This window comes from Medicago sativa, chromosome 8 (assembly GCF_051527215.1).
Source record: "Medicago sativa cultivar Bolivia chromosome 8, Bolivia_mono, whole genome shotgun sequence".
NCBI lineage: Eukaryota > Viridiplantae > Streptophyta > Magnoliopsida > Fabales > Fabaceae > Medicago > Medicago sativa.
The window spans coordinates 89122275-89178153 of NC_140756.1; the positions used below are offsets into that span (position 1 = coordinate 89122275).

At 31.5% G+C, this 55879-nt stretch overlaps 4 protein-coding genes, 1 long non-coding RNA gene, 1 other non-coding gene and 1 pseudogene across 6 annotated transcripts; 1 reads left to right on the forward strand and 6 right to left on the reverse strand.

The window, feature by feature from the left end:
- Nucleotides 1–2716: 2716 nt before the first annotated feature.
- LOC146902997 (cytokinin dehydrogenase 3-like) lies at nt 2717–8902 on the reverse strand. Its single transcript, XM_085733517.1, has 5 exons — nt 8245–8902; nt 4384–4511; nt 3697–3963; nt 3287–3555; nt 2717–3209 (listed from the first exon to the last, which is right to left on the reverse strand). Exons 1-5 carry the CDS (start codon nt 8846–8848, stop codon nt 2921–2923), a joined length of 1557 nt encoding a protein of 518 aa, XP_085589643.1. The 5' UTR covers nt 8849–8902; the 3' UTR covers nt 2717–2920.
- A 5509-nt stretch (nt 8903–14411) lies between these two features.
- On the reverse strand, nt 14412–17855 carry LOC146902998 (uncharacterized). The gene is made up of 3 exons (XR_015021799.1): nt 17361–17855; nt 16601–16780; nt 14412–14709 (listed from the first exon to the last, which is right to left on the reverse strand). It is a non-coding gene; the product is annotated as an uncharacterized LOC146902998 (long non-coding RNA).
- Nucleotides 15213–15303, reverse strand: LOC146902999 (small nucleolar RNA Z159/U59; annotated as a pseudogene).
- A 2452-nt stretch (nt 17856–20307) lies between the features above and the next one.
- Nucleotides 20308–21490, reverse strand: LOC146903000 (uncharacterized). Its single transcript, XM_085731479.1, has one exon. The coding sequence runs from the start codon at nt 21243–21245 to the stop codon at nt 20577–20579; it is 669 nt and encodes a 222-aa protein (XP_085587605.1). The 5' UTR covers nt 21246–21490; the 3' UTR covers nt 20308–20576.
- Nucleotides 21491–25062: 3572 nt separating this feature from the next.
- On the reverse strand, nt 25063–25364 carry LOC146903001 (signal recognition particle RNA). Its single transcript, XR_015024393.1, has one exon.
- Nucleotides 25365–29821: 4457 nt separating this feature from the next.
- On the forward strand, nt 29822–32405 carry LOC146903002 (factor of DNA methylation 4-like). Its single transcript, XM_085737188.1, has 6 exons — nt 29822–30162; nt 30325–30513; nt 30671–30739; nt 30831–31082; nt 31296–31562; nt 31991–32405. The coding sequence occupies exons 1-6, from the start codon at nt 30049–30051 to the stop codon at nt 32249–32251; spliced, it is 1152 nt and encodes a 383-aa protein (XP_085593314.1). The 5' UTR covers nt 29822–30048; the 3' UTR covers nt 32252–32405.
- Nucleotides 32406–37679: 5274 nt separating this feature from the next.
- Nucleotides 37680–39038, reverse strand: LOC146903003 (uncharacterized). The gene has a single exon (XM_085731478.1). It carries the CDS (start codon nt 38595–38597, stop codon nt 37851–37853), a length of 747 nt encoding a protein of 248 aa, XP_085587604.1. The 5' UTR covers nt 38598–39038; the 3' UTR covers nt 37680–37850.
- Between the last annotated feature and the right edge of the window lie 16841 nt (nt 39039–55879).

The following is a 55879-nucleotide window of genomic DNA, read 5'->3' on the forward strand; positions in this document are numbered from 1 at the left end:
ATGCATTAAAAATATATCATTTGACAAGATATAGCTTAAAATAAACAAGCTATCACAATGAGGCCAATATAATTGTACAATCACCTTTGGGCAGAATGTACAAACTAAGGTTATAACCCCAGTCAAAACCTCAGGTAAGTTAATCAATGATCATGTATTGAATTCAAAAATTTGTCACCTTTGGGCAGACAAATTCCTTAGTTCAAAACATTCTCCAATAACTTATCCCAAATAATTTTTTTTTTTAAATTGTAAAATGCAATAACCACCTTTGGGCAGGAAACTACATGTTACAATTAAAAACATTCCTCAAACTACAAAGGGAAATTTCATCAATCAATCAATAGAGGCGGTCCCACTTTGGTGGTAACGACCTATATCAACGCAAGAAATTCTTTTTGCATAGGAATCAATAACTCTTGTCAAAATACGACACAGAAAAAATATGCATTATTTAAATGCATCTAAACTGATCAATATCGTTTCAATTTGCATTCATCATAATTTTGTTTTATACAATGCGGTAGAATAATACTTTAAAAGCACATAAAAGAAAATCAACATATAATTATGTGATTTCTTTAGGAAGAGTTCTATTACCGCTAAACTCATAATCTCATTAACAAATAATGATTTAAATCAATTACCTACGCAGCGGAAATATATGAGACTTAAATTTCACCACTATTGAGGATAAAAGACAAAATAGTCACAATTTTTTTTAAGAAAAGACTATAATATCCTCAACGTAAGTCTCTATGATAAACAAAAGAGTATTTATAAACAAATGATATTTGTTTCTCACTTATATAGAATTGACATGTAAAATTCTTCCACTTGATAGAGAACGATAGTTGGATTATCAATCCAAGACATTTAAAAATATTTAAACAAATATTCAATTATATTCTCTATCACACAATGATCATGTCAATTAATATTACACCAATAGGATATGTCCATCCCTTATATAATAAGGGAACAAGTGTAATCAAAGTGTAATCAAATTCAATAAAAAGAATTTAAATTGATTAAACTATGACTAACCTCGAAAAGTGTAATTAATTTTCCTTGTATGTAGAGTCATTAAGCTTCGACGACTCAAAGAAAGTTCCCACAATTTACATAATGTCGTCTCAATTGGTTCATAATTCAACAACAAACCAATATAATAAAAGAAAGACTCCAATAATAAATCAATACAATATAAGGATAATAGTTTTCAATTGCTTCAGAATTGCTCAAAATTACCTTTTATGATATTCCACGATTGAGCATTCAAATAAGAACAAGGCAACATATAATTTAATAATTATAAATTCATATACATTGATATTTGGTGCTATTGACAAAAATTCAGTCGAAAGTAATCTCACAATTATAACACTTTAATAGAATAATTCACTTCTATAAAAGAGATTTTCACATATAATATTTTAGACTCACATCCTTGAAAATATATAAGTTCAAATTCTATAAGATTCTCATATGGTTATGTTTATTAATTAGTCACTTTAAGGTAACATGAATAATTAATTTGTAGTTCAAACCAAATATTCATCTTAATGCCAGCATCTATATATTTATATATTGTTTGTGTAAAAACTGAACAAACCGAACCAACTCTTATGTCCTGCTGCTAGGGTCATAGAAGCTCCTGCTGCAGTTTTCCTGCACTGATGCTAGGCTGTGTTGCTGGTATCTTAGATCCGTGTGGGCTGGCTGGTTTTCCTGCATTATGTTGGGTGTTGTGAGCAGCTGTCTAGAAGGTTTGGTGCTGGCTGTATAGGGTTCTGGATTGTCTGCTTGGTGCCAATTGCGGTGCTGCTGCTAAGTAGAGTTGGTGATGGCTGAAGCTTGTTTATGCTATGGTGTAGCAGTCCTGTTTTTTGGGAGCTTTATAGGATCTTGTTTGTTTTTGCTTCTGCTGTTTGTATTTTGTTTTGTTCCTGTTATATGTTGGAATGGAACATAGGGGTTTTTTTAGTGAGCTTTAGGTGGTGACAGTTTGGTTGCCTTATGTGTGCCTAATTGTACTCTTTTTCCTCCGTGCAAGTATAGTGCTCCTTGTGCTAGCTTAATAAATTTGCCGAGTCAAAAAAAAAAAAAAACCGAACCAACTCTAATCACATATAATTGGATTGGGTTGGATATTTTTTTGAACCATCCAAAATCAAATTGTACATTATTTTTGTCTTTTGATTAGATAATTTTTTTTTTACACTACCAAAAAAAAAAAGATAATTGTTTTTTTAAATCGATCAAAACCACACCACAACCCCTACCAGATATAACAATAACATAATGAGCAAACCAATGCTAGACTTCATGAATAGATGATAGCTTTTACATATCTCTCTAACGTGTTTAGAGGTTCAAAACAAATTTTACAGTAATTTTTTTTTTATGAGTCCAAGCTCTGTACCTAAATCAAGGGGTACATGATGCCGTCATTTTACAACTAAACTAGGTTAATAGTTTACCACTTTAGCACATTATATATATATATAAGTGGAGGGTTGGAAAAGAAATAGTCAAAGTTGTTTTGAGCTTTTATGCCACTTTTGTTGGAAATGGGCTTATGTCCACAATATTGGGCCAAATTAAGTTGTACTATGGATACAGTACAAATTGATCTTAAAATCAGAGCAGAATTTTCTTTGTTTTGACAAAGAAATCAGAGCAGAATATATATAGTGGAATGTGTTATACAAAGTTTATTGATCAATTTAAATAGGTGCTTTTTTTTATTCAATCTAGTTAAATAACTTGTGTTACAGATTATACAAATGTACAAATATTTAATTATGACAAGAAACCAAACCATACTGGTAAATTGCTTAATTGATTCTATACAGTAAATTAAAATAAAAAAGATTAGATGAAAGATAGAAAAGTAGACCCATATCTTTTTTTTAATTTAGTTGAAAATCCCTTGCCCAGGTGACAATATTTTATTTGGATCAAATTGATTTTTTCTTTTCTCAAAAGTATTCCATTTGAGGCCATATTGTTCCACCCATTCTTCATGTGTTCTGTTTAGGGGAAGATAATGTTTGATCTCGATACCGACATCCTTACAGAATTGCAATATTTGTTGGTTTTGAGACTGATATGCCTCCAAATTATCAAACCCAGTTGCACGCAAAAAATCCACAACGTAGAAAATTTCTTCATTAGGTGTAACAGCTGACATCTTATCATCCCACCTATGAATTAATTCAAAGTATAAATATGCTTGTGAATTTCATCATTATAATTAATTAAATAATTTTTCAAAACTTACTTTGTTCGGTTCATTGGGTACACTATTACAAGTCCTGCTGTAATGTTTTGTTTAAGGATAATACCCTTGAACACACCTTCATTAAATTCAGACATTCTAGATCCTGGAACAAATAGGTCTAACCAAGGATGTGGGATATCCCAAAGCCCTTGTGCCCTTAGTGTTAGCTCATCAGTATGAACTCTATCTAGAAATTCTTCGTACGACGCGTCTTTTTCGAATTTAAAAGTAGGGACAAACTTTAATCCCTGAAGCAAAATTTCAATTTCCTATTCAAGAAACAAAACGATATCTATGTTAGTAGATAAATTAATCATACAAACAAAGAAGAAATGAAAATAGCACGACTACTTTGGTTTCTTCATATGACGAGTCTTTTTGGAATGCAAGAATCTTAAAAAAATAATTACCTGATCAACATGATCTTGAGAGTTTTCGTCGTAATATTTGGCAAGTTCAATGATGTAGATTATGCCATATTGGGTTACCAAGGAAGTTATGCGAGGTTGATCAATTTCTGGAAAAAAGGATAGGTCTAGTGGTGGCTGATTTAGAAGCAAAAAACCTTCTACATAATTAGGTGCATTAGTTTCATCTATTCCATTCAATGAGATTAAATGTTCTTGGTCTCCAGAAAATGCAGAGAAGTCGTTGTAAAGTAAACGGAGCCACTTTACCTACAAGAAATTAATCAAACAATTGTTTAATTAGTAATTTAATTTGGGATAAAGGGAAATGTTAACGTGTGCCCTTAAGGCACAAGTTTAGAAACCAAATGTAGAAATAATGTATTGGAATGCGTGCATTAAATTTAATCTTTAATGTTTTAATGAATTGAATGCACAAAGTTTAAGGGAATATTTCTTTTTTTAGATTTCTTAACATGTGCCCTAAGGGCTCAAGTTAACACTACCCTATAATAAAAGAATTTACAAAAATTTAAGGATAATATATTCATGATTAATGCATATTTTTCTAAGTTTGACTTGCAAATACGCATTATAGCAAATAGCAAACAACTATTATTATGATTGTGACATACGAACAAGAAACCATACGAATAAGTAAATATATTAATTAGAGAACATGTTACTTACCCTTTTGGGTGCAGGTCCAAGAGCTATTCTTGCCCGGGTTATAATCCCAAATTGGCCTAGACCTCCAAGAACCGCATAAAATAATTCTGAGTTCTTCTCTGTAGAACAAGTCACCAAGTCTCCTTTCCCTATGAAAGCCAAAGGAAAAATATAAAACAAAAATGTAAATAGCATGTTTTTCTTGATGATATTTGAGTTCATTAGTCATATTTGTTGTTGTTAAGGCTCTTGTAGGTGTTACTACTAATAAACATTGTCAAAAACAATCTTATATTTAATATTAAAAAATACATACAAATGTTGTATTTTCACCTTTAAAAAAAATTTATTTTCAATTTGTCAAAAAAAAAAACTTTTATTTCCAAAAAACCTGTATTTTGTTGTTTTGTCAGAAAGGTATTTAATTGTTAATTTGAAGAGCTACTAGTCTCTATGATTTTTTTTTTTTTGACAAATAGTCTCTATGACTTTTATTATTTTATTATTGCACCATATATGTATTTTAGCACCAATTGCACCATATAATGTATATTTTATTTTTAGGGAATTGAACTAATTTTTTGCGCCATCAACATAGAAAATATATTGGAAACTGAGGGATAGGTTGAATTAGTACGTGTGGCAATATACTTTGTTGGTTGACTTTCTAAAAAATCTGGTCAAATAGAATGCTCCTCTTAAGATAAATAAGCAAGATAAATAAGTAAAGTTTTTGGAGTTTGAACCATAAACTTTATATATAATATGCAATATTCATATCAATTAAATTAAGCTCAAATGAACATGGAGAATCTTAGATAAAAGTAGGGAGAATCTTAAAGCTCAAAACACATTTAAAAAGGACACTAAATAAAATAGTTTTTACCATTAGATAAAATATTTTGAGTTAATATTTCTTTCATGTTGCAATCTTGTCTCTCCATAGATCTCCACGCCTATAGTACTCTTTGTTCTAGTATGATATCGGACACTAAGCGAAATGTTAGAAACACTCCCTTTCTACCATTTTCTAAAACAACTGCTCTCGTATTAGGTGAAATCTATGTGAGACTCGTCACTTTATGTAGGATCTATTTTAATGTATGATACTCACATAGATTTCATCTAATAAAAGAGTAAGTGTTAGAAAGAGTGTTACAAAAATAGTGTACATAACAATCCTCCACGAGACACTAAAAGTATATCTTTCGCAATCGAGATTCAAATATTTGTTGGCAATGTAACAAAAGTCTAGCCATTTTAATTTGTTGGATTGAAAACGAGTTGGTTTCTGTTGCATATCTTACTTTGATTAAATCGTTGACATGGAATCTTCATAAATATATGATGAAGTCACGTGACACTAACATTCTTATTTTATTTAATTTTGCATTTTCTAGTCATCCATAACAAAATACTAGCAAATAAATCCCTTCAAAAAACAAATACTAGCAAAGCATATAATCAAAACCAAAAGGTCCACCCAAAAAAAATCATCTTATAATTATAAAAAAAAAAAAAAAAGGGTCATTTGTTCTATAAGTAAAGTAAAGAGTCTGGATTCGAGTCACATACCCCATTTTTCCGGACTTAAGAATCTTATAGAACAAAACCATTATTTTGTTTTCCTCTGGTATTAATTCAAAACACAGTAATCTCCTTTAAGAACAAATTTTGTTCTTTTTCTTTAGGCCAAGGTCTAACTTGTTCATATCTATCTGTTATTCTATAATAAATCATAGTACACTATATTTTATATGTTTTTGGTCCCTATAAATATACCAACTTTTCGTTTTAGTCCCTCTAAAATTTTCCTTCAACTTTTAGTCCTTCAAAAATTTTCCATCTTCACTTTTGGTCCCTCCTTTAAAGTAAACTCATATGTAGAATTCATATTTTTGAATAAAATTTTGCAGAAAAATTCATAATATTATAACAATCTCTACCAAAAAAAATTAGAATTTTTTAACAAAACATGAATTTAATATGAGTTTTTATATTTTTTATGGTTAAAAATTCATATTAAATATATGTTTTTGTTAAAAAAAATTATTTTTTTTGGAAAATATTTTTACATTATTCTACACAATTTCATTAAAAAAATACTAAAATAAACTTAAAAATAGGGACCAAAAGTAGTGATTGAAAATTTTATAAGGACTAAAAGTTGAAGGAAAAATTTAGAGGGACTAAAACGAAAAATTGATATATTTATAGGGACCAAAAACATATTTAACCCTAAAATATATGACTATGACGAATGGACGATGATACTACGTACGCTGAATATCAGGAGATAAACCTCAACTAGCTAATTGACATAGTTAGACAATTTATTTTGATACTTAAAAATAGACATGTAGAATTTGAACCTAGCATGATAACTCCAAAAATATAATTATTAATCCCCCATACATAAATTTTTATTGACATAGTCAATTTTCACTTCATATAGAGACAAGTTAAAATCTGCTATAAAGATATGATGCGACATACCAAGATAGCTAAATAAATTCTTGCGAACTAAATTTGATTTGGTTGAATAAAACCAATTTCTCTTATTTTCCTTGTTGTTAATTGTTATAGTATTACTCAAGATATTCTAGAGTTTATATGTATTATGTATACTCAAGATATTTAAGAGAAAATATTGACCACCAGTGAAATCTCCAATGTCCATCACATTTTAATTTGTATATCTGCAAAATCTTGACTAGGGAAATCTATAATGTCTATCACATTTTGATTTTGTATATCTGCAAAATCTTGAATTCAAGACCTTACCAAAGAATATGAGCTCATATCCCCAATTATTGTCCAACCTATTGGAAATTACGGATAAAAATAAGATCTAAGATGAATTTATAAAGAATAGTATTCATTGTTTTACAAGTCGGCTTGTAAGTTTGAATTGACTCAATATGAAAATATAACATGATATTAGAGTCGATTAATCTGGTCTGCCAACCACTTATATTCACACATAAAATCGAGTAGTAACGATTTGACGAGACATATAAATGTGCAAACTCAAGACTTTTATAATATATGAAATGAGTTTAAAAAGAATGACATAACTCACCTTATAACTGGTTTTATAAAGATAAGTTAACCCTAAAAAAAAAATAGAATAGAACCCGTATAATATTAATACAATATTTTTTAGCATTTAATTAGTTTAATGCATTTGATCTAATTATTAAACAGTTTTTTTCGTAATGCATGGACCAACAGAAAAATATTGTATTAATATTGATCCATTTATCCATCCTATTATTAAACAGTTTTTTTTGTAATAATAAAACTATATATTTTTTTCTGGGGGAATAAAAGTATATATATATATATATATATATATATATATATATATATATATATATATATATCAACATTAATTTTCTCTTATTTATCTTCTTTTGGTTCGCGTATAACAAGTTAATTTCTGATTTCAAATGTGATTTTTTATTTCAAAAATTAATATAGATTATAAATTTTATGTGTTGATTTATAAGTGTTTTAGTTAGATTCAAATCATTTTTTTACTTGTGGGAGTAAAATTCGAATGTTAGGATTTTGATTTCTAGAGTTAAGCCTAATTGCTAAATTTTCACGAAATAGAATATCATTTAATAATATATACTTTTTAGGAATTTTCAAAAAAAATGATAGATGAGTCCATGATCCGACTCAAACTAACATGTTTATCATTGGATTGGTTCGTGTTTGACATAAAAAAACTGAATACAATTTGTTTAAGTTGTAAAATGAGTTTAGTCAAAACTCACCCAACCTAATCTATCATTATCAATAACCTAAATACATCACCTATTGTAGTAACTAGGAGGGAGAGAATTATCAAAGAAAAGAATGATTCATACGTACCAGTAACAACATCCAATTCATGAACATTGGAAATTTGAGGACCAAATCGGAAGCTTTGTCCACTAATACCGGCATTAGAGAGAGTTCCACCAACCGATAAATACAAATAATCAGTCCAAGAAAGTGGTGTAAGTCCTTTTTCAAGGCTTGCATGCAACACATCAATCCAACGTTGTCCACCACCAACATCTACATATTTACCAAACACAACAATTCCATTCCCATTATTTCTAAGCTCATTATTCAATTCAGTCATGTTCACCACAATCCCATCATTTGTCATGGATTGTCCATTAACTGAATGCCCTTGCCCTCTTGCTGCTATAGTAAAAGGGATAGGAAGTGAATTTGAGAATTTGATCAATTTTGATATATCATTAATAGAAGATGGTGCAAAAATTGCAAAAGGGTTTTGGTGAATTATGTGGCCAAAATCGGTTGAGGCTAGTGAAATGGTCACGGGGTCACGACTAAGCATTTGGAGGATTTCTTTTGGTGCATCTAGGGGTGACCATGGTTGTAGTTGTGCTTGTTTTGTGTGCACTACAATATTAAGACATAGTAGAATAACCAAAGCTTTCGAAACTAGAAAATACCTTGCCATAGTTTATTAACTTTGCCTTCAATTGATTTACGAATTTTCTTGTAATTTGTCTTTCTCAACTCTAAATGTCTAGTTACGTATTTATATAGAAAACTATAGGAAAAGGCCGAGAATTTTTTATAGGGCATGTAATTGTATAATGTTTTTTTGACAAAATGTAATTGTATAATGGTGTATGTGTTTCTTTGATTTATACGTCTTGCGTAACCTTGGATTTGTAAATAAAATTACCTTTTTCCTTTGCACGCTTTAGACTAATCACAAAACTTGGATTTTCTTCTTTAAAAAAAACTTGGATTTTCCTTTTGTTACACAATTATACAAAAAAGTAGTGACATTTAACTTTTAATGTGTATTCTCTAATCAATACTAAATGCATCATTATGAAATTAATATATTTCACATCCATGGTAATGGTAGATACACCGATACTTACAAAAATAATCCAATAAAAGTATAATCTTTTCGTTCATTTATAATTTTTCTTAATATGTATAAATAATCAAATATGTCACTCATGTGAGATGAAGGGAGTAATTTTTTTATTTATAGCGGTCAAAAAAATTATTTATAAATGGGGGTAATTTTTTTTTTTTTTTGATGTTAAAAGACAATTTCATTAATGAAAGTCTGGCAATAAATCAAATGCCAAGACTGCAGAAATATAAGGCGGAGTTTCTTCAACCCATATGCAATCTAAATTCTTAAGAGAATATTTAGCTAAATAATGAGCAGCTTGGTTGGCTTCACGCCTAACATGCAAAAAATTTAAACTACGAAAACTACCCTTAAAACTAATACAATCTCGAATAATAGAGCCAACATAGTTGGGAGATTGTTGGTGAGCATTCAACGCTAAAACCACATTAGAAGCATTCGATTGGGGTAATTTTTTATTTTTATTTTTGAAAGATGGGGGAAATTTTTTACTTGCGTTGTCTTTCTCGCTGATTATAGTATAAATTAGGCTTGGGCGGAGATTAAAAATTATAGTCAAAGGTTGAAGATTGCACATTATTTGATTTTTTTTAGATTACTTTTATAACGGGGAGACTTCATATTTATTAGCTCCATTGAAGATTAAACTGTAGTACTACGTGTGTTGATTTGTCAAAGTCAACAGATAATTTCTTTTTGTTTTTGAGAGAAACAGATAATTTGTTATACGGTTGACATACTGTGTATGATATGATACGCATGCAATCAGTTTATTCTTGCCAAACAAATTAGACCACTGTATCGGAAATCTTCTATGACATATATAGGAATATGACTTATATATATTGAATATATTATTAAAGTGACAAATTCTTGTATAGAATAATGTTCATTAATGTAAGAAAACACAGTCCCGTAAGTGTAGCTCAGTTGGTAGCTACCAGGGACAATGTTTGCAGGGGCCGGGGTTCGAACCCCGGATTCCCCACTTCTCCACACTTTAAAAGTGTGTGATCTAGCCACTAGGCTATTGAACCAAAAAAAAAAATGTAAGAAAACACATGCTCAATTATATTAACATTTGTGTAACATTTATATAGATTCCTACCGATTTTGTGAGTGTACCTCCATGAACATTCTGCACTATATATACTTGGGGTTCATTGACTATATTATTCCAATTATATATATATTATATATATATATATATATATATATATATATATATATATATATATATATATTAATCTTAGTTGGACTTTCCCTCAAACAAATCTTAGTTACACTAAAATTAATGTTATTAATTTATTTTGAAGTTTTTTTTGAGAGAAATTTATTTTGAAATTGAAGTCGTCTTTTTTAGTTTTGCTTCTTTTTATTTGTCCTGCCCCGTGAAGTAACATTAAAAGAAAATTTTATACATCCTGAGTCCAATCTAAGGCTAGCCTTTACAATTCATCACGTATATATTTGGTAAAAGTTATACAATTATATATAGTTGGGTGGTTGTATTTGAAGATTTAATAAAGATTTTGCACATGCTTAACCAAAATGAACAAAAAACGAGATAGGATGAAAGTACCTAATTGTACTGAACCGCACGCCATCCCTACTACTAGTTCCTTGGCAGCCGCAGATTGTATTCCAATCTAGAGAAGAAATACGAGTTTCCCTTGAGAAAAGGCAGAGTGCATTACAAGGTAGTAATACTTATAACATGGTGAATTTTCATGGTCAAAACTCAAATGACAAAATTCAGTCATATTAAACGAATCCACGCATCATATTTCTAGGTGATGACCCGTCTTTCTAATACATTGAGTTCCCCATGAGATATTTTTTTTTTATGAAAATATGTTTTTGTTTACCACAACATGGTTAGTTAAATGATACTCATTATATAAGGGCTTGCTCTTTAGGCAAATCAAAGAAATACTCTGAACGGTAGTTAACTATCGATGAAAGTATTTTCAATAGTTTAAGGTGTCTATGAGCAATTGCTAAGTGTTTAAAGAGCAATCTTCCTTCTATAATTGTGAACCAAACGTTTTTAGATTTGGACCTTGGTCTTGGTTAATAAATGAAAATCGCTAATTGTACCCGCCAGGCAAAAAAATTTACACCCCTACTATATGCACACCCCTACTATATGCTAAGGTATACAGCAAAATACAAGTGTATTTTTGGTCTTTTGAACAGTGCCCTCTGTTGGAGTCCGACATGGGTTTCCACCTTACTGTAGAATAACTCCTCAAACTTTTGAATGTACTCCTCTGAAGGTCTCATATTTAATTATCTCAAGTGTTAATTTCAATGTGCTAGTTCACTTTTCAAAAATGAAACTCGTTAATTCTATGTCGCCTGACCACCACTTGAGAGGAGTTTTTTCATGATCACCAAAAGTAATATATGATTGAAAAAATAGACGTTTTAAAAATATGATTATAACATTCCTTCAAAAAAAATATGATTATAACATATACTTACATGTCAAAATGATGAGTTTTTCATTGTTAAGATATGGCGATTGAGCTGCTCATTATTATGGAGATATGTTTTTTTTTAAACATTTTTATTTTATTTAGAGTAAATTACACTTCCATTCCCTTAAAGATGTTTGAATTACACCCTTCTCCCCTCTTATGTTCAAATATACACTCTCATTCCCTCTTATTCAAAACATATTAGAAAACATTTCACTTCCCTCCCCTAAAAGAAACTTGAATTACATTTCCCTCCCCTCTTATGTTAAAATCTACACTTTACTCCCTCAATAATTTTTTTATTTATAATAATCTAATTAAAAAATAATAATCTAACACGCTTCAAAAAAATAGTATTGCGGGTCTATTTTAAATAATCAAAATTTGAATACATATTTTTCGCTTTTTTTATTCACAATTTCATTAACATATAGTTTTAAACCCTGTTATAAAATATGAAACAACCCAAAATAAAATTAAATATGTGAAAAATTACTTAAGACAATAAAGTATGGTTATTTAAAAGTTAATTTTATACTCTAAATTATAAAATTAATAGAAAAATGTTTAAATTTAATTATCATTGACATTTAAATTATAAAGAAATGAATTTATTTTTCTTAAATGGTGGTTCAAAATTAGTATATATCATAAAAATACTTATTTATGTTAAATTAGATTAAAGTGTAGTGCATATTTAATTATTAAGGGAGGTGTTGTAATTCAAGCATCTCATAGGAGAGAGGAATATAAATTTTACTTTTCAAGGGGGGAGAGTGTATATTTTAACATAAGATGGGAGGAGAGTGTAATTCAAGCTTCTCTTAGGAGATGTGAGTGTAATCTACTCTTTTATTTATCGAAATATGTTTTTGTTTAGCTCAACATGGTCAGCTAAATGATACTCCTTCGATAATTGTGAACCAAACCTTTTTAGATCTGAATCTTGATCTTGTTAAAAAATGAAAATTGTTAGTAGTACCCCCTACCAATTTTTGTTAAAGGGAAATGCTAACCAGTGCCCCCGATAATATATATATATCTGTGTGTGTGTGTGTTTTGCTAGAAGACACCTTTTATGAAGGTGTCTTTTAGCAAGTTATTCAATGAACATTTGCTAAAAGACACCAACTAATTTTTTTGCTAAAAGACACCAACTAATTTTTATGAAGGTGTCTTTTAGTAAAGTTATAACTAAAAGTGGAATTCACACCTTGAGATGTGAATTGCTAAAAGACACCTTCATGGGTGGCTTCTAGCAAAACCATATAACCTGGTGTCAACGAATACGTTGACACCAAATCTTAGCCATTTAATACATTTAATCCAAGGGTCCTAATTATTGTGAAATTAACTCATATGAACCTTTCTCCATCTGATCCCCCCTAATCTGCACTGCACGCTCGCTCTTTCTCCTCTGGCTAACCAGCAAAGCTTGAAAGAACAACAATGGTAAAAATTATCAATGATCTCAAATCCTGCCACTCCTTATTCATATCCAACAAAGACAGCAACAATTAATTTCTATGTACATCGATCATTGGCCACCACACAGTTTAATTCAAGGGGTTTTCTATTTTACTATAATCATAAATATTAATTTTATATATTGATATATCATGAATTCAAATATGTATTTGTGTTAATGATATACAAGCCAATCAATTGATTTATAAACCCAATTCCTAGACTTTTTTTTTTTGACAAAGACTTATAATCATGTTTCTATTTGCTTTCAATTTCATGAGTTTTACATTAAAAATTGCGATCATAAGTTTGTGATTCATACATGGAATAACGAAATGGAAATGAAGATTGCAGATGATGAACGAATTCTGACAATTGGATCTGGTGGAGAAAACCAAATTGTTAGCTTTCAAGATGAGTTTTAGTAAGAGGAGTGTTATTTGAACAACCAATTTGGTGAAAACTTATTTGACAACCATACTTTACAAGAGAAAAAGTGTTATTGACACGGAAACCATAACAACAGAGAGATAAAGTAAAAAATAATGTGAGTATGAAAGAGAAAGTTGTTGCATGTTCAAATATCATTTCTCTTTTAGTAAATCTGCCAAAACAAATCTAGTGTATCTTGCTAAATAGACACACATGTGAGCTAATTTCACAATAATTAGGACCCTTGGATTAAACGTATTAAATGGCTAAGATTGGTGTCAATGAATTCGTTGACACCTGGTGTCAACCACTACAAGAAATGTTGCATTTTGCCAGGGGCAGAAGCCCTGGCAAAATGTTAAAAGCCTTGACAATTGGACGTTTGCCAGGAGTTTTGCCAGGAGCAGAATCACCAGCAAATCTGCTCATCGCAAATGACCCTGCCAGGGCTTTAGCTCCTGGCAAATTGTGTCTGCATGATTGCAAGCTTTTCTGACGTTGTGCAGACTTTTGCAGACCATGCCAGGATCATTGCCAGGGGTTAACCCCTGGCAAAATGCAAACGATTTTTTAAAAAAATAAACGTTTTTTATTTGTTTAAAAATTCAAAATATTAAAATTTAATAATTAAAATAATTTTAAAAAACGTTTTAAAATTGTTTTTTAATTAGATAGATATTTCTTTTAGGGAATGATTATTAGATATATAGTAGGCATTTTTATTCCTCAAAAAAAAGTAGGCATTTTTATGGCCCAAAATTAATACAATACATTGATAAAAATTGATAAGAAACATATACATTCTCAACAACTAGTTCGTCTATCCGTGCATAAAAACACAACTCAGAGATATGAAATACCCACAAATTACTTGCCAAACAATACAATTGGTTTAATGTGATTTTGTGATAAATGGAGTTCATCACTATCAATAAGTCTCAAGCACTTGGTGAAAAAGAAAAAGAGAGTTGTGACAAACCACATCCTTGGTGTAAATGGAGCCAAAAAGGCCAAAGCACTAGTTTCTGTCTCACGATTCATCTGGAGAAAATCAAGACACAGCAGGAAAATTATCAAAAATCAAGCTTGGTTACTTATTCAATATTTATCAAACCACATCAACATGCCATGAAAAGGCATAAACACACTACATCAGAACATTTTGTAATCGAAATATACATGAAACAATTGTTAACAGCAGCATAAGACAATCTCTTGAATCCTATTTCCTTATGTACATCAAAAAATTAGATTTTGAAAAATAATGCAGTCTATTAGAACAGGTCATCAAACTAGAAATGATTTCCTAGACTACAACTCTTACTATTGTGCAGCGTGAATACAACTAAATCATATGATATATCGACGCAACAATCCAAGTTAAATTCAGCTCACAAATGCATATTTTTTCTAAATCCATATACCATAAAATATTACAAAAAAATCCTATATAACACCGCATAGATAAACAAAGCATACATACAATCTGAAGCACAAAGTGTTTTTTTTTTTTTTCATTTCTGATAAAAATCAAAATTTGAACAGTCTCCTCAGTTCAGGTCTCCAATAATTTTCTTCCACACAGGAAAATCTCAGAAGAACGAAAGTTATATCATTTTGTTCATCATCGGAGACTAATATTAACAGTTACAAAACCCCTTAACTATAAAACACTCACAAAAACCCTCAATTAAATCAATAACTACAAAGCTCATGAAACAATTAAAAAAATTGATTTGGGAAAATAGAGACCTAAAAAACTAAATTGATAATAAAATTCGAATGAAAAAGTGATAGAATTCGAATGGAGTAGTATTCTATCAGCCTGTATTTAAAAGTGATACTAGCTTTCTACCATTGTTAACCTTTAACAAACATATCAGTGACATACACTTATGTTCTTAGTATGCAATGTTCCTTGTTCAGTTGAGAACTACAGCCTATACTTGTGGCAGTTTCCAACTTCATCTCAATGTTACACTAGGTTTATGGTTTGGCTCTTTATTTTAACAAAACAAAAAGCAATATATATGGGAAAGTGAATACAACTCAAGACATAATACCATTCTTATGCAGGTGGTAAACCAAGTGTTGTCCATGTTTAGTGCTCGGATATGTAGTTATTATTTGACTCTTTTTTCTTAATAATTCATTCTGAAAATTAAAAATGTACTTTTCTACACTATGTATGGTTGTTTATTACTATAGGGCATCTTGTTTAACTTATTTCTTTGTAGTTACTTAATGTTTGTGTTCATTTGGATAATTTTCTTTGTGCATATTATATTATAATCAGGACCATCATGATAACTGATAAGATGTGCTTAAACTACATATAAATCATCGTCATATGCTCAATTACAATTTACAAAAACTAACTTAAATGTCATCTTAACCAATTTTTCAGAAATATGTTGAATTACAAGACTAAAAGCTCAAGTCAAAAACTATTTTTCCACTGCACAGGGCTCCTAAACAAAAACAAAAGCCAATACACTAAAGTGAAAAATCACCCCACTAACCACTAGAACACAAACTCAATCCCAGGGAGTGGCAAAATTCAAGTAACAGCAAAAAACTCCACTAATGGAAATAAAGACTAGTCACAAAGCCACCATGGCTATAAGAAGTCTAATAACTTATTAAACTAAGGGTTGCAAGCGAATATATAATAAAACCTAGAAGAAGTCTAATAACTTAGAAACTTAAAAGGCCCAACAACATGTGCCTGATAACTGATTATCTAACGCATCATAAGAACTATTTTTTAAGTTTTTTTTTTTTCGTTTCAAGATTCAACAACTTAAAATTGATCTATACATGTATACATGCTAGAAGACTTCAATTCCAAAATGGTTCATGTGAATGGCACATAAGTTAAACTATATCAAAATTCCATGGTTGAATGAATCAACAAACATAAAACTAATACCTGTTGTGTTGTGCAAAGAGATGACGACAAAACACGGCTTCACTGCGACAATGAGAGTTGACGGTCGACGGCGAAAGTGAGAAGAAAGGAGCTGAGAAGGGTTTTCCCAACGTTGGAGATCACATGAATCCCATCAGCTCTGCTGTCAAAACCTCTTTCAGTTCTATTTCCTACAAGTAACTGAATCCAATTTATTCAAAACATAATCAAACATTCAATATTATCAATTATCCAATTCAAAACCTTAATCAAAATATTAATCACAACAAGCAAATTGCAATATTACATAAGCACTTAATATTATACAATACAAGTTCAAGTACTTGTCTCAAAATCCAAACCTCCCATACTTACATGATGCGTAACTTCTTTCTCCATATTGCTAAATAAGATACAAAATAAAAGATCATCAAAGCAAACTAGCAGCATAGTTCACAATCAGTGCATCCTCACATAGCCCTATCCTTACCTTTGTTCAGCCGTCCATCTGTAACTTAAACTAAACTATCCACCTGACTTATAATCCAATTTAGTTTCAAAATAATTAAGTTTAATGATTTTCAAGCATAAATTAGGACTAAATTGGATTCTAATAACAACTTGGTATCATATATCCACTTAGGCCCTACTAGGAAGCTTAAAAATCATCAATTTTAAAAAAAAGAACATGCTTAGTTGGTGTCTTTTCTAAAAATCCAAAAAAAAAATATAAAAAACTACAAAAATTTAATTTAGAGAAGAGGTAAAAGATGGAACTCACCAAAAAGAAGAAAAGATATGAGATGGTCGCCGGTCACATTTCCGGCAACGCGGGGACAAGTTTTGGTGCGGTGGCTGCCGATGAAATGCTCCGATTGGGAAATTTATTTAGGGGTTTTGATGAGAAATCTATGGAGAATAAGATTATGAACTTACTTTCACAAATGACACCCATGATGGCTGGAAATCGAGAGATAAGGTGAAAAATGGGGTTTTTGAAAACTCTGTAATCTTGAAAAAAATTAGGTGGTTTTTAAAGAGGAAGAAGAGAGGAGTTCAAAGGTGTTGGTTTCATGGCTAATAGATGTCAGAGTATGTAGATCGGTCACCGTGAAGATGGGTGGTTGTGGTGGTGTTTTCTGTGGAAGGAGAGGTAGAAGCGCAGAGAGGAGAAAATGAAGGAAAGATTTCTGAAGTGAGAGAAAATAGAGGAAAAAGTAGCGATGTATGCCAGGGATTTTGACATGTTACCCCCTCTTAAAATTTGCCAGGAATTCTTGCTCCTGGCATAATTCCCCAGCTAATTGCAAGATTTCTTGTAGTGAACGGATCCTATATAAATATATATATATATATATATATATATATATATATATATATATATATATATATATATACACGCCCGCCTAAAAAATAAAGGTGTGCATTGGCATCAAACACCTTTTTGTTTTGGAAAAAAAAAATCCTCTTTCTTTAAAAGTATGTCCTTTAATGTCAATTTGCATATCCCTCCTCTCTCACATGTGTTTGTGTTTATGAACATCTTTACCTCTTACCTTTTTTCTTGAACCATTATGTCATTTCAAGGAAAGATTCACGATAGGGGAAAGATTTTCCATTCTAAGAAATTATTTATCTTCAATTAATTTCTCATTTTCATTGTACATCTTCATTTACCTTGTTCTTATTTTATTTATTAATTTAAAATAACTTTTTATGTTTATCTTTTTTGTGATTTTTTGCACAAACAAATGTTATTAATTTGGTTGCATTGTTTCCAAAAGGGTTAATAGGTCTTTACCCCCTGTAATATAGGAAACTTTTGGTTTTTCCCCCTGTAAAATTTTTTTGTCAGATTTGGTCCTTGTAAATTTTTTTTGTTTTAGAATACCCCCTAGGCCAGCTGACTGTGCATTTTTGCTGAGGTGGCATGCTGCATCACCTTTTTCTGATGATGTGGCACGCTGACTGTATAATTAATTTTATTTTTAATTTTTTTAATTAGGTACACGTGGCATTTGTGTTTTTTTAATAAAAATAATAAAAAATCTTAAAAAATTCCAGAAAAATTAATAAAAATAAAAAATATGAAAAAATACGGAATTTTTTTTAAAAATCTGGAAAAATTAATAAAAATAAAAAACAATTAAAAAAATAAAATAATCTGATAAAATGAAAAATAATGAAACAATTTTGAAAAATTAATAAAAATAAAAAATGATTAAAAAAATAAAAAAATCGGGTAAAATGAAAAATAATGAATAAATTCTGGAAAAATTAATAAAAATAAAATCCGGAAAAGATTAATATATATCAAAATTTTCTAAAAATTAATATATTTAGGAAAAAAAATCATATATCCAGAATTTTTTCAATAACGGAAAAATGGAAAAAAAATTCATATTTTTTTTCAAAATTAAGAAGTTTTATTTAATCTTTTTTTATAATTTTTCGAAAATTTCAGGAAAATTTCAAGATTTCTCATTTTCAAAAAAAAATTATCTTTTTCGAAAATTCATATTTTTTTATCTTTTTTTTCGAAAATTTAGTTTTTGTAAATATGATTAATCTTTTTTCAAAAATTTCAAGATTGATCATTTTCAAAAAAAATATTCCAGATTTTTGTTTTCATATTTATTAATTTTTCCAATTTTTAAAATTTTTTTGGTATTTTTTTATTTTTTCAGAATTTTTTTTATTTGTTAAGAATTTTTTTCGTTTTTTATAAAAAAAAATTTATAAAAAAATTATTTATTTATAAAATTTATTTTTTAAAATTAAAAATAATAATTTTTTATTAAAAAATCAGAAATGCCACGTGTACCCTATAAAAAAATTATATAGTCAGCGTGCCACGTCATCAGAAAAAGGTGATTTAGCACGCCACCTCAGCGAAAATGCACAGTCAGCTGGTCTAGGTTGTATTCTAAAACAAATTTTTTTTACAAGGACACCAAATCTGACAAAATAATTTTACAGGGGGAAACCAAAAGTGACCTATATTACAGCGGGTAAAGGCCTATTAACCCTTTCCAAAATAATGACAATTGTTTGTGGAAAAAATGACGAAAAAGATTAAACAACAATGGAGTAATTTTAAGAGAGATAATCTTGCTATCTTAACATTTATAAACTTGATGGACAATAATGGAGTAATAAATTGCATTGAAATATAGTTTAAAACTTTTTGTTTTTATGACCATCGAAGCCCTTCAATCATAATTTTTGTTACTCGTAATTTTAAGAATACTTTCTGTATCACTCACCAATTTATATGAGACCCAAATATCATTTTTCAAAACTTAAATCCACACGCAATCAAAGCAGAATTCATGTCAAAGTCGAAACGGGTTTGAATGGATTCAGGTGGTTCGGATGGGCGCTCAGTGTATTGACTTCTTTTTTATGGGTGATTATTGCCACTACTTCACATGAAATAGAGGAGGTTGGATAAGGAAAGACTTTGTGCATCCACCACGGACGTTCAAGGGTTGAGATTCTCTCAATTTCTTAGAACAAATGGTAATATTAATTATTATAATTTTGAAGTAAATCAAAAAGATTTTGATTTATTTAATATCACCCTTTTAATTGAGTACATAGAGATAAATAAATAGAGAGAATTTTAACTCCTAAATCGTGCTTTAGGAATCCTCTTTATTTTCTTCATCGCTATAGTTTTAAAAAAAATGTATAGTACATCCTAAAATATGTTAAAGTTTAAGAAATTGAGAGAGAAAATGAAGACATCTTTACTCGTAAAACATATACAGATCTTGTAAAAGACACAAACCTACAAGAAAAGTTGTTTAGTGCATATTTATACTCACATTGAATTTGAACAAAACCCAGAGTACTGTCATTTAGTTTAAGCTCTTCAAACTCAACATGAATTCAAACATATAAGCAATTTTTCTTTATCAAATGGAATATTTTCTTTTCATATATCTAGACTATTCAAAGGGAAGTGTACGTTTGTGTTATCAATTATCATCTATCAAAATGTGTTTTTGGAACGGATAAATGAATTAAGCCTCTGCAACCTCAATTGCTTCTTAAACATGTTTATAAAATCATCAGCTTTTGCATCATCTGCTTCATCTTCTTCTTTACTCGTCGTTGATTCACCCCTCGCCATTGCAGTCGCTGGCCTCCTTCGCTCCACCGTTTCTTCATCTTCTTCTTCCTCCCAATCAAAGGTCATTGAACACTCTTTCTCGCTCGCTGATTTCTTCATCACCGCTTTGTTTCTATTCTCCTCATCATGAGAATCACAATCGTGGTTCGGATCCGACTTGACCGGTTCTGTAGATGGGGTTTCAGATTCTGTTTGTGCTGGTTCGTGTTTGTTGAGATTGAAAGACAAGACTCGCTGTAACAGTGAAGGTTTTAGAGTGAGTTGGGGTTGAGTAGACTCGGACTCGGTCTCGGACTCTGGCTCAGGTTGTGTAACCAATGTTGGCTCGTTATGGTGGTGGTTGTAGTGACTGAGATTGTGTGTTTGTTGAGGTTGTTTTTGTTGGGTTTTGGGTGCAGTTACTGCAGCGAAGCGAGAAACGATAGCAATGGTACCAATGACAAGGTTAACAAAGATGAAAAGAGGAGAAGGTGTAAACCACATGCATGTGGCTATGAAATTATTACTTGCTGCTATGGTATCTGTCATCTTGCAGTTGAGGTTGTTGGTAGTTTGGGGAGAGATATGAAAGCTTACTTATAACATTGTCAATGGACACTGTAACATGGGAGAAATACCACGTGACACGTCTCTTCATGAGAACAAAATATCTTGAGCCACTTGTTATTGCTGTAGTTCTGTCGACATACAATACAAGAAAAGAGAATATTACTCCCCCAATCCCTACTATGTATCCCTACTGTGTACAAATAACATGTTTCTTTATCTATAACATTTGGAATTTTTGCATAACTTTCTCTCTTGTCCAATAAAAAGATAAAAAATATTGTTCTAAAATTGTTTTAAAAATGGTGTATAAGTATCAGTATTCTATCTTTTACTATATATTAATATATAAAGACAATTTCTTTTACTATCATAGAGACAAATGATAGTATAAAAGATATTGTTAGATTTGTTTAGATAAATATTTTCCAAAATATTAATTTTTTATAATTTTTGCTAGTAAATATTTAAAAATATTAAAAGTCAAAATTATACAATGACATACATGAAATTAAACAATCAATTGTGTCACTTAATATGGAATAGAGAAAGTATTATATATTATATAGAAAATGTTTAGTGAATATCTATATAGTTGTATATACCTTGGGAGATAAAAGAATGATATCATATATTCTATTCGTCTCTAATTATAAGACCATTTACAAAAAAAAAAAAGTTTGTCCTTAAATACAAGATCGTGTATCAATTCCTAGATGTATTCAATATTATTCCTAAATGTATTCAATACTCCCTCCGTCCCTTAATGTAACATCCTTTTGCTTTTTTCACATTTCTTAAGAAAAGTTGACAATGTAATTATTATGTCTGTTTTGTGTGTTAATATTACCATATTGTCCTTTGTTTGTATATATATTAAATTTGACTTTTTAAATTTCAAAACAAGTTAGTAGTATTAATTAGGGGTATGTTTAGGAAAAAAATAATAAATGCATCTAATAATTTGAAAAGGGGTTTAGATTTAGGGACAAAAATAAAGTCAAATGGGTGGTTAGATATAGGGACGGAGGGAGTATTATTTTTTCAGCTATTCCTCTTATTAATACTACTACACACTTTCTTGGAATATGAAAAATCAACATTAAATACATTTATACATAAATTTCAATCTAGTAATAACTACACACTTTTCTCCTTCGAAAAAAAAAACTACACCCTCCGGTCACTATTATAAGCAAAAAATTACATTTTAGATTCATTCATTAAATGATGTATGTGGTCTATAATAAAGACCACATACATCATTTAATGAATGAATCTACTCTCTCCGTTTCAAAATGAGTGTTGTTTTAGCCAAAAAAATTTGTTTCAAAATGAATGTCACTTTCAGTTTCCAATGCAATAATAACTTTTTCTTTTCAATTGTACCCTCCAATTAATACTCTGCACACTACTTCCAAAGTATTACTTTTAAAACTAACCAATAGTTAATAAGGATAATTTGGTAAAATAACCATTCTCTTTCTTTTTAATCATTGCATTTCTTAATATGTGTGTAAACACCTAAAACGACACTCATTTTGAAACGGATGAAGTGAAATGTAGTTTTTTGCTTATAATAGTGACCGGAGGGTGTACACACTTTTCAGGCAAATCCTTTACTCCAAAAAAAAGGATGATACATGTTCCTCATTCTTAAATTTTAGCTGGAATTATTTTTCTTCTTTTTAATTTATTAAAGAGAGATGATTTACGATTAGTTTTGATCCATGTATCATTATTTAAAATAATAAATAAATGATATTTATTATTTTAAAATAATTTATTTACTATTATTTTAAAGAATAGAGGACATATTTATGTAAGCTATCTTTATCATGTGTAGAAGACTTATGTTTATTGATGATTTATGTTTATGAATAATGATTTACCCGCAAGTGGCTCGAGTAAGTAAAGGGTGTCATAGATCTTGAGGTCGGTGATGAATACTAGTCGGACATCTTGAATGTAGCTATTCTAAACTTGCAGAATAATGGACACATTTATCCGTATCTTTCTAGTGTATATGTTCTACTAAAACATAGTGAATTTTTAAATTTTCTATAATTTAGACGTATATTTAGATTTAAATTTAAAAAATAATTGTGGTGCTATGGATAACTTTGTCCAGAAAAAGTCTGACAAAAAAATAGTTACCGGTGGTCAACTTTAGAGTTACCAATTACTATCGTACAATACAGAAGAGATAATTAACAAATCTTGATGTTATATATACATAAATGAATCATCTTCATTTTTCAAGAGGGCTTCATCAATTTAGGTATTTAGAGAGAAAGACATGAAGTGATTTAAATTTTTAAAAAAATAATTGAATGATAAAATAATATTATCTACTTTTCGTGTTTTCGTGTCTTTATTCTCTAAATAAAGTCTTGTATTTATTTTCTTTGAAAAATGAAGGGCATTACCACCATATAAGATGGTATGAAGTGTGGAAAAGATCAAACCGAGTGAATGTGTGAACGAGGCTTCTGGGGGGCCTATTAGAAAGAGTGGGGAGAAGATTACAATACATGGATCCAACTGAAAACAATGATCACAAATTGACCACACCTTGCCTGTCTTAATACTCCACAATCACATACATATGTAGGATAAATGTAATGTTTGAGATAATGGTTTATGTCACATTTATTCTTCTTTTTGTTTTTCTGACTAGGTTTGGTTTTTGTGTCTATGTGTGATGCATGTGTGTTTTAAAGTTTTATTATTTTTTCTGCTTGTATAACAACAAAAAAAAAAAAAAAGATATTATTTGTTTTTGTTGTTGTCTTTTAATTTTGATTTTGTGCTATATTTCCACTGACTGTCGAATATCCATCACGGTGCAACAATTATGTGTCCAGTATTTAAATGGTGCCATTAACATGGCTGCAGATAGCATATTTTATATAACGCAATGGTGGCCTTCAAAATGTAGATAGCATACTTGGTAGTCACAAATTGAAGTCCCGTTCTCAAATGCTCAAGCGGATTATTCATTAGTGTGGATTAAGATTACCAGGCTTGAATATTGGCTACTATGACTATTAACAAAGGCTTCTTGTTGATTGTTCCATTTGCGCTGAAGCAAGCATGTGCATGTGCATCTTTGATATCTTTCTCGACCAACGAAGGACATTCACCTAAGAGTGATTGGGGAGAGAGATAGATTATTTTATTTTTTTGAAGGGAGAGAAATAGAGTTGATAGGTTAGATTTGGTGTAAATAGACGATGAATTTTTTTTTATGGGATAGTTTAATCTAACGTCGGAATTTAATTTGTCAATTGCGCCAACATTTTTGTTATTTTTTTGAGCACTCAATTTTATAGTCATCTTTTGCTAGTACACTCTACCTGCATCAAAAAAGATTCACGTAAGTTTCTTGTTCTTCTTCTTCTTAATGACATTTTCGTTGAGATCAAAATTAATTTGACACTAAATTTCATCTATTTATTATATATTTAAGAGCAGTGTTATTCCGTACGAAATAAAAAGACAGGAAACATAAGAATGTTATCACCGTTAATTATTTATAAAAATGCAAACAAAATTTTAACCTGTTACTTGATGGAATACATGAGGTAGTGGATGTAACCGCTAAACAAAGCTAAACAAAACGTTTTCTTCGCTTTCGTTAACGGATGTTTCGTAATAAATAACATTTTCCTATATTTAATTCAAAGGTTTAAAACTATACGTAAAAGAATATTTTTACACCAATTTCTCTCTTTATCAATCATTTCCTTTTTGTTTTCCCCTTTTTTTATTAATTTTTTTTTAAACTTTTTATAAAAAAAATGATGGTCCAATGGGATAGGCTCAACAAGTTATATGGGCTGAGAATGCAGCAGCCTGTGATCCCTCCATTGTCAAGAGAAGGAGGTGTTCACTGCTATGTGAAACCAACCTCATGCGGATCCCTCTATTCTAGTGACCAGGAGACCCTGGCTTTCGCCCAAATCCCATGGCTCAACTCTCAACTTGGAGTTGCAGGCCAGCATGGAGTACCCTACAGCCCAACCTGATGAGACATAGCTATGTTCCATCATCTTGTTGCCCCCACATGGGTCACAAGTTGGTGTTAATCAACTCAGCCCTGTTTTTATTACTTAAGCTTTAAAAAAAAAGGGTCATGTTAACTTGTGCCCTAAGGGCACAAGTTAAGAATCTAAAAAAAGAATTAAAACATGTGTGTTGTATTGAAAAAATAAGTTTTTAACTTTCCAAGACATTGAATGCACAATTTTCAAAACTAAGTTTCTATGTTTGGCTTCTAAACTTGTGCCTTAAGGACACAAGTTAACATTTCCCTAAAAAAAAAATCATGCTTATGGTAGAATGAGTCGGTCATCACCACCAATGGTTAAATAAATTGCATTAAAAAGTCACCACATTCTATCAAACACCAAAATGATTCTTTTTCTTTCATCGTTACTGCTAACTACCTCTCAAAAAATTGTTGCTAATTAGATTATTTTATCACTCTTCATGTTTAAGCTTAACAATATAGATCTTGGTATATCTCACAACTTTTTTTTTGTGGTGGCCGGGGTTTGAATCCCGGACTTTGCATATTTTATGCATTGTCCATACGAACTGAGTTAAGTTCACCAGAACGGAATATCTCACAACTGCACTAAGCTTCAATGTCTTCTATCAAAGAAAAAATGTCTTATTCCCATTATAAATAGTGGAAGTAATAAAAAAAGGAAAATGCTATTTATCTAGAAAAATAGCATCAAGAATTTTTCAAGACACATGTGGCAAGTTTTAATTGCATGATTTATTTGTCTACTTCCTATTTTTCAGCCACACCTCCTTGAATTGTGGCAAATAGTGCATTGTGATTGGTTGCTCTTTATTCTTGAAGAATTCTTGATGTTTTTTTTCTAGAGATATAGCATTGCTCATAAAAAAAATGAGAAAAAAAGGGAATGATTGATAACGAATTTATGATCATTAATGTTTTCCTTTTTTTTATAATTAGTTGATGAGATTTAATATCAAAAAATTAATTTTGAGATCAAGGTGTCATTTGATCCTCCATATATAGATTTAGCCCTAGAAAGCCGTCGGGGTTTGTCATTCTTCTTCTTATACATTCACTCGGTCTTTTCCTTTGGTTTTCACCGGTCAACATCGCTGTCAAAACCATTCTTCTAGCGCAAGGTAATATAATCTATCCTGTTTATTGTGTATTTATACTCTAGTGTGCTTCATAATCGCTCATATCCTAGTATAACATCAAGCTTAAAAATCACGTCTTTACTTATTTCTCAGTCCAGTATGTTTTTTAAAACTGTGTTTGGATTTTTCTTTTATTGTGCACGTTATTTGTTTTATTATTGAAATTGTGATAGCATTCTCATTCTGGAAGCAATTCCTTATAACTATAGCGATTAATATTCTGATTCTGAGGACAATAGGCGAAATTAAAGCTGAAGAACATGGAGGAAAAAATGTTATACTAAAACACAATATTTTTTAGTACAAAGGTGCGGATCGTTGTAATGTTTTGGGATAAAGCTTGCAACCCATAGGTTTATGGTTTTCACTTCTCAATTTTCACGACTAGGTTTACGTCATCCGTTGAATTCTAATTATAGATTTATTCTCATTGGATTCATATCTATTTGACATCTATTTTAATACAAAGGTTTATCCATTCTGTAAACAATATCTCATATATTATAAAACTACCCTCACATTGAGTAAGATAAATGAGTTTTTATTTAGATCTATTTAGATGATTTCCAAATGACAATCTCTACAATTAGGGACAATAAATCCACATAAATATTAATTTTAATCTAAACAAGTTTTATAAAGCATCATTGTTTTATTCTAATATACAATACTTGATCCGTCATGCACCATGCAAGATTTTCATGAGTTCAAAAACAATCACAATAATATTTATGTAATTAACTCATCAAATAAACAATGCAATAGTTTTCCAATAAAAAAGAAACCTCTACTCATATTGAAAATAAAGTCACCTCAATTTTCTTTAATCAAGTAGCATTAAAATCATGAGAAACACTCAACACTTTAATTCCAAATTTCAAACAAATTACTCATAAATTTGGCTCGTCAAATAATAAGTTCTATCTTCTAACACAATAAATAATTATGCAGTTTATTTCAAACTATCTAAGTCAACTTTTCCATTAGGATATTACTAACACAAAACAAAATCTACACACTAGATACACATTTATCCAAAACATTATAAATTGTAGAAAAGTGACACAAACCATTTGAAAAATGACACAAACCATTTGAAGAGTCACATGATTCAAAGATATGTATCTCAATACAAAATCTACCAAGAGAGTTAGTAAAATGTACATACTTCTTTTTCATGCTCAAAACCAATTGAAGAATGCTATTACTTTCCAAGGACACAAAATGATTAGGCTAACAAATCTTTATCATAGTATTCACATCACTAATAATAAGTTATGCAAACGTTACGTTATCAACAGTATATAGTAGTATCTGTTATCCAACATTCCAAATCAAATTACACAGATCATGAATTATACATAGTAACATATAAAATATATGGCATGACACTGTACACACAAACTTTCAGCAATACTAAGCATAATTTAGATGATGTTCATCAAACTTCTAGTATCACTCACAAAATTTCCAGTTTTAACTAATGATCCAAATTACCAATTATTTCTCATTCAAGAGTATATGCATTTCCAAAATAGTATTAGTAGCAAAAGACTTTACCACATAATTTGGTCTAAAGCGAATTTAGAAAACTATCCATGGAAAACATTTCATAGATTTCTCATTCATATATATCATATCAATGTACTTATAAAATTTCTTAAGTCACAAAACTAGTATATTCATTGCCAAATTAAATTTAGTTCTCATGCCAAAGCTAAAAGGATCGACAAAAACAGTTTGATTTTCAAAAAATTGCAGAAGATAATTAATAATAATTTTGATCCTATTTCCACTACTGCAAAACATCATATAGGCACACACATCTTTAACAAAATCTCACAATTGTGGATAAACTTTACAATATAAATAAATTGGTGATGTAAATTTGTGTACCAACCTGAAACACAATTAAGACTTTTACACCTTTAAGACTAGCAATCACAATAAACAATATCACATATATCAGCAATCACATGAAAAGAAAATTATAAGTTTACTTTCTTTAGCTCCATTGGATTAATACTAACACACGCATATATATTGTAACTACATCAAGATCGGTTACGAAGACTTATCTGGCTCACAACCGGAAGGCAAACCCCCCACATTTTGGCGTAATTGACCACCGTCTGAGGGGTAGTAACAACTGAAACAGTAGAATCAGCAACTCTGGTTGCCATAGTCAAAATCGTCTCCACCCATAATTCCTCATATTGTTGAAAAGGATTCTCCTCGTTTTCCAAGAGACCGGGAACATCTCCATGCCATTGTAGCATAATATAACTCCAGTATTACCTCTTTCGTTCCTTATATTAATCTTTTGACAGCAAGGTAAGAATTAGATACATATAATCATGTTACTGCTGGTTCACAACAAACATGTTTAGAATCGTACCACTACACACATAACAACAATAAACTTCATGACAAATATACAAACTTGTTTCAAGAAAGAAAACAAAACAAAAGGAACCTGTTTGTATAAATCATATACAAATTAGGGCACAAGAATTCTATTAATAAATCCTTAAGATTGTAGTAAAATTAGGAACAGATTATCTACAAATAATAATCATCATATCAAAATGAGCAACAATTGAATATTAAAAAGAATAAATAAGAGAGATTTAAGAAAACTTATCTTTGCTTAATATTGTTGTATAAGTTGGCTGCTGACATAGTTCAATCAACATCCTCCACCAATCACTCAAACCTTAACTTGCGATCACAGTTATAGGATAAATTCCAAGATTGTTGTACCTGATGCGTAAACAGCAACCGCAACACCGCAACTTCAAATAATAACGCAGCCACCGCAACTTCGAGTAACAACGAACTAGATTCTGCAAAACAAACTAGAAAGTAAACCTGCAAAATTGAGCACGTTAGTATTAACATGAGGCGTCACGAAGACTGTCCTTGGAATTTATCCGCCTCAATGTGCGCAAACTCCCCAGGATACAGCAGGTCCTTCTCCTAGTGATGGAGGTAACAGAACAGTAAGAATCACAAATTATTATCAAGGAGATGTTTATCTAAGGAAGTATAATGAAGGAGAAGAAAACAAATTTTCTATTTTCTGTTTTGGGAGTACGTGTTGTTTTTCTTGTTCTGTATCTTGTGTTACTGATGGCATGAATATATAGCCATGACCGTATTTTCCAAAGAGAAAAATAAGGATGACATGTTACTTAGTGAGTTAGTGGCTGTTGCTACTTTTAAGCATGAAAGACATGTGCATAAAATATTATAGCTGTTAAGAGATGCCACATAACACTTTGACCAAGTAAGTAATTTAATCACTTAACACAAAATACTTTTGAAATGAAAAATTATCTAAAAAATTACAACAACTTCAAGCTTAATAATCATGTTTTTACTTTATTACCCAGCCAGGTAAGCTTTTTGAAATCGTGTTTGGATTTTTCTTTTTTAGTTTTGAATGTGTGAATAAACGTTGTATTTTGCTCATTATTTGTTTTATTTTTGAAATTGTGATAGCATTCTGATTCTTGAAGCAATTCCTTATAACTCTAGCAATTCATATTCTGATTCTGAGGACAATAAGAGAGCATTAAAGCTGAAGAACATGGAATTGAAACAGACAACAAGCAAATATGACGAGGCTAATGTGTTCCTAACGAAACTGATGGATCAAAAAGAGGAGATGCTTGAACATTTTAATAAGGTTATGTTGATACTTTAATTAGCTGTTTTACTATATAATGGTATTGTGTTTCACTGAATTTAAAGGTGAAAAATCTGGTTTTATTATATCATATCCATCCTTTCGGTACAGTGTACATTCTGTTGCATTTTAAAATGATTTGTTACAGTTGATGTATTTTTTAACATTTCATGGTAGCTTACTTTGTTTCACGTTGTTCCATTAGAAATCAGCAAGATGCAGCAGGTTGAACGCGATTATCTGGAAAAAGCCATGATGGAACTGGAAGCTAGGAGGAATGAACTTATGTCCCGTGAAATGGATATGCTGAAGCGTCAAGTAGATAATCACAATGAGAGAAATAAGCTATATCATGAGAAGAAACAGGTAATTTATTTTGGCTCTTCGATTTATGGTAGCAATGCGCTACTCACTCTTATTAACACTCTTGAAGACACTTGTTCTGATAGGTTATTGTGTCCAATCCCTCTTATTTTAATAACTTATGACAGATTAAATATATTCTTCATCTTGTTGTTTACAGAATGAGATGACAATAGAAGAGCAACGAAAGGCTGATGAAAAAATGATGCATTTGGCTGAAGAACATAAGGCACACATTTGATTTTCCTTTTATCAACAATATTTAATTCAGTTACATTTATCCACATAAGTTTGATGACTCTTTTGGTTGGATGTTGCAGAAAGAAAAAGAGAAACTTCACAAGAAAATTCATGACTTACAGAGAGGTCTTGATGCAACACAAGCATTGGAATTGGAAATTGAACAGTTGAGAGAAGCTTTCAAGGTAAAGAAAAAACTGGAGGCAATCGAAATGGAGCTGCAGGAAAAAGAAGAGGAACTTCAAGACATGGATGATCTTCAACAAACACTTGTTGTCTGGGAGCGCAAAACTAATGACGAGTTGCAAGATGCTCGAAAAAAGTTAATAAGTGTATGTATTTTTCTCAGCATTTAAATGTTAATATTATTATGATGTCAATATGTCTTTTTGCCCATCAACTCATCTAATGGTCTGAAAATCAAGTTTAGAAATGTCTTCTTGTAACTAATCTTTTACAAAATCAGGATAGTTTGTTGCTGTTGCTTTTCCTGCCATGATTTCATTGTTTGTTTTCTTCAAGCAATCTGCATTCTTTGTTCACAGTGGATTGGCTGCCCAAAGAAACCTCGAACCATAATTTCTGTGAAAAGGATGGGCAGCCTTGATATTGAGCCATTTTTGGAAGCAGCTAAGAGAAAGATTTCTGGTGAAGTTAATGAGAAAGCAAGGCCTAGGAAAAAAGCTAGGAAAAAAGTTTCTGAGGAAGTGCAATTGAAAGCAGTCGAGTGGTGCTCAAAGTGGGATGAATGTCTTAAAGATCCAAGTTGGCATCCCTTCAAAATTTTAGTTGATAAAGAAGGGAACTCCAAGGTACAATGACTTCCAAAATCATGTTAGTTAAGTTAAAGTTAATATCTTGAGTTAAATATGTTTTTATTCGCTACAAAATCACAAGCTTTTAAGTTTGGTTCTTACTAAATTTCAACGTTAACTTCCGTCCTCCATAATATTCCAGTTTGTAAGAATAGTCTTTATTTTAAAGGTCGAATCTACTAATCGAATGTGTGATTGTGACTTCAGTTCAACTGTTGTATACGCACTCCTTTGAAAATATTTATCCCCTAAAACTATAGCGCATCATTTCTTAATTTACAACGCATGGTATGCTATTGGTAGTATTGTTTAGAGGCATATATATATACAGAAAATTAGACATTGGTAGCAATTACTTGGCACGTTTCTTTCTATGATATGAACTGCATGGAACATGATCTAATATATGTTAATATGTGGCGCAGGAAATTTTAGACGGAGAAGATGAAAAACTGAAAAGTTTGAAGGATGAGTTCGGGGATAAGGTGCATGATGCAGTAGTTACAGCTCTCAAGGAGTTTAATGAGTACAATCCTAGTGGTAGATACTCAATACTTGAACTCTGGAATTTTAAGGAAGGAAGGAAGGCTTCGTTGAAGGAGGGTGTTTCACATTTAATTAAGCAATGGAAATCAGCTAAGCGAAAGAAAACTTACCGAAACTCCTTTGAGAGGGTTAGAATTTAGAATTAGACTTACGTGTAATTTTATGAGGATTGGTTTTGCTATCTAAAAAAGTTTAGCGGCGAACTTTGTTGCCCGCTTATCTTCCATTAATGTGGAATATTCTGTATATATATCACAAAGATAATTAGACTTGTATGCAAGAAATTTAATTTAATTACCGGGCTCTAACAGACTTTGGTACAGTTTGGTGTTTAGCATGTTCAACTTAAAATTGCTTCCACCATATGCAGGTTTTATTATGATTGCCAGTTGGAAGTTTCTTACAATTATTACTGTCCTGTTTTCGTACTAGTTAAATAATTAATATTCAATTATAATGTTAGAGGTTTGGGGGGGGGGGGGGGGGGGGGGGGGGGGAGAGTGAAGAAAAAAGTTATAAAGGAGTTGGTGTACGATCAAAAAGTGGATTTTTTGGCCATTCAAGAGTCTAAGCTTGAAGTGGTCACGGATTCGGTGTGTCGTAGTTTGTGGGGGAGTGACGATTGTGATTGGGTTTTCCTTCCTTCCGTTGGAAATAGTGGTGGGATCATCTCAATTTGGAGAAAATCCGACGCTAATCTTCTCTTTTCATTTGTAGGAGAAGGTTTTGTGGGAGTTTGTTTGGAATGGGGTAGATTAAAGGAAAGATGTATGGTGGTGAATATTTACTCTAAATGTGATTTGGCGGCAAAGCAAAGATTGTGGGAGAACCTTGTCTTGTTGAAGAATACTTTTGGAGAGGGTGTGTGGTGTATGGTGGGTGATTTTAATGCGGTGAGTCATGTGGATGAAAGGAAGGGAGTAAATTCGGAAGCGTCTTCAAACATGGTAACGGAAATTAATTTATTTAATTCCTTTGTTGTGAACGTGGATTTACTTGATGTTTTTCCCTTTGGTCGTATCTTCACGTGGTATCATGCGAGTGGGCAAGCTATGAGTAGGATTGATAGAGCCCTTATTTCGGATGATTGGAACAATTGTTGGGGGAGTACTTCTCTTTGGGTGCTTCCTAGAACAATTTCGGACCATTGCCCCTTGGTGCTCAAAAGTGGAAATGTGGAATGGGGACCAAAACCGTTTCGCTTCAACAACTTTTGGTTAGAGAATAAGAGGTTCAAGTTAATGGTGGAGGATGTTTGGAGGAACCAAAATGCGACCGGGTGGATGGGGGTTGTTTTGAAGAATAAACTTAAAGTATTGAAAGAGGCAATAAAGGTGTGGAACAAACTAGAATATGGTGATATTGATACGAAAGTGGCGGTCTTGGTAGATGATATAGCGGATCTCGATGTAAAAGGGGAGGTGGGAGTTTTGAGTAGCGAAGATGTCGATATGAGAAAGACAAAGTTTGATGATATGTGGAAACTTCTTAAAAGCAAAGATGCAAGTATCTTCCAAAGGTCAAAATCAAAGTGGCTAAAGGAGGGTGATGATAACTCCAAGTATTTTCATAGATGTGTAAAGGCAAGAGCGATGAAAAATTCTCTTGAGGCGATCAAGGTGGGTAATGGTTGGGTGGAATCTCCGCCGGAAGTGTGAAGGGCGGTGGTGGATTATTTCCAAAGGCAAGTGGAGAATGAGAGGAGGGTGCAGCCAACTTTAGATGGGGTGCCCTTCTCCACTTTATCCGAGGAAGAGAATCATATGTTAATTGCGCCTTTCTCACTAACGGAGATTGAGGTGGTGGTGAAAGCTAGTGATGGTAACAAAAGTCCGGGACCCGATGGGTTTAATTTTGCTTTCTTTAAGGAATTTTGGTATCTCTTAAAGTATGATATTCGATTAATGTTTGAGCAATTCTATGCGAACGAGAAACTACCAAAAAGCTTCCTATCCTACTTTGTGACCTTAATACCGAAGGTGAAAGCCCCGACATCTTTGAAGGAGTTCCGCCCCATTTCTTTACTAGGTGGCCTTTACAAAATTCTCTCCAAAGTATTGGCTACTAGACTCGCTAAGGTTATGAATTCCATTATTTCCGGATCCCAATCGGCGTTTGTGAAAGGTAGGCATTTGGTCGATGGAGTGTTGGTGGTGAATGAGGTGGTGGATTTGGCAAAGAAATCGAAAAGGGAGTGTTTGATTCTCAAGGTGGATTTCGAAAAGGCCTATGATACCGTGGATTGGTGTTTTTTGGAGTATATGATGAGAAGGGTGGGTATGTGTGATAAATGGATTAGATGGATGAAGACTTGTGTGTTTGGGGGAAATATGTCAATCCTTGTCAATGGTAGCCCAACGGAGGAAATAAATGTTAAAAGGGGTTTGAAACAAGGAGACCCTCTTGCACCTTTTTTGTTTCTTTTAGTGGCGGAAGGTTTTAGTGGTTTGATGGCAAATGCGGTGAACCGAAAATTGTTCAAAGGCTTCGAAATTAGGCAAGGAGGATCCGAGATTTCTCATTTACAATATGCCGATGATACTCTTTGTATAGGAGAGCCTACGGTAGATAATCTTTGGACTTTAAAGGCTATGTTGAGTGGGTTTGAAATGGTGTCCGGTTTAAAGGTGAACTATCACAAGAGCTCTCTTATTGGTGTGAATGTGCCGAGAGATTTCATGGAGGCGGCATGTAGATTTTTGAATTGTAGGGTAGGAAGTATGCCATTTAATTATTTGGGGCTACCGGTGGGAGCTAATTCAAAGAAGTTGTCCACATGGGAGCCTATGTTAGAGAAATTACGGAATAGACTCAATTCTTGGGGTAACAAATATGTGAGTCTTGGAGGTAGAATCACTCTTCTCAATTCCGTTTTGAATGCCATCCCCATTTTCTACTTGTCTTTTATGAAAATTCCAGAAAAGGTAGTGAAGAAGGTCATAAGGATCCAAAGAGATTTTCTTTGGGGAGGGGTGAGAGGTGGTAGGAAAATTTGTTGGGTTAATTGGAAGAGGATTTGTCAACCAAAGAGTAAAGGAGGTTTAGGGGTGAGAGATGTTAAGATTGTGAATTTAAGTCTTTTGGCCAAATGGAAGTGGCGGTTACTTCAAGAAGATCTCCCTCTTTGGAAGGTGGTATTGATAGAGAAATATGGGGAGAACATTTGCTCCCTCTTTTCGGAGGATGGGGCAAGATGGCCACGCTTTGCCTCGGGGTGGTGGAAGAATGTGAAGTCGTTGGAAGTTGGGTTTGGAGTGAATTGGTTCTCAAACAATGTGGTTCGCAAGGTGTCAAATGGGAGGGGTACTAGTTTTTGGAAAGATAAGTGGATTGGGGATCAACCTCTAAATCTTCTCTTTCCCCGGATATTTTCAATGTCGACACACAAAGAGGCTAGTATTCGGGACTTGTGGAGTATTGTTGATGGTAGTGTAGTTTGGAATCTCAATTGGAGGAGACAACCTTTCCTATGGGAAAGAAACCTCATTGGCAATTTATTAGCAATTATCGAAGGAGTGAATTTGGGAATGGAAGAGGATAGGTGGGTTTGGTTGCAGGAGGAGGGTGGGAAGTTCACGGTGCGGTCGACTTATAGAGTGTTGGAGGAAGGTGTACTTCATGAAGGGTTGAGTGTGCTAGAGGAGGAAGTCTTCGTCAATCTTTGGAGGAGTCCGGCTCCCTCTAAAGTTGTGGCTTTTTCTTGGATGGCACTTATGGACCGTATTCCATCAAAGGCAAATCTTCGACGCCGGAACATTTTGGCTCCCGGGGAACCGTGTATTTGTGTGCTTTGTGGTCAAAGGGAGGAAACAACGTCCCATTTATTCTTGCATTGTGAGGAGGCGTCGCGAATTTGGCGTAAGGTGCTTGATTGGCTACAAATCAACTTTATCACTCCACAAAATTTGTTTGTCCATTTTGCGTGTTGGAATGGAGAGGTGAACCCTCGGAAACTTCGGAAAGCGTTCTTGTTGATTTGGCATGCAACTATTTGGATGATTTGGAAGGAAAGGAATGCGAGGATCTTCAAGAACCAATTCAAAAACTTCGATGAGTTAGTAGATGAGATTAAAGCGACGTCTTGGTGTTGGTCGTTGAGTAGATTGCGAATAGCTACTTGCCTCTTCTACGAGTGGTGTTGGAATCCGAGAGAGTGCATTGTTCGGAAGTAATGGAAAAGGCACTCGAGGTTTGGTTGGTTTTATAGGGATCACGGCTGTTTAGACTTTGCTTTCGGTCTTTCAGCCATTTGGGCTACTTAGGCATGGTTTTTTAGTTTCCTGTTTTGAGGTTTTTTCCTGCTGGATTTTTAGTAGCTAGCGCTTACTGGTTTGGGGTGTCTGTACATTTTATTCTTGTATGGGTGCTGTCTAGCCACTTTTGTATGATTCTGCCATTTGCACTTCTTGTGCCTGGCCGTTTAATTGATTATGCTTGTTCTAAAAAAAAAAAATTATAGTTCTGTACCTAGCAGTGTACCAGTTCAGTTTATTTCGTTTTCATACAAAAACTGTTTAAATCGATCAAATCTACATCAGTTCAGCTTGGTATGCACTGTTTTTCATAAATGAAGCCGAACCATACTAAACTGAACTGATGATATTATTAGATGTTGCGAGTGCCCCGTTAAGTCTTATGTGCTTCTCTAATGCAACCTTAAGGGTTTGTTTGGATGATCAAAGAAAGTGAAAGGAAAGAAAGAGTAAGGAAAGATTATATGAGGAAAGAAAGAGAATAGAAAGTGAGAGGATTGTTTTGGTTGTTTGGTATAAAAGAAAGTGGTATAGAAAGTTGAAGGAAAGAAAGATTTATATATAGTAATTGACATAAATACCCTTGACCTCTTGAATATATATATATATATATATATATATATATATATATATATATATATACAAACATGTGTCTGGAAAAAATTGTGGCTATTTGTGTGAGTAGTTTAATTTCACGCCATAGAAATAGAGACCGGACAAAAAATATTAGGCAATGAATAGAGAAAATATAAAGAGAGAGATTACCAATGAAATAAAAAAATTATTAAAAAAAGTGAAATAAAGAAAAGTACCTAGAGCTGGGGTCTATTGGACTTTTTATACAACATAGTGTGTTTTCCAACCTTTCCACAACCTTTCCGTGCATACATGAGGAGAAAGATTTTTGATATGGGTCCCACAAAATTCTTTCTTTCCTTGGTCTTTTAAGTGAGTTCCAAACCAAGGAAAGACTTTCTTTCCCTAACCTTTCTCTCCTCATCACTTTCTTTCCCTTGAACCAAACACACCCTAAATCAACAAAAACTAATAGATGGGATAAACACATTAGTTAATGAACCAAATTTTCAATGCAGCCTAATTTTTACTACCGAAAGACAATGTCTGTTGTCGTTGACATATTTTACGCATTGCTCCATGATGGACCAATTATGAAGTTGTACCATAGCAAGAATAGTTAAAAAATTGTAGTACAATCTCGTCACATATAACTCCTTAATGAGTTCCACTAGTGACAAATTATTCATGTCAAATTAACATGAGAAAATCTAGATAAAATCATGACATGTAGAAAAGGTTAGGTAAGACTTCACGCAGCTAAATGATTATTCAAACATATAAACACACGTACGCAGTAATTTTTCCAGGTTTTCCATTTTGTCACAACAACAACAATTCTCTAAAGTCTAAACTACTACCTACCAAAACACACAAACTCAAAATACATTATTATATGGCTGTGTTTTTTTCAAAGAGAATTGTTTCTGTAACGCATAAAAGAATCAAGCCTTTGCAACCGTAGTTGCTTCTTAAACCTGTTGATGAAATCATCAGCTTTTGCATCAACAGCTTCATCTTCTTTGCACGTCGTGGTTTCACTCCTCGCCGCCGCCGTCGCTGGCCTTCTTCTCTCCACCGTTTCTTCATCTTCTTCCTCCCTTTCAAACGTTTTCGAGCTCGCTGATTTCATCATCTCCACCTTGCTCTTTACCTCATCGCTGACCGGGTTCAGAGATGGGTTTTCAGCTTCGGGTTGTCCTGGTTCGTGTTTGTTGAGATTGAAGGACATGACTCGTTGTAACAGAGACGGTTTTCGAACGAGTTGAGGCTTTGTTGATTCAGACTCAGACTCGGGTTGAACGTAATGTGTCTGTGGATATTGTGGTTCGTGTTTGTTGAGATTGAAGGACATAACTCTCTCTAACAAAGAAGGTTTTCGAACGAGTTGAGGCTGAGTGAACTCGGACTCTGACTCTACCTCCGGTTCTGCAACAAATGATGGTTCTTGGTTGTAGTGACGGAGGTTAAAGGACCTGATACGGTTGAGAAGTGAAGGTGAACGATTGAGTTGAGGATGTTGTTGTTGGATTTGGTCGTTTTTGGGTGGACCATTGAAGCGAGAAGCTAGAGCTATGGTACCTATGACAAGGTTTACAATGATGAAAATAGAAGAAGGTGTAAACCATGTTGCTATGAAAGTTGTTGGGTCTGCCATCGTTGGTGAAGAAGTTAATTTCTTAATTTGGAGAGTTTTTGTGTTGAGAGCTTGAAGAGAACACTGAGGAAAATGTAGGGTGGGGGTGTAAATAGAGAAAGGAAAATCACCATTTACGTCTAGTCAAGTCGTCAGAAGAAAGAAGAAAAAAGTTGATAAATAATAAAGATCATGGGGTAGGGCACTTGTTTCTGTAGGTTTGTTGACGTTTACTTCTTTTTTTGGGGGGATTGTCGTTTTGTTTTAATAATTAGTATTTGAATCTAAGCTTATGCTTTGTTAAAATTATAAAAACGACATGCTTAAAATAATACTAGTATAAGCTTTAGACTTGAGAGAATCTAAGGACACGTTACTATTTTTTGGTTCTTAATAGAAAAATGTTTGAGTTCATATGTTATGTCTGTATTTTGGTTCTTAAGAACCTTTGTTTTTTTCAAGGTATTAAAAAATTTATGAGCACAACAATACAGAGATGAAAAAAATAGCAAAGACAAAATATAGGTGCCATTTGATAATAGGTGATGGGAATAAAGATGAATGAACCAAAAATTATAAAAGCACATGGAAGATTGACTCAAGTATTACCAAAACAGAAGGGAATTGACTCAAGACTTTTAAATAGACCGATGCCACAAAATAATTGTACATAATAAAAATTGGAGTGCCCTGGTCCATGTAAACCATCCCCTGGTCTATTTGGCCTCTTTTTTTAGCAGTGTTATATTTATCACAAAAATGTTCTATATATAAGAAAAGAAAATTTTACAACTTTTAATTGGTCTATCAATTAGTTTTTGGCCTGGCCAATGACACGGTAGGGACAATGCTCTAATGTTATGGCACATTCTATGTGATATTTTATATGTGACGATAAATAGTTTTGTATTTTTATGTATGATGTATACGTGTTTTTAAATTTTATTCTTCTTCTCTATTTGCTTAGCAAAATAATAATAACGACATTTTGTCATTATATTTCAATTTTAAATTTGCACTACTTGTCTACTGCAACTTAACGTTTAACGTCATCTAATATTACTTTTTTAAGAGGTTAAAATTAAAAAAAAAAAAGTCATTTTTAACAAGGGGTGGCAAAAAGAGATTAAAAAGTATAAAAAATACAAAAATTACCAATTAAAAACGAAACAATAGTCCTATACAAACCACACCTCTCTTTGGGTGTGTTTAGTAAAATTAAGCTATAAGCTAGTGATAGCTGATAGCTGAAAAGTTAGTTTATAGCTGATGGTTCATAGCTGAAAGCTTATAGCTGAAATGTTAGCTGATTCAAAATTAAAGTATTTGGTAAAATCAGCTTTTTAAGTAATTAATAGATATAAAATGACATAAAAGTACATGCGTGTGTATTTTTCCTCTCGAAAATTATAAATATGATATATGAACTTAATTGAGATATTTTTTAACTAAATTTGCTCAACTTCATTATCATATCTTTCTATTTTTTTTTTATGAAAAAAATAATGCTAAATATGTAATATAAATCTAAGAGAAACCGTTTATTTATAAATAAAAAGAGCACCATCCTTAAAAAAAAAAAAAAAAAAAAAAAAAAAAGAGCAGCAAGGTAGTGCAGAATAATACGTGGGTAGTTTACTTTTTAAAGTGGCTAGTTTTTTGTTTATAAAAAAAAAATAAAATAATATTAAAGGTTAAAAATGGAAGAAAATGTAAAAAGTTATAAGCTCAAAAGCTACTTGAATTAACTTCTCAAAAAATGCTATAAGCTAATGAAAAAAGTTTTTTTACCAAACACATCACATTCTATCAAAACAAACTTATAAGCTAGTCCAACAAATTATAAGCTAATTTATTTGCGTTACCAAACATAGCAAATCACTCTTGAATTGATCCTTATAGTTTTATTTGCGTTACTAAACACTGCAAATCACTCTTGAATTGATCCTTATAGTTTGTTGTTGTTGACTTGACCCAAAGTGTGTGTGTGAAAATGTTAACTACACTACAGGTATCGTTGTCCATGACATTGATAGTATACCCACAGTGACGTGTCATATGTGTTTATTTTTACATTAAATATCGCATATTATATTAGCATGTCTTCTTTATTTTTTTATTGTTGACCTTGACCATATGCAGCCATAGGTTAAAGTCTCCTCTAAGAAGTCATGTTAATTTGTTTATTTATACCGACGCCAAAAAAAAAAAGAAATGATATTCTAACAACCATTTTGTGATAACCTATGTGACAACTTTATCTCTCATACTCACATTATCTTTTTACTTTCTCTCTCTAATGCTTTGGTTTCCGTATCACTATCTACTTTTCCTTTGAAAATTGGTGGTTGTCACAAAAGTTGTCGATTTTTGGTTGTTAGAATATCATTGCTCAAAAAAAATTGTAGTTTATTTATACTGCACAATTGTACGTGGCATTACAAATCATAGTTAATGTTCTTTAAAAAAAAATCATATTTATTGTTTGTTGTAATCTTTTCTTACATATTATTTCTTGTTTCTTCCTAACAGACCAGACCAGCTCGATTTGATTGCAATTTGCAACGGGGCTTTAGGTCTACTGGATGGAGGAAGCACTAGTTGTAATCTTGAGAATACAAGCAAATCAAAATAATTTAAAATATCTCATGAATTTTTTTATTAAAATTAGTACATAATCATTGATAAAAAATAATTATATTGTAAAAAAATTATTAATTAAATTTTATGTCATAAAAACAAAAGGGATCATCAAAATTTAAAATATTAACCCTAAAAAAATATTAACTAACTAAAGAGTATTTTAATGAAAGAAAAATACTTTTTGTCAAAACAAATAAAATTAATGGAGATTTGTTTATATTTTAAAACATAAAACATAGTTTTCTGAATATATTATATTCAAAATCAGATAGATATATTTATCATAAACTTGACAATACATATTTTTTTATTATTATTATTATTATTATTATTATTATTATTATTATTACTATTATTATTATTATTCTTATTATTATTATTATTATTATTATTATTATTATTATTATTATTATTATTATAATAACAAATTATTACGAATTTATCAATTAAGTAAGTGCTTGGCTATATATATACAAAAACCAAGATTCAAGAGCAAAGGTAAATACTGTTTTTTTGTTAAAGGGAGGTACTTATTTATAATTTACTTTTCTTTTAATATTTGATCATTTTTATGTGCTAAAAAAACTTTTTTTGTTTTACTATTTAGCAAGAGTTTAATTGATATTCACCGCTCGTATAAACAAGTTTTACACTCTGACAATGTATTAGCGGCCCAAAGGGGTGGCAAGTGAGATAACCGTCTCAGGCCTCATTTTTTAGGGTCACATTTTTTGTGCAGAGGATACCTTAATTTATCAAAAAAATATTACATTAATTTAATTAATAATATTAATTTTATTCATATTAATATAAATTTTCTCTTTAGTTTTGTTACTAATTGGTTTACGAAAAATTTAATCAATATGTTCATTTAGTTCAATTGGTAGGAACAATGTATTTGCAGGAGTCATGTTTCGAACTTCGGACATTCTATTTATTTACCTTAAGAGGTAATTTCTAGCTATTAGATTACTCAAAAACAAAAAAAAAATCAATCTTGCAAATATATTTATAATTTATTATTGTGTTGTTTAATATTGTAAAAGTTAATTAGACTTAAAAATGAATGTATATAAATTAGACTCTGTTTAACAACTATCAATTACCTCTCTCAAAACAAAACAAAAACAAAAAACTAAATAATTATTTACCGTATTCACCAAAAATCGTTAAACTTTTAGTTGTTGAATCATTGACTTGGTGTTTTATACTCTGACTGATCGATATCTACTGTGTTTTTTGGCTTCATATCTTTGATTATTAATTAATCGCCGTGCTTCTCGCTGCATTGATAAAATTAATATGCATATTTTATCACTTACCTATATAATGGTCCCAATATAAACGTGTTATGAATTTTGGTAGTAATGTTTGAAAAATTGACCGCTAATTGTGATGGAACAAAATCTAGATGAACAGTTGAACACCTAAAGATTAAAATAAACAATATCGGACACCTAAAGTTACAGTATTGCTCTATGGGTAATTACAATTTTAATTTATTTTAATGATGTTTTGTAATAACAAGCAGGCAAGAAGAGAAACTTAAGCATTTGAACATTCTGAATATGGGAAATCGACGTTTGCATGTTCACATCAGACCATGCACATGCTCGTAGAGTCAATGGTTTCACATTCATCCACCATCGACCGTAAATATGAAGGACAAGAATGAGGGTAAGACAAAAACAAAAACAAAAACAGCTTGTCATAAAGAAAATAGTACACGGTTAAACCACGAGGGAAAATCGGAAGTTTCTAGTGACAGTCTGCTCCTTGCTTATCTTAAAGTGTGTTAATTCTCTACATTACTTAGACCTTTAATTATTAAGATAAGATTTAGAGACTTAATTAAAAAGCAAGAGTGACTCATCTTAGCAAAAGTTAGAGTAACATATGATGATCCAACTTTTTCAAAAGTTGGGGGTTCACATGTACAAATCTAGATCCAATAATTTAAATTATTTGGTTTATGTTTTTCTTTGTAGTTTGGATCCCACTAAAAACCAATAATTAGGTCAAGCACATTTTGTATGTGTTTAGTATTATGGTGGGTATGTAAGAATTACGATGATTCGACGTGATTTTGTAAAAGTTATAAAATGTAGTTTTTGAAAAATCACGATGAGTCAATTGAATTTTAAGTGTTGAATTTTAAAAATATGAAATCAGTTTAGACTTTTATGTGATGAAACTAGAAGAATCTCAATTTAGTTTTAAGTGTTGAAGTTTTAAAATATGAAATATTGGATAAATGTTGATTCTTTTTGTAAAACACAAGAGATTGTGTCTTTGGAAAATTCAAACAATTGAATTTATCTAAAAATATTACACTATCTTAAAATATCTCTCTTCCAAATACACTCTAAAAGCACTTGTTAAGAAAACAAAAGTTTAAAAAAAAAAATACAATTAGAAAATTGAAATTAGAGACAAACAAATGTATCTATGACGTTAAGAATTTCCATCACTAAACTAACTAGAGACAAAATATGAGACGCATTCGTTTATATTGTTTATTTAGCCGTGGCTAAGTCGTTAGAAATGAATTTTACATTCCTTCTCATTACTACAAAATAGTCTCATACACTTTTCACGACATGATAGTAGGAAAATCCACGATCTAAGAGAATCCAAGAGATTCAAAATGAAGATATTATTAACAGCTATGCTATATGTCCCGAGCAACATTATCCCGAGAATTTCACGATTTTTTTTTGTATCTTTTTATAATATTAGATACTAGTTACACTTGTATAAGACTATTAAGCACCGAACACCGCCACACGTTATCTGCAGATGGCTTTCAAAATTAATATTCACTAAGTAGATGATTGTTTTCCATGGTGTCCATAGATAAACAAAGACAAGCTTATGGAAAACATTATTAGACCTCCAATTAGAAAATAAATATAGCAAACTCTCTCTGCTACCTTCATCATGAACCAAAAGTGATTCCAAAGAGTTACAATGCTCTGCAAGTTTCAACTTTCAGCAAAACACCAACCACACTTGCAAACATCTTTCTAAGAGTAAGAACTACCAGTTCCTTGGCATCTTAAAAGCCAAAAAATCTTCACGGATAAACATAAAAAGAATAGGAAAGTGCAGAGGGAGAAAAGAAGGTTGTTGTTGGGGTGGAGGATGAAAGAGAGATAGGGGGAGGAGAGAGCACAAAGTAAATTAATTAAATTAAATTAAAATAGTGAAAATCAGTGAAGGCTGGATTTGCCACATCATTCGGGACACATTCGGGAAAAGCTTTGTCGCGATAACTAGCATTTCTCTATTATTAAACCAATTAGAAAATTGCAATTTTGCAAATTTGTTTTCTTCCCCATATCTCTTGTTATTAAACCAACAAGATCTCTTTAACTTAAATAATAATAATAATAATAATAAATGATCTATTTGAAACACCGCTCGCTTCATGCATGATTAACCATAATGCATGAATGTCCTCGTGAGCTTAACTCAGTTGGTAAAGACGATGCATAATATATGCAAGGTCTGGGGTTCAAACCCCGACCACCACAAAAAACCATAATTGCCCAAATTGTTAAACACCAAAATAAGAATGTGGTTTGCAATCCGAACTATTGTTAAACACCAAAATAAGGATGTGGTTTGCAATCCGAACTATATAATGTTATATTAGCTGGTTCTATCATGTTAAAATCACCCAATCAAAAAATAGAGGTCCAAACGTGTTACCTTTTACTCATCATCATCATCTTTTACATTACCCAGTAAATAAAGAAAATGTGACTCAAAACAAGGTATCTTTTACTCATACCAAATATGTACTTGTTTTTTCTTTTCTTCTTTTTTCTTCGTGGAGTCATCACCATGATATATACTTATTTGTTATTTATACAAAACTACATTTTTGAAAATTCACACAATGTTATTGCTGGGGTTTTGTGATCTCGTTCTATTGATAAACATTACAGTTAAAACCTTTTTCGGTTAAAGTTGCAAAGAAGGTGTATAGTATTGTTACACGAAGTTTTAAACTAACAAACATTAATAGCAATAACTAATAAAATGAACAAATCTATCACTAACTATCCTACTCGGAAAACCTTGTAGAGCTTAGTAATCCAGGTGATGCAAGTGTCCAATCTTAGTTGAAAATCAATTGTGGCTGAGTGTTTTAAAATCATATACAACTTCATGATGACGATTTTTTTTTTTTTTTCTAACTGGAAAATGGTTTAGGAGGTGTGAGCTATTATTGTAACCGGAAAAGTTCCGAGATTTCTTTTGCATTAGCCAACAGATACTTAAAGAAAAGGTAAACATTTACACGTTCATAAGAAAAAAGAGCTAAATATATGTTCAAAAAATGCAGAGGTAAGGAGACTAGACCACTACTAGAAAAAGCAAAATTAGGGAGGAAAATTAGTGACGGAAAAAATGAAATCTCTCACAAATTCTTTGGTCGCAAAATTTAGTGACGGAATTTGAGAGGGATTTCACGTTTTCCCTCACTAAATTTTCCTCACTAATTTTTGTTTTTTTAGTAGTGGACACCTACACGATTCAATATTTATTTTTTCAATAGAAGAGAGTTTTTGTTTGAACCAAAAATTTATATCGTTTCAATAATGAACACCCAAAATTTAAAGATGGGTAAAGCTTTCAAATTCATCTTGTGGCAGAACAACTTGTTCTGTTCTTAAAAGCAAACGTCGCAGACTGATTAGCTTCCCTAATCCATTAGGCAATATTTCAAGCTCTGTAAACCAACTGAGCAACAAATCTTGCAAATTTAAGAGTTTGCAAATGGAATTTGTAAGTGTTTCCATTTTGAAATCCTTATTTATTAATTTTGTTAAGTCTGCAGCAACTTAACCTAATAATTTCCCTCTAAAATGCTGCATAAGGTTTTTTTAGGTTTTGCTAATATTAATCCCAAAACCCTAACAATTTTTTCCTTTCTTTTGACTAATACTAATCCCAAAACCCTAACAATTTTGTACTCATCTTCTCTGTCAGCAATCTCAACAAAATATCAATGACAAATAGAATGGTACACGCCGCTTTGTAAGTCTTTTTTTCATCTCCTTTCAAAAAAAGTCTCTTTTTCACCTGTTCTAAAAAAAATAAAACTTTGCCATGTTATCACTCTCTCTCTCTCTCTCTCTCTCTCTCTCTCTCTCTCTCTCTCTCTCTCTCTCTCTCTCTCTCTCTCTGCGGGTAATGGGTATGCATTGGCGAAAAAGTTTGAGATGGTAGCGCAACATGACGAAGCTGAAGCGAAGGAGATTGAGTAATGGTTGGTCGAATTTCTTGACCGTTGAATCAGAAGGAGCAAATACAGTTGCAGAAGGTGAATGTTCAATCCATAAAAGCAATTAGATAGATTTCAAAACATTCACTAGAAGGTGATTGTCATGATGGTTGCTGATCTAGATCGGTATTCATCATAATATTCATCGATTTTGGATTGGGTGTATCAGTTTCTCTCTATCTCATTTAATTTTTTCTCTGATTTTTTCTCCCTATTTTTTCTCATCAATATTACAGGTTTTCCTTTTCTGATAGAAAATTAGTGCTCTTAATCAATTTTGGATGTGTGGTATTTATCACATCACAAATGTTTTGTATTGATTTTAATTTTGTACCTATTTTTGTTTGAGCTTCTATTTTGCTGAGTTTTTAGAGTAAAATTGCGTTTGGACTCTATTATGTTTTTCATGCTTTATTGACTGTTTTTGGATGTAGTTCTTGATTACTTCAATATAATTAGGGAGAAAAAATAGTGGAGGGGACTGAGAATGTGGCAGGTATATAACTTTGATGTGAAGGATGGTGGTGTGGCTCGATTTGAGTTCATATGTTGAAGATGATGGAGAGTGGCACTTTGATGAGAAGGTGATGCTCTGTTAGTGTGTGTTATGCTGCGCCGTGTGTTTTAGGTATGCAATTTTTTTTCCTGCTACTTCAGTTTCAAGTTTGCCTTTGGTGTTATTGTTTAGCCGTTTTGTAGGATAGAGTTTGTTAATTCAGTTTTACTCTTTTCCCAATTGAATTCATTACCCTCTTCTTTAGGACTTCTCATGTATAATAGGGGCCATTTGTTTTATTTTGATTCACATTATCTTAAAATTATTTATATCTTTCCTTTTTATTACCCTCTCTAACACTTATTTGTGTTTTTTCGCATACTATTTTCCCTGGATTGTGTGATAAAGGAAGGTTAAACCTGAATTGAGAATGGCAGGGTCCTGATACATTAGTTTGCTTTTCTTCCTTTATTTTATACCTTCATGACTGTTATTGTTACTTGATTATTTTGTTATAAATCTTAGGCATTTAAAATTGAAATTATGTAGGTCTATATAGAATCATCCCCAAAATTAGTCTAACACAATTGTTACAGTCTTTTTATATTGTTATAATTTATAGGCTGGTTCAGTGTTTGTAGCCATCATAAGCTTCGATTTTAATTGAAGTTAGACACAAACACATCCGTTGTCGGCTTCAGTGACAGTGTACAAAAGAAACTGACATATGCATCATAAGAAAGTATTCACAAACCTATTTTTGGAACTATTTTTTTATTTTTTGTATGTTTATGTTTGTGATGAACATATGATTAAGTAGAATGACTCTTAATTATAATTAAACATTTTGCAGATAAGGGATCTTAATTATAATTAGTTTGAAGTAATGATTGAAGTCAAAGACAATAGATATTGTTTCACCCATGGATGGATTGAGCTTCATCGCATTTATAACCTGAAGTATGATGGTTAAATCACTTTAATATGTGTTCAACCTGATCGGTTCATTATCCAGGTGCAAGATAGTTATGGAGATGAAATTTCCTACCCAACCCATGTTCCGGTTTAAGTTTAAGATTGAGTCGTGTTCTTTTCCCGGATCATATAAAAGCAGCAACTTTAAGTATTTTGTTGTCAAGTGGTTGAAGAAGAAGGACATAACCTCCTGTCTCCTGGTATTTGTCTTTAAAGTTACATTCATTTACATCAAATATTTATAAATTTTTAATTACATTGCTAATATTTTAATAGTGTATCTTTCAAAAAAAAAATTTTTTATTATTTTGCAGACATTGTCTTATGATAAGTTTATGGATTCGATGCTTTCAAAGGATTGCAAGACATTTAAGCTGATTGATGATACCGGACATGCTGGGAACTGTACGAATAATAGGTGCATTATCGAGGCAATGTAAAATTGGTGGAGATTGGAAGCATTATTGCATAAGTTTAGGACTGTGTGAAGGAATGGTGATAAAGATTGGTGCTCCGTCCCTTGAATACAATGAATTTTTCTTTATCACATTGAAATAATTATGGATTGGATTGATTGAAAATTGATGTAATAGTTAAATAATTTCTGTTTGGATTTTTATTTTTTTAATTAATGCTTTGTATTTTGGTGGTATGTTGCGAACCTGTGGTATAATATCTATGGTACTGGCGCACAATTTTGTGTTATGATTAATTGATTAAGAGTTCATCATGGTCTGAAAATTGTTACTATTATAATTTAAAAATGGTCTGAAAATTCTCCTAACAACGAGGACATTGTTTGCATTATCAGTACTTAAAACGTGGTTTACAAAGAAGTTTTACTAATTTATCAAAATGAATTCCGTGAAATACAATTGTCTTTATTATCTTAATGTGAATGTTTTGGTTAATGAGTTATGTAATATGTCAATTTGTTTTTGAATGTGAAATTTACCATTTATATGACCCGTGCGGCAGCACGGGTGAAAAGTCTGGTTACAGGAAAGATCACACCCTCGCCTTTGTTCCATGTATATGTGTGTGTGTGAGAGAGAGAGCGCCATACTCAACAAGGCCTAACTCAAAAAGGAAAATTACAGAAGAATATGTTTATCTTCAAGAAGGTCAGTAACTTCATTCCCCCTCTCATATTGGTTCTCCAATGAAAACATGTTTGATGTGGGTAATCATGGGCTAGTAGTCACCAATTTTTTTTTAAGACAATCAATAATATAGAACGTATTAAGATGAGACTTTGTTGTTAGACACTTTTTTTTTGTTGAGGAAATTGTTAGACACTCTTGAAACATCTCAAGTCAAGACTTTTAATTTCCAAGGTCTCTGTATTTTTGTTATCATCAAAATATTTCTAGACAACATTGGTTTCAAACAACTTTCTCATTTTTGAAATGACAAACACATGTAATTAACGATATTTTGAATAATTGTGTAATTCAAAATAGTAAAATAAATTGGTACTCATAACAAAATCCTTGTGGGAACTATACTCGATATAAATCGTGTATTTGCGTCCTATCATCAAGTGTACGTTTAAATTTATGACTAGTTTAACATAATTACGACGAAATACATGATTTTATAAAAGTTATACTTTGAGTTTTAAAACCAACTAGATAGAGGTGTAAGAATAATTTAGATTGTATATGAATCGAAGAGACTCTGTCTTGTATTTTTACAGTCTTTGTTACGCCCTCCTTTTTATTTAATTATTTTAATTAGTTTTAGAATATATTTATATATTTATATGTATATGAGCGATATATGATTTGTTGAGATTAGATGTCTTTTTATAATTTAGTTAATATATTTTGTTGAGTGATATTTTGTTATGTTATATGTTGGTATTTACTAGCATAATATATTTGTTAATTGTTATAGATATATATTTGTTATTTGATGTATTATTATATATTTAGTAGAGAAATATTATTTATTAGAATATGAGGATTATTAGTGTGAGTAAAATTGAGGGTTAGAATAGAAAGAAGAATAAGTTGTTGGGCCTAAATAGATTTGGGAAGAATATTTTAGTATTATAAATAGAGAAGCTTAGGTTAGAAAGAGTTTACCAAAAACCGCTTTTTGGAAAAGAGGAGAACAAGAAAGAAGAGAAGAGAAGAGAAAAGTCAAGAGAATAGGAGAAGACCTTAGGAAAGAAGAACGGTGCTGCTGATTCAGGAATTAATCTAAGGTGAGGGTGAGACTATCTTACATTAATATTAAGTTGTTAAATCATTAGATTACATCTAACAAGTTGGGGAGAGTTTGTGAGAATTTGAGAATTAGGGTTTTGAGAGAGATTTAATGATTAGATGATGAAAACTTGTTGAATTGATGTAGAAATTGTGTACAGACCTTAGATAATCCATAGGATGATTATTGGAAGTAGTTTTGAGGTTAGCACCATGAGATTAGGTGAAACTTGAAGAAAATCTGCATTCTGCCCGAATTTCGATATTAAAACTGGTATTGATCGGTGCGGAATTGGTGTTAGGTGTAAACACGAAAGTTGTAGGTATGGATGTTAATTTTCTAATGTCGTTGGTCTCACGTCAAAACGATTTATAGAACTTGAGTTATGGTCAAATTACTGCACGTAGGTCACAGTGAATTTTTATGGACTTTCAGCACAACTTTTCCGAATTTAAAATGAAAACTGGTATTGATCGGTACAGAATTGGTCTTAGGCGTAAACATAAAAGTTTTAGATAATTTTGTTAGCTTTCTAGTGGCTTTGGTTTGACGTGAAAATGATGTTTGGTCTTTGAGTTATGATGAAAATACTACAGGGAGGTCTTAGCAAAATTGTACGGTGACAACATTCTCTGTTTCATTTTTTTGCATTTTGTTCATATGTTTCTGTTTTGAATTGATCTTTGTTGTAAACATAAAAGTTGTTGATATTTGTGATATCTTTCCAGTAGCTTTGGTTTGACATGAAAATATGTTGTGGATAATTTATTATGTTTTTACAAAGATACATAGTGAATTATTGTCGATGTTTAAATATGATGTTATATGAAGTTGTTTATGATTGATGAATATGATGTTTTAAGATGTTGTTTATTATCATTTGATATTGTTATATTATGATATGACGTGAATTATTTATGTGATCCATATGTTGTCAAGATGCTAAGATGTTAAGACGTTAAGATGATAAGAGTTGTTAAGTCGTCGAGTCGTTATGAAGTCATCAAGTTGTTAAGATGTTATGTTGTCAAGAAGTTAGGATGTCATAGATGTTCATGAAGTTGTCTAAGTTGTACGAAAGTTATGTCGTTGCATTAGAGTTGTGTCGTTGCATAGTCAGAGATGGGGGCTCAATGCCCGACAGGTCCTTTATGACCTTAGAGATGGGGGCTTAATGCCCGACAGGTCCTTTATGACCTTAGAGAAGAGGGCTTAATGCCATGGTGGTACCACATGCATAATGAAGATGTCTAAGATGATTTAAGATTATTTGAGAAGTAGAAGTTGCATAGTCGAGTCGAAGTTGTTAAGATGTTGAGATGTCAAGTTGTCAAGTTGTTAAGATGTCAAGTTGATAAGTTATTAATGAAGTGCTATGATGAATGAAGACGAATGATTTATGATAAGATGTTACGTGAGTTATAATTATGTTGATATATGAAGCTGATTACGAATTTGATTATGAAGTTGTTCTCGGTAATGCTATGTTTTGATAATAATACTTATGTGAAATTACATGATGATGCTTATGATTATATTTGATATTAGGTGTTGATGCTTATAAATAACGTTTGATGAAATGTGGTGACGTTTGTGATTAATATTGATGCTATGTGATGATTGTTGGAGACTATTATTTGATATTATATGATGATGTTAAGATTAGTAATTGATAATATATGAAAATGTTTATGATTAGTATTAAGATAGTTTTACGACCAATATAAGAAGATTAATGACACTAGTTAAGGAAGTTTAAGTTGTTAGATATGATTAATGAATTATAAGATGTTTAAGTTGTTGAATGTACTTTATATGATTTATATGCTTAATGTTATTGTTTGAGAAACCTCACCCCTCTGCTTGGAAATGTTGCTCTTCCTATGGGTAACTTGCAGGTAACCAGGATTAGTTGCGGTCGTGAGTGCACTCCTCACAAGTGTGTCTTTGGTACATCTGATACGTAACGAGATGGGACTTGACTTTACTTCTATTCCTTACGTATTGTTTATGAACTTTTATGAATAAATATTGAACTAAGACTTATGAGATTTTCTGATGAGGCCTGCGTGCCAAAGACTATTTTTATTGTTGAACTAATTCCGCTGCGAGGTTTTGAATTACTTATGTTAAATGATTTTGAAGAATAAATTGTTATTTATTCAGTTTATGAAATTTTAAGAAGTGTAGCATTCCGTTTAAAGTTATTAAACTCTGACTTAAATTTAAGAAATTTTTATGTTGGGAAAACGGGGTGTTACAATTGGTATCAGAGCAGGTCGGTCCGTCCGGCCAAGTAGATGAGTCGTTGTGTCGTGTCGTCATGTTTTCTAGTTAGTAGTTATGTTTTTTATGTGATCATGTTTAACTGACTAACTTGATGTGGTTTTTGTGTTTTGTTTAAAGAAGTAATGACCAAATTTATTTTCTATTGTGCTTGAATTTCGAGGACGAAATTCTTTTAAGTTGGGAAGAGTTGTTACGCCCTCCTTTTTATTTAATTATTTTAATTAGTTTTAGAATATATTTATATATTTATATGTATATGAGCGATATATGATTTGTTGAGATTAGATGTCTTTTTATAATTTAGTTAATATATTTTGTTGAGTAATATTTTGTTATGTTATATGTTGGTATTTACTAGCATAATATATTTGTTAATTGTTATAGGTATATATTTGTTATTTGGTGTATTATTATATATTTAGTAGAGAAATATTATTTATTAGAATATGAGGATTATTAGTGTGAGTAAAATTGGGGGTTAGAATATAAAGAAGAATAAGTTGTTGGACCTAAATAGATTTGGGAAGAATATTTTAGTATTATAAATAGAGAAGCTTAGGTTAGAAAGAGTTTACCAAAAACCGTTTTTTGGAAAAGAGGAGAACAAGAAAGAAGAGAAGAGAAGAGAAGAGAAAAGTCAAGAGAAGAGGAGAAGACCTTACAAAAGAAGAACGCTGCTGCTGATTCAGGAATTAATCTAAGGTGAGGGTGAGACTATCTTACATTAATATTAAGTTGTTAAATCATTAGATTACATCTAACAAGTTGGGGAAAGTTTGTGAGAATTTGAGAATTAGGGTTTTGAGAGAGATTTGATGATTAGATGATGAAAACTTGTTGAATTGATGTAGAAATTGTGTACAGACCTTAGATAATCCATAGGATGATTATTGGAAGTAGTTTTGAGGTTAGCACCATGAGATTAGGTGAAACTTGAAGAAAATCTGCATTCTGCCCGAATTTTGATATTAAAACTGGTATTGATCGGTGCGGAATTGGTGTTAGGTGTAAACACGAAAGTTGTAGGTATGGATGTTAATTTTCTAATGTCGTTGGTCTCACGTCAAAACGATTTATAGAACTTGAGTTATGGTCACAGTGAATTTTTATGGACTTTCAGCACAACTTTTCCGAATTTAAAATGAAAACTGGTATTGATCGGTACAGAATTGGTCTTAGGCGTAAACATAAAAGTTTTAGATAATTTTGTTAGCTTTCTAGTGGCTTTGGTTTGACGTGAAAATGATGTTTGGTCTTTGAGTTATGATGAAAATACTACAGGGAGGTCTTAGCAAAATTGTACGGTGACAACATTCTCTGTTTCATTTTTTTGCGTTTTGTTCATATGTTTCTGTTTTGAATTGATTTTTGTTGTAAACATGAAAGTTGTTGATATTTGTGATATCTTTCCAGTAGCTTTGGTTTGACATGAAAATATGTTGTGGATAATTTATTATGTTTTTACAAAGATACATAGTGAATTATTGTCGATGTTTAAATACGATGTTATATGAAGTTGTTTATGATTGATGAATATGATGTTTTAAGATGTTGTTTATTATCATTTGATATTGTTATATTATGATATGACGTGAATTATTTATGTGATCCATATGTTGTCAAGATGCTAAGATGTTAAGACGTTAAGATGATAAGAGTTGTTAAGTCGTCGAGTCGTTATGAAGTCATCAAGTTGTTAAGATGTTATGTTGTCAAGATGTCAAGAAGTTAGGATGTCATAGATGTTCATGAAGTTGTCTAAGTTGTACGAAAGTTATGTCGTTGCATTAGAGTTGTGTCGTTGCATAGTCAGAGATGGGGGCTCAATGCCCGACAGGTCCTTTATGACCTTAGAGATGGGGGCTTAATGCCCGACAGGTCCTTTATGACCTTAGAGAAGAGGGCTTAATGCCCTGGTGGTACCACATGCATAATGAAGATGTCTAAGATGATTTAAGATGATTTGAGAAGTAGAAGTTGCATAGTCGAGTCGAAGTTGTTAAGATGTTGAGATGTCAAGTTGTCAAGTTGTTAAGATGTCAAGTTGATAAGTTATTAATGAAGTGCTATGATGAATGAAGACGAATGATTTATGATAAGATGTTACGTGAGTTATAATTATGTTGATATATGAAGCTGATTACGAATTTGATTATGAAGTTGTTCTCGGTAATGCTATGTTTTGATAATAATACTTATGTGAAATTACATGATGATGCTTATGATTATATTTGATATTAGGTGTTGATGCTTATAAATAACGTTTGATGAAATGTGGTGACGTTTGTGATTAATATTGATGCTATGTGATGATTGTTGGAGACTATTATTTGATATTATATGATGATGTTAAGATTAGTAATTGATAATATATGAAAATGTTTATGATTAGTATTAAGATAGTTTTACGACCAATATAAGAAGATTAATGACACTAGTTAAGGAAGTTTAAGTTGTTAGATATGATTAATGAATTATAAGATGTTTAAGTTGTTGAATGTACTTTATATGATTTATATGCTTAATATTATTGTTTGAGAAACCTCACCCCTCTGCTTGGAAATGTTGCTCTTCGTATGGGTAACTTGCAGGTAACCAGGATTAGTTGCGGTCGTGAGTGCACTCCTCACAAGTGTGTCTTAGGTGCTCTGATACGTAACGGGATGAGATTATGTCTTCTATTTCTATTCCTTACGTATTACTTATGGATTTTTATGAATAAATGTTGAACAAGACTTGAGATTTTTATGATGAGGCTTGCGTGCCAAAGACTTTTTATGTTGAATGAACTAATTCCGCTGCGAAGTTTTGAATTACTTATGTTAAATGATTTTGAAGAATAAATTGCTATTTATTCAGTTTATGAATATTTAAGAAGTGTAGCATTCCGTTAAAGTTGAATTACTCTGATTTTTAATTATGAAATTTTTACGTTGGGAAAACGGAGTGTTACAGTCTTGACATCTGATTTATTGTTAGACTTTTGTTAATGGATTTTTCTTTAACGTAAAAAAAAAAAAAAAAAAACTAGATAGAGGTTTAAGAATAAAATCAATAACCAATAACTAAACTAATTAAATTAAGTAAGTTTGTTTTTTATTCCGTGTTCGAGTCAAAACAGAATCAAACAATGTAACTCAATTTCTATTGATTTGAATATGAATTTAACACCATTCAAATATATTCCCGAATGAGAAGTGTTAGAAACAAAATTTTTTAATATTTTCTTCAACACTTTAAAAATAGTTCGCATATAAAATGACGAGATTCATATAGATTCCACGTGTATTTCTAACACTCCTCGTTTTTAAATAAAATAAATTGTCAATATAAATTAGACATTTGAAATTAAAAAATATTTTAAAAAGCATAAGAGTGCATTTGGATGGG

What these genes read in the sequence shown, in the direction of transcription:
- LOC146902997 (XM_085733517.1), bottom strand. Translation starts at nt 8,848, where the DNA reads ATGGCAAGGTATTTTCTAGTTTCGAAAGCTTTGGTTATTCTACTATGT. An exon ending in TGAATTGGATGTTGTTACTG is followed by an intron (nt 4,512 to 8,244) that starts GTACGTATGAAT and finishes TGGCTTTCATAG; the next exon opens with GGAAAGGAGACTTGGTGACT. An exon ending in CTCAAGATCATGTTGATCAG is followed by an intron (nt 3,556 to 3,696) that starts GTAATTATTTTT and finishes TTTCTTGAATAG; the next exon opens with GAAATTGAAATTTTGCTTCA.
- LOC146903000 (XM_085731479.1), bottom strand. Translation starts at nt 21,245, where the DNA reads ATGACAGATACCATAGCAGCAAGTAATAATTTCATAGCCACATGCATG.
- LOC146903002 (XM_085737188.1), top strand. Translation starts at nt 30,049, where the DNA reads ATGGAATTGAAACAGACAACAAGCAAATATGACGAGGCTAATGTGTTC. An exon ending in CTCGAAAAAAGTTAATAAGT is followed by an intron (nt 31,083 to 31,295) that starts GTATGTATTTTT and finishes CTTTGTTCACAG; the next exon opens with TGGATTGGCTGCCCAAAGAA. An exon ending in ATAAAGAAGGGAACTCCAAG is followed by an intron (nt 31,563 to 31,990) that starts GTACAATGACTT and finishes TATGTGGCGCAG; the next exon opens with GAAATTTTAGACGGAGAAGA.
- LOC146903003 (XM_085731478.1), bottom strand. Translation starts at nt 38,597, where the DNA reads ATGGCAGACCCAACAACTTTCATAGCAACATGGTTTACACCTTCTTCT.